Below are 72,089 nucleotides of genomic sequence, written 5' to 3' on the forward strand. Positions count from 1 at the left end.
ACATTAGTTATGGGGGCGCCAAGCTAAATGTAGCATGGGGCGCTAAAAACATACCCGTGGCCTGCTTTTTACCTTCATGGAACTATCATCATCGACTTGTTAACGCTTATGTCAGCGATTTTCCATCGTTTGTCTCTCTATTTGTCTGTTCATGATAAATCCTTGCTCTTTTTCCACCTATCGACTGCGGGTTTTCGCTATATGGTAGGGGCGACTTTTGCCACTTGCATGTCGTTTCGAAAATTCTAAGACAACGAATTTTATTTTTTCGTTTCCGTTTTCCACGTAAAGTGAATAAAGAACTATTTAATTGTAAAATGAAACGTATTCTACATTAATCGAATTATATAGATCCCTTAAGAATAAGGGAAATCGAAATTGTATGGTATTGGATAAGCTCTTTCTCGATATTGCCCTGGAAACGGCCTGCATTTCTGGATTCAGTTTCAGAAATTTCATTCTGGAAAATAGCAATATTAAGTACCTAGTTAATTATTTAATGACTAACATTACGTATAGCGAATACAATAATATCCAATCCCTCATATTTAATTTCCTACTCGTTCTGGTTCTTAGCTCGTGTAATTTTCACTTTTATTGTTTATGGTTTAGTTCCAAATTTCTCATTGAGTGTTACTTTTTGTAATTAATAATAAATTTAATAACTTGCCATTTAATTCGAGAATGTAGGTTGAATAAAAAGTGTTGCCTAAATGGAGGGTTTTACTTGCAGCTATTCCAGTTATTTCAATATTACAGGCCATTTCACATGATAAAATATCTTTGATATTAATTTGACGATCTGTGCAGTGTTAAGTAGAGCGCTTCGTCCGATAAATCGTCGCTACCACAGCTTAGCTTTTGTATAACGTTAATTAAAATCGGCTTTTGTGTGAACTATTTTGTACAAAACATGGTATTTACTCGTTATAAGCCTAAATTGATGATTGCAAGTTGAAATTCTACTCCAAGGCAATTGTTTCCGAGCTTCTAATTTCGAACAAACGCCAGAGAAACATATTCTATCCACGCGAAATGCTTCAGTAGGTATACTATGAATTTCGTGGCCACTGGCTAAACCAATTGAGTGCGCACTTTAGTTACACTAAACTCACATATTTCAAATAACTATGTTTGTTAGTTTTGTTAAGAAGCTCACATTTTGAACCTCAGCATATTTGATTAAAAACGTGTACCTATTCTTTGTTCCTATATCGAATAAAAAATCATGTAAAAATCCAAGATGGTACTCGTGCGACAAAGGAAAGTTGATTGATTGATATGTCACGATCGCATCTTGATTGTTATTTTGACTGGGGAAATATCTAATTTTCTGGATATCGGTGCTTTTCAATTTCTTTATAGGCGGGGTTGATTTCCCAAATTTTCCAGATTGAGTTTTATTCGGGTACACGAAATTGCTACCTTCCCCAACTTTTTCCAACCTTCCCCAACTTTTCCATAAAACCTATACCCATATGACCTAATTTCCATCTGCAATAACAAAGCTCCCCACGCATTTTCACTCCATCTGGGACATCCTGGTAGAATTTTTTTTGCAAAAACGATATCTTATGATTCAATCAATAAACTTGACATGTATCTATAGTCGCAGTGTCAGAGAATTTAAAATGGTGTCCATAGTCACCACAATTCGGCTCTACCCAGAGACACTTCTATACAGCTTGATTAAACCATGTGTTTCCGGATCATACTTCAGTATACGTAACTAAGAAACTAAGGAATTTTCTTAAACAACATAACCTTGTGTTATATAAGTACGAGAGAACCCAAAGTTTTATAATGTGCCTGGCCATTGTATTTGTAGATACCTTGAAGGTTGTATGGGCGTGCGTGAGATATTTTTAATTTTGTTTGTGTTAGTGTTAGTCTGCACAACAATCCTTCAATCGTTAAAATTAAACAGGGCTGGTATTTTATTACAAACCTTTTCGATTATTCTTGAAGGTTTCGTACACGCGTCATGGCGCAATTTAGGGGGTTCAGAAGTCTAATGCATTCGTTTATTACACCACACCATATTAGCAGGGTGTTCACCTGAAGTGTGAATTTTGGGATGGGAAAATTTAGACCATACGCACACAATATATACCCACGTTATAATATTCTTTAATTTTCGAAATGACAGATTCTTAACAAAACCCTATTGTTTCAGTATGCCCAATTTCAATTTGCTTCGACTGCAGAAAAATTACTCGCTTTAACCGTTTTTCATTTTTGATGGGAGTACTGTTGGTAAGATAACTTTTATTTATTTGTTGTTTGTATATTAAGTGTATAAACGTTGAGTGAAGGGTCTTCACTCAACGGTAGATTTAAGTTTTACTCATGTAAATATACCTATATGTAACACTACTAAACAAAATCATTAACCATACGGTGTCATGTTGATAGAGAAAGTAATCTCTTGTCAAAATTGTTTCCGTAATGATTTCCACTTTCTTAGTAGTGGTACAATAACGACAAACCTCACGTAGCTCAGCACAAATCAATGCAGAATTGGTAATTTAAAACTATTGATTAAAGAGATAAAAACCATCAATTTTACCAGACAGGAACTTCAAATATTTTCGCTGAACTCGCTCCAAAGCATGTATATACTTTACTGTGTGTGGTCTCCAAATTAAGGATCCATATTCCACCTTAGATCTGACAACATATAACTTGTAAATGTTAATTTGGAGTCAAGTATAATTCCTAAATCCTTTATAGAGTCACATCGGGCAAGTCGTGTCAAGGCTAGACAATAATCCCAAGTAATATGATCTTTTGCTCGGGTGAACGATAAAACTCGAAATTTTCCCACGTTCATGTGAAGGTTGTTATCATTACACCATTTGTGAATACAATTTAGTTGCGATTGTAATAAATTGCAATCGTTGATCTATTGAGTGGGTGCACATATCTTCAGGTCATCTGCATACATCATTTTTTGACAGTAGGTAATAGTGTCCAGGAGAGATCATGGTCCAAGATTGGAACCTGGAGGAACTTCAGAGGCTGCAGACGATTAGACAAATACGATGTGAATAACTTTAAAAGAGGGTTACTCAGTCCTAACAGTTCAAGTTTCTTGATAAGTAGTTGATAGTCAACGCTATCAAGTGCTTTGGAAAAGTCCGTTAGATTGTGTCAATCTGTCCAGATACAGCTGCTCATATAGTGTCATTTCAAAAACGTTGGCAAAATAGATATGGGGCGGTAATTGTTCACATCATCTGGATAATCTTTTTTAAAAACTGGACAAATCTTGGAAATTTTCCAAATGCCAGGAAAAATGCAAGTTTTTAGAATAAGGTTAAAGATAAACAGTAATGGGGTGGCAAAAATTGATGCATAGTGTCTAATTAAAAAACTAAGGAGACTGTCATTTCCAAGAATTACCACTTTCTGATTGGATATCTTCACTTGTTCAAAAGAATCAGAAAATTGCTCTAGTCTCTCAACGTTTACATCAGGAGGTATACAAATTACCAAAATCGGTGTAGAGGACGAATTAAGGATTAATTTGCATCCATCCAAGTGCCACAAAATTAACATTGTCATTAATTGCTACCAAAACGCCACCATCACGAGATCTATTAATTTCATAACACTATCACTATGTAGATTTTTGAACAAAGGGTAATTTAAATAACACTATTAACTATATAATTAACCAGCTAAATTATTAAATAAATAGAGACAAGTTGATATATTATAGGTATTTAACGATATAGGAAACTAATGAGAGTAATGGGTTATTCAATAAGGCCGTTTCAGCTAATTTTTATTCAGTTTTATACCACTTGTTACAGCGGCAGTTGGCCGCAGATATTTTAAATACGGTGCCCTAACATTTAGAGGAACTTTGGTCTAAATCTATACATCGAAAGGTTTTTGCATTATTTGAATTGCCTCGAAATTTTAGGAAAATGAACTCCGGCATTCAAATTTAATTTCTTGTCCAGTATGATGGAGTCGACACTATTTAATAACTGCCCACCAAGGTAGTAATTGGGCTAAGAAGGTCTGTATTTTTTTGAAAAGCATATAGTGTACCATTTATTCACACTGCATCAATTTTTGCCACCCCATTACTGTTTATCTTTAACCTTATTCTAAAAACTTGCATTTTTCCTGGCATTGGGAGAAATTTCAAGATTTGTCTGTATTTTTTTGAAAAGCAAATAGTTTAACATTTATTCACATTAAGCTGCAAGTCGTTGTTTAATACCCAGGGTTCTAATTGCACCAAGTCTTGTTGTAGCATTACAGTGTCTTTGATACCACCAATAGCCCTGTATATCTGGAGATCGTCGGCAAAAAGTGTATGTTCAGATAGCAGTACTGATGAAATATCGTTAATGAAAGCCAGGAACAGTGGAGGACCAAGGATGTAATTCATATAGGAGAACAGATTTGTTTCAACCGATCTTCCGCTGATGAAACCATATGGGTTGCTTGATAACAATTTACCAAGAGCCTTGGTAACTGAATTCATTTTTGTCTGACCATCTCCTTTGTGACCCAAGGTGAATTAGATTTATGCATATCACTACAAAGATGCAGTGTTGAACGTAACTGCTTTAAACTAGATACCAGTAAACCAGTTTATCTCCCTAAAAGTTTTATGTTTCATGTAGGTATGTGCAAATTATTACTATATTACTGTATTAAATAAAATAATATAAATTTGTGGGTTGTTCATCGCAGTTGTTTAACGTTTCTTCGGCGAAATTGGTAAATAAATACTCAATATGAACATCGTTTGGGAATAGGCGAGTAAGTTTTACGAAATTTGGTATCTGGGTGTAAATTCAGTTCGAAATTAATCTTTGGGATTTCGAAAAAGACAAGGTTTAACTGCATCATCAATTGTAATTCTTGGCCGCATAACAAAAGTGTAGCCTTACGTGCGGTCGCGTTGCCAAAAAGTGAACATGCATCTGAATTTTTCAAAACAATTTTGGGTTCTGATTTAATCTGGTTACATCTCTCTCGTATTTGTCACTTGTGGTATCATGATCATTTAATATCAAATTTTGAATCAGACTCACGATACGCGTCCTGTGACGGATTTACATGTATTATCGTTCTACAGTCGTGATTGTTTTCAATAGTCTTGAGGCGAAAACTTTTTTTTAATACTTATCCATAGCTATAGAATTATTATGACGTGACGTAAATAGAACTAACAACAATATATGAGGCATCCTCACCCCTGCACTAAAGTAAAGAACAAAACTACTTACATACTTATATTGTATGTGCTAATAGAACTACAACAAGGGAACTTTCTTGGAAATTGTGAGGAGCTTTAAAACTCTTTTGGAGGTGGAGGTCAAAATTTACCAGAAAAACTTATTTCTACTTCACATAGACAGCTGAGCGCATTTTCCGTAATTTCCCTCAATGACGCAAATTTTCAAAATTCTCTTTTTTGACTACAGTTAAAATAAAATAGACGCATTAAAGAATATTCTCAGGCTCAGAAAGGATGTTGATACGTGCACATACTAATACGTACAATCCAGTACCAGTGCTCAACAGAATTATGCATTACGCAATATTTTAGTAAGGTATTGATGTTTCACTTATCTAGTAAAGGACACATACATAGGTACTATGCCTAAATTGAAGAAACATTTTAGCACCAGGGGTAAAAAATTAATTTTATCTCTCATTGTATTCTAATTAAACGTCTCAACGAAAGGAACCGTTTTCTACCAACTTCTGCCTTTCTTTCTGTTCTCTTTTCAAAGTACGGGGTGGAGTAGGGGGGGGGGGATGTAACTAGTTTTCTCCTGGTAATGAAAAGTCTCAACGGAAAGAATTAATTTCTAGCAATCATAGCCCTCCTCCTCGACCTCTTATCGTGATCGGGTATATTCCCTTATAGGTGTTTCATACTGTGTAGCTCACAAAAGATACAAGACAATATAATAATTTATTATTAAAACTTTCACAAGGAACATCTTTACGTCAAGGCAGTTAGGACTGAAGTTAGCTTTATACCAAACATCTCCCCTTTTACGCTGCAACAAAGTCTCTAAACTTTGCAGGCTGTTTGACAGCCCTACCACATCTAGTTCTTACTACTGGAAGGCTTTCTTGAAATTGATTGTTATTTGATGCTTTATTTAAATTTTCTGTATCAGTAGCTTTAGTTTCAGAAAAACCTTCTTCGTAAGGTAATCCCGTAAATCTAGGTACATTTAAAGATTTTCTAATATGCATACTATTTCTATTTAATGTACGTTGCGTCTCAGTCAATACTTTATAATTACGTGGTGTTTGACCTACATCAATAATTTTTGCTCTTTCCCACACTTTTCGTAAAGGGTTTTGCACGACCACATCATCCCCTTTTTTAAACGGCTCCCTTTCCCTAGACGTTTTATCATAACAATGCTTAATACTAGCCTGTTTATTAACCAACTTCTCATATGCGCTATTATATACTAATTTCGGTTGTAAATTAGAAAATGTAGCCGGAATCTTAGATCTTAATAATCTACCCATTAAAATTTCCGATGGCGAGTAATCTAAGCCAGCGACAGATGTTACTCTATACTCTAACAATGCTGTATAAATATCTTCAAGACATTTAGCTTTTTTAATGATACCTTTAGCCACTCCTACTCCTTTTTCAGCCAGGCCATTGCTTTGATGGTAATGAGGACTTATATAGGAAATATCAAAATTATAATCTGACGCAAATAGTTTAAACTTATAGCTACAGAAAGGATTATTGTCACAAACTATTATTTTTGGTATACCATGATTTGAGAATATACACTTCAATTTCAATATGATTTCTTCTATACATTTACTTTCTATAGGGATTATATCTAACCACTTAGATAGAAAATCAACTGAGATAAGGTAACATTTACCACCATATTCCCCAATGTGAATTGCGATTTTCAAAAATGGCAATTGAGGAATTTCTTGTGAAATAAGAGGTTCCTTAACATTAGACCTTTGAAATTTTTCACACTCTGTACATTTACTAACAAAATTTTCTATCATGGTACCCATTCTAGGCCAATAAAGCAATGTTCTTGCACGTTTTTTGCATTTAACTATTCCTAAATGTGCATTGCCATGAATTTGTTGTAACATATTTTTATACAATGATTGTGGAACAACAACTTTATCTATAAAAAATATTATACCATCTTTTAGGTATAAATCGTCTTTAATTTTGTAAAAACATTTTACTTTTGGATCTAATTTCTGATACTTAGGCCAACCTTCATTTATGTAATGAATTAGTTGTTGTAACACAGGATCATTACCAGTCTGAAACTTAAATTCTAACAATTTTTCCTTTGAAACTGATGGTAAAAACTGATCTAGTGCAACAGTATGGACTACATCAAGCATATCTGGATCATCTTTAACTGGTACATCAATATAATTCCTTGACAAATAATCAGATATATACATCAACTTGCCTGGAATATACTTAACGTCTAACGTATACTTAATTAATTTTAATAACATTCTTTGAATTCGATTTGAACATTTGTGTATTTCTTTTCTTGTAATATTTACGAGCGGTTTATGATCTGAATGCACAGTTATATTACGACCATATATAAATTGGTGAAATTTATGTACAGCGAAACATATACCTAATAACTCTTTTTCTATCATACTATAACGTTTTTCAGTATCTGTCAAAGATCTAGACACAAATGCTACAGGTTGCCCTGTCTGCAGAAGACAAGCACCTAGCCCATCTTTACTAGCATCTGTTTGTATTGTAATTTCATGAGAAGGATTAAAATATTTAAGCACTGGAGCATTAGACACAAGTAACTTTAACTTATCAAAAGCAGTTTGCTGAACATTAGACCATTGCCAATGAGAATTATTCTTTAGCAATAATCTAAGAGGTGCTGTTAATGATGACATATGTGGAATAAATTTATGCAAATATGTGATCATACCTAAAAATCCCATTAACGATTTTTTGTCTTTTGGCTCTTTAACTTTCAGTATGGCTTCCACTTGTTTTCGATCTGCTTGTAGACCTCTCTCTGAAAAGATAAAACCCAAATATTTAACACTAGGCACTTTATATTGTATTTTAGATGCATTAAACTTTACGTTCGCTTCCACAGCCTTCTTCATCACAACTTTTAAAACTGCATCGTGTTCCTCTTCTGTCATAGTTGCAATTATTAGATCGTCAAAATAAACTTGTACACCAGGAATATCTCCAAATATCTTCATGTTCTCACGTTGAAATACCTCTGGGCTTGACGACAATCCAAACGGTAATCTGTTGAACTTATAACGGCCATATGGTGTGTTGAACGTACACAGTTCTGTTGAAGACGGATCTAATGGAATCTGGTAGAAGCCATCTTTCATATCCATTACAGTAAACCACTTTCTCCCTGCAAAGTTAGCAGTAAGATCCTCTATCGTTGGTATATGCCTATATGGTAATGCTCTCGTTTAATCCACTTGTTAAGTTCTAAGGGACTCAAGCAAATTCGAATTGATCCATCTCGCTTTTCCACTATAACTAAATCATTTACCCAAACGGTAGGGTTGCTTACTTTCGAAATAATTCCACTTCCTTCCATTTTACTTAATGCGATTTTCAACTTCGGTTTAATCACTTCTGGAATTTTTCTAACAGGCTTTACGACTGGTACAGAATCTTCTTTAAGCTGTATCTTGTAGGTAAATGGTAATTTACCTAAACCGGTAAAACACGTACTATTACTCTGGATGAAATTATTTCTTTCGACGACATTATCTTCTAGGATATGTACTATTGCCTCGTTCTCCACAGTATGTATTCTACTGACAAGATTTAACTGGATACATGTATTTAAACTTAATAGTGGACTTGCTTGTGTATTAATAACGACAAATTCTAATTCAACTGGATCTCTTCCTCTTGGTGTGCAATTGGTTTTCATTAACCCTTCAGTTCTGAGATGGAAACCTCCGTATGCAATTATAGGCTTGTTAAATGATTTTAACTTAACATTAGGACATACCTCGTTGTAAATTTTAGTAGGTAAAACGTTGACATCTGCACCTGTGTCAATTTTAAAACTTACAGGAAATCCATTAATGTCTATTTCTTGTAGCCAGCTCTTGTTATTAACACCACTACTGGCAATCTTATTTATAAATAAAAAATCATCTCCTTCGCAATTTTCCTCCCCATCTTCTTGATGCTCTGTAACTACTTCATGTACGGACTTAAAATTGGGTCTTCCAACTGTTCGCCTGTGGTGTGCGGACTTGCATGCAATCGCAAAATGATTCACCCGGTTACAAATGCGACAGCGTTTGCCATAGGCGGGACATTCATTTTTACCATGAGTCGTGTTGCAGTTGACACATTTAAATTTACCTGGTATGAATTGATTTTTGCTCGTATTTGTGTTAACAGATTTTTTCAGTGCTTCAATGGTAATTCCACTGGAGGATGAACTTCCTTGAATTGCCTGTGCCTCCGTCTGACTTGCTTCATATGCTCGACAATGTTCGATAGTCTTTTGTAACGTAAGATCAGTTTCTCTTAGTAGTCGTTCTTGTAACGCTGAACTTTTTAACCCAATAATTATTTTGTCTCTAATTAAGGAGTCCTCTTGATCGCCAAACTCACAATCGCGTGCTAAACTTTTTAACGTTGTCTGAAATTGATCGAACGGTTCGGATTCGTTTTGAGTCCTGTTGAAAAACTTGTATCTGTTGAGAACGATTGACTTCCTGGGAGTACAGTACTTGTCGAATGCCTCAAAAACCTTATCGAATGACTTCTCATCCTCAGCCGACAGTTTAAATGTATTGAATATACGAAGACCTTCGTCACCCACCGAGTTCAACAGCATTGCAATTTTTACAGTATCGGCTTTCTTGGTGTATTCATTGGCACTTAGGAACAGATTGAATTTTTGATTGAAGAACTTCCAGTTCTGGGAGACATCACCACTGAACGACAATCCTTTCGGCGGTTTAAACTCCATTTTGCATTTGTACTTTATCTGTGATCACGTTTTCGTATCTAAAAAATGAACGAAAATCACTATTTACGTATTCCACGTTGAAATTATTTATTGTAATTATGAATAAAATAACCTGACACCATGTTTCATACTGTGTAGCTCACAAAAGTTACAAGACAATATAATAATTTATTATTAAAACTTTCACAAGGAACATCTTTACGTCAAGGCAGTTAGGACTGAAGTTAGCTTTATACCAAACAATAGGTACCTCAAGAACGGATTGTCGAAAAAGGGTCCTCACAACGGGCAATTGAGACGTCTGCAAGAAATATATCCATTGGTGATGTCAAAACAAAAGCTGTTTCGGTTTAAAAAAATGCGCTTTATCTGCACAAGAGTTGTGCACAATTTATACTTGTTTCTGTTTGGTGCGTTGTGTTCCACATAATAGTAGGCTGGAAACGCTTTGTTTTAGACCACATACAATACAAGCAGTCAGCCTCACTTGCTATATTGTACAGCATTGTCACGATCAATTGGAAAATTAACCTCCACGTCCAACTAACTATGCGAAACATGTTTCTGAAATATTCACAACAGACTTGGCAATATTAAGTATTTAACGATCTGTTAAGGCCGCCATTTTTAATCGATTTCTGAACACAGCGATGAAAGTAAAGCTCTTGAATCTAAAAATCTAATTTACATATTTGCCGTTCCAGAATTTTGGATACGTAGGTAACGTGTTTACACTACACATTTTAAAAGAACTAAGAATAATTGTTCAATTGGAACTGACATGTTTATATTGTACAGCAAAGACAAATAGGCGTTGTGATGGGAACTGTTTTCACGCGTTAAATGTTAATATGTCAACAAGAAATGGGAACCTGTAGGGGAGCTATTTAAACCACAATTATGTGCATATAATTGTATATACACTTCCTATCGTTTTACTAAATGTAATAACTCTAATTATAGAACAAAGCGTTTATAAACCTTGATTAGATTTCACTATCATAGGAAACTTTCTATTATAGGAATTTGAATTTGATTAACGGCGTTTTGTACGGACTCATTTTATTTTCGAAATTTCGCCGTACAGATTTTATAATCAGTATACCATTTTTCTTCCGCAAAAATCCGCAGGTCAAATGATGATTTTAGATAGTGCAAAGATCTGCGTCTATCTTTTTAGCGCATTTTAAGGTGCTATTGTTTGCGTTTTGTCCGTCCGTCCGTCCGGACCCACTTCTGCCGTTTTGAACTACTTATAGGGGAATGGTCCTAGAGTCCTGGAATTTTTTGCAGTAGGTAGCTTATACCTTGAAGATGTGCCAGGCGGCCATTAAATTTCGCTGTCTAAAAGGGGGGCTCCCCATAATTATTTCCTGAGATGCTGTTTTTGAAAGTAAAACGTACATAACTTTTACATACGACAACCAATTGGTCTCAGATTTTGCATACGCATGCCTTTAATGGTGCCAAGTTAAACTTTAGAAAATGGGAGGGGGTAGGGGGTAAACAGATGTTCTACCCCTCATGGTATTCTAATGAGGTCTCATCGAAATAAATTGGTTTGTACAAACTATAACTTTCTTGTGCGACTCTTTTTCGAGATCAGTGAGCGACGGGCCTGGGGGGGGGGGGGGGGGAGGGGGGGCTAAAAATTAATTTTATCTCTCATTGTATTCTAATGAAAGGTCTCAACGAAAGGAACCGTTTTCTACCAACTACTGCCCTTCTTTCTGTCCTCTTATCAAAGTACGGGCTAGAGGGGAAGGGGGGGGGGGAACTAGTTTTATCCTTCATGGTACTCTTATGAAAGGTCTCAACGAAAGGAATTAATTTCTACCAACCATAGCCCTCCTCCTTGACCTCTTATCGTGATCGGGTATATTCCCTTATACCTCAAGAACGGATTGTCTGAAAGGGGTACTCAAAGGGCGATTGAAACGTCTGCAAGAAATATATCCATTGGTGATGTCAAAACAAAAGCTATTTCGGTTAAAAAATGCGCTTTATTTGTGCACAATTTATACTTGTTTTTTATTCTTAGTCCATGATAGTCCAGATATCGAAAACTGAGGAATAAATCGAATTTAATTAGACCTAAAAAGGGAAAGTAAGGTAAAGCAGACTTTTGATAAAACGTGGAATATGAAAGTGTGTTTACAACAAAGGAAAGTTAACAATTTAGATCTACCTTTTCAGCAAGAAAATGTACCTGTAGTTGTTTGTTAATCTGATCAATCGGACCAAAAATGTAGAAGAAGATAGGACTGGATAGGACTGACAAATCACCACGTTAGTATAACACGCTCGGGGATGGCGCCCAGATGTCGCCGACCCCACATCCTGTAGCCCCGTCTCTAAAGTCTAAAGTTATTAATTACACGGCCCCAGTAGGTGCATGTACATGTCTTTTTGCAAGCGTTCTTCTGGGCACGCATTTGCCAAAAGCCGGTCAAAGTGAGATTAAAAATGATCAAAGTCCTCGTGTGAGATCGAAGGGACTTCAGCGCATTTTTGTGTGGCAGATCAGTGTTTTATTAGCCAATATTGACTCCACCATCAATAAGATCTTGCGGAAAGCTACCACGTTCACTTTGTCGGTACCATTTTCTCACTTACCGTGCACTCGCAATTCGCGTTTGAAGTTTTGACTCCACCATCAGTAAAATCCTTTGGGGGTTACCATATTCCCTTTGTCGACACCCACTTCTGATCACCCGCAACAATTCTGATTTGAAGTTTCGACTCCACCATCAGTAAGATCTCGTCGGGGGTTACCACATTCCCTTTGTCGATACACAGTTCCGACGTCCCGTTCATTCGTAATTCACATTTTGGTAGATTTCGCTAAAATCCCGGCATAAAATCGTATTCAACTTTTGGGTACTTCACATAGCTCGACCTTCTATTAGTGACACGAGAAAGAGAGACCGCGATTCGCGCTGTAAGAAACTTTTGGGCGCCCAAAGTCGACTACCCCTCGAAGCGCGCCGCGCAAAAGGTGGTTTATTTCGCCCCTAGGAAAAAAAAAACAAAATTCCGTCACGCAGGAGTTGTGCGCGTTGACAAGATCTTCCCGACGACACCAATTTGAAAACAATCGGAGAAAAACTGTAGAAGAAGATAGATAAAAACTGAAAAATCTCCAGGTTAGTATAATACGCTCGGGGATGGCGTCCAGATGTCGTCGACTCCAAATCTTGTAGCCCCATCCCTAACGTTCTTAATTACACGGCCCCGATAGTTACATGTGCACTCCTTGTCTTTTTACAAGCGTTTTTCTACGGGCGCGCATTTACTGCCAGCCAGCCAGCCAGCCAGCCGACCAGCCAGCCAGCCAGCCAGCCAAAGTGAGATTAAAAGCTACTTTTTACAAAAAAAATTTTTGCAAAAATGCGCTAAAAATGAGAATGCCTTAATTTTTGGAACTTCCATTTAGTGTGTATGGATGGCGCCACCGAATTAGGTTAATAGCACACCAGTGGCGTAACAATTATTTTATTGGAGACATGCTTGATGATCTGCACATAATGGTAAATAAAATTGGGCCAGATTGTATGTTATTTTAGTCACACCAAATTTTATTTTTAATAATTTAAGGCAAATTGTTGAGAAAAGACACATTTTTATAAAATAAATAATTAATTTGTAGAGATATCAGAATTGCAATACAAGTGTTCGACGTAAAGTTCTGCCTTCAGCATGTTGTGATCGTTCATTCATTCATTTTTGTCACCTATAATTACAGCCCATTGGAACTTTTCCTGACACAAATAATGAAATAAATTTTACGTAACTGGCGCTAAATCCTCAATGTTGTATCATAATTCAGATACGCATCTATGTAGAGGTTTTTAGGATGGTAGCGCAGATCCTCGAGCACTCAACACTTGCATGACCTTCTTCTCCTCAAAACGTGTAGACCCCTTAACGTTTGTATGATCATTTTCAAGGGAGAGGGGGGTATCCCATACCACCCAGTAATAGGCAGTACACCTAAAACATTTAGAGTCCATAACACTTGTATGATCAGCTTCGAAAGAATGCAATGACAGCTTTTCTCCTTGGGCACGGGTGATATGTAGGTACTTCCTCCAAAACGTTTAAACCTCTAAAAACTCGTATAATCATTTTCGATAGAGAATTATGAGAGCTCTGTCCTAGAAGGTATTCCATATCTCTAAGTGATATACGAACTCTTTCCTCCCAGACCCCCCGGTTATAGGTAGTACACCCAAAACATTTAGAGCCCTTAACACTTGTATGATCAGCTTCGAAAGAGAGCCATAGAAGCTCTTTTCCCTAGGGTGTCTTCCATACCCCCCTAGACCATTGGTGATATATCACCCAAAACGTTTACAGCCCTCCACGTTCTCATGGTAATTCTTGAAGTATTTCTATCGATATTTCTTGTCCTATACGCGCTCGTGCTGCCATCTCCCCTCTCCTCCAAATAAAACTAGAAGAAAAATCCAAGGCATTTTGTGAGCGGGGCGGGATGTAGAAGTTTTAAGAAGAGAACGTACCACCACTGGAATAACCCCCAGATATTATTAAACGGTTTAAAAATAAATTTGCAAAAATGCGCTAAAAAGGCATTAGTTGAACAAAATAGACTGACTTTTACCCTTAACGTCATTTTCCCCAGCTTTGTTGCTATACTACATTGTTTACTAACTTTACCCGTTTGATCGTTATTCTTTCTCTTATTTGAATGTCTTAATTCATCCTTTATTGAACTCACTAGTATGTTATATTATGTCAGATTTTTACATAATTCATGATTCGGAGGATTTCCAGCTTCTGTAGGTATGGTAGTAAAATAAGAATCAGCTTCTATCGAATTATTACTTATTCAGCTGTCCCGAAGGAACAATCCCTACATGAACAAGGTTATATATCCAAAAAGCAACCCGTTTGAACTTTTGGATTACAAACAGACGTTTAACAGAAACCCTTTTAATGCAAGAGGGCGCGCGATGACCAAATTTCAATGAAATTTTCATTTATTGATTTTGTCGAGGAAACGGGAAAGCACATTTCCTAGATGTACAGGAACTGTGCTCCTGAAAAATTTTGTTGAAAACGCAACACTATATTAACAATTAGTTCGTCGTACCAGGAACAAGCGCTCTCTGGCGATAAAACCGATAAATTTGCTGTAAAAAAGCCGGCAATTATTTTTATTTTTCGTAACTTGCGAGGGGTGCGAATTTGAGAGCCATCAGGTGTTAGCAGCGTATGAACAACTTTAATAATATGTATAGGAACAAATGATAGTAATTGCGATGTGATTCACAGTTAGAATCCTCTTCCTGTTTTTTGAACAGACATGGTATGTTCTAATCGGTCTCATATTTTTTTATCTATAATATTCAAAAGCGGCATTTGAGCAAGAGACTGCATTTCCCTGCATTGTTTACCAACCACAATGGAAAACCCTTGCGATATGATTATGGGTGCAAAAGAAACAACTCCCACATTAAGTACTGATCCATGGCAACATAGACTGTTTCTTTTGAAATGAAAAGTGTCGTCGTCTGTGGTTTTGCATTAGGGTACTGATAGATTTCATATCAATAGGGTGATATAAACGAACCATTTCGTTTATTGCTGTAGCTACTGTACATCTTTTCTCTCAACGATTCAATAAATTTGCAAATGTTTATTTCTTCGATCTATACTTGTGTAAAAAATTGCTGGGCGTAAGGGTAGGTTATGGGGTATAAGTATCTTTGTTATTAAAAAGAATAGTATAGTATAGTAGTGTAGGCCCTAATAGCCATATAAAAAATTTTATTGAACAGAACGCAATGCGACTGCGAAATAGTCTCATAAAATCTAAACCATCAAAACTAGAGATCTTTAACTCTTTATTAGCTGTAGTAAGCAGTGTTTTGTATATAGTGCTAATTCTATAGTTTTGACAGGTCTTTTTTAAGTAGTTAAATACTATTTACAATTTAAGTGCGTAAACGATTCGAAAATGATAAAGTGGGGTGATTGATCTGTGATATGCTTTCTACTATTTTACTGCCGCTGAATAAAATCGAATATCATTGAATCTAATATATAGCAAAATATTTGAACTAGAATCTGTATTAACATTTATTGCCTATGGGACATTTTCTTAAAGTTTTAAACAAAAGAAGTAGAAAATCCAATATTTGCGAGAAAATAAACAACTATGGCAAACGAGCTCCTGGGTATGACTATAGCATGTGCCAAACCAAATTTTAAACCTGATGTTAGTTTTGCTTTTATTTAAAGTGTATATGTATGAAATTTCATTTAACTGCACATCCTACACGAAACCAAATTTGAAAAATGGCGCTACATTTGCTTTTATTCCAAGTGGCTATGTATGTATCAAATTTCATTTGAATGCTTCCATAAATAAGTAAGTTGGCACTGTGCATGCGCAAAACCAAATTTTGAAACTGGTGTTAAATTTTCTTTTATTCCAATTGGCTATGTATCAAATTTCATTTAAATCCCTCCATAAATAAGAAAGTTAGCACTGCGCATGCGCAAAACCAAATTTTGAAACTGGTGTTAAATATTCTTTTATTCCAAGTGGCTATGTATCAAATTTCATTTAAATCCCTCCATAAAGAAGAAAGTTGGCACTGCGCTTGCGCAACGCGAAATTTTGAAACTGGCGTTAAATTTGGTTTTATTCCAAGTAGCTATGTATAAAATTTTATTTAAATCCCTCCATAAATAAGAAAGTTGGCACTGCGCATGCGCAAAACGAAATTTTGAAACTGGCGTTAAATTTGGTTTTATTCTAAGTGGCTATGTATCAAATTTCATTTAAATCCCTCCATAAATAAGAAAGTTGGCACTGCGCATGTGCAAAACCAAATTTTGAAACTGGCGTTAAATTTGCTTTTATTCTAAGTGGCTATGTATCAAATTTCATTTAAATACCTTGATAAATAAGAAAGTTTGCAGTTCGGTCTGTAAATGGTCGAGATGCGCAAAGCGCACTGTGAATGCTGATCGATTAGGTTCAACTTTTGGAATTGTGTTTTATATGGCTAAAGCTATGCGCATATTGAATTTCATGCAATTCGGTTCATAACTAACGGAGATGTCAAAAGGGCCTACTTTATTTTTTGGTCTACATTGCCAATTCACGAACTCCGATCTACAAATTTGATAAAGAATCCACCTGCAAAATTTCATCGTAATCGGTCCATTCATTTATGAGTTATCGTGCTAACGGACGGACGGACGGACGGACGGACGGACGGGCGGACGGACAGACACCACAAAATTATAAACTCGCTAGGAGCTCGTTAATAAAGTAATGTTTGTACACACTGCGTTTGTAGTTTCTATAATTTGATTATTTTATTTTCATAGGGGGCGGCTTTGAAATAAAAGCCGGCTGTGAATCATTTAACCTATAAACCCCACATCTAATGGAAAACCAACGTGAAATTATTCTATTGAAAGTCAAAATAATTAGTAAATGAATCGCTGAAATTACCACTTAAAAATTTCAGCATAATATCACGTGTATTTGAATTTGGTAATCATAAAGAAGTAAATGAATGGATGTATGACAGGCACTACCTTTTGTTTTCCAAGGCACTCTCTTCAAAATTCAATAATTATATATTTTTATTAAACGTAACACGAACCCATACTGCGTGAAACTTTATTTTAATCAGTAAACATTTTTTATTGAAAAATGCAAAAAATTTACTGCCATAGGAAAAACTATGTAATATACCACTTTGTTGACACATTGGAAACAACATTATAACATGATTTTTAAGGCAAAAATAAGTTAGTAAATTACAGTTTTAACAAAACGATGTATGTTCAAAAAGGTCAAGAAACTCTTGAGAGGGTGAAACAGTTTTAAGAGGTTACTTAAACTTTCCATAGTGTCTTTGATGTTTCTAGATACCAGGACATTGTCGTTCCAAAACTGTACCCAGAAAGAAAAAAATTCCCAAAAGAGACTTCCCTTCGCCAATCGATTTCTACGAGTTTAAGGATCAGTGCTATGGAATATGAGCCGTATTAAAAGTTTGGTTTCCGAATGCGATCTAAGTGAAAAAAATTCCGAAATCCCAACTTGTTTTCAGCTCCAGTTGATTTAGAAGGCACTAGTTTTATTTACACAATTACGTCTAATTGAGATAATTTTGAATGTAATTTGGATTATGTAGTGGTAATTTAGATATTTAAACAAAATTATGACGATAGCCAATAAGGCCTTACAAGTTTTCTCCTAAAAAGCATAAAGCAAGTGACTACTAGGTACTTACATTTCGAAGGGAAAAATTACACACAAATCAAAATTTAGAAAGAATGAACTTTATTGTAATTAAACTACGCATTTTCCATTGGTAATTTAGGTTTATGAAGATGCTCTTGAGAAAATGACAAGTACCGATGATTGCAATTCAGATTTAGGCGATTGTATTTTAGCCATTGTCAAATTTAATTAAATTTCAGAAACCGCCAAATGCATCACAGATTGATCAATAGGATTTTGAAAACGCCCAATTGTAAATTAAAGAGGTAAATTGAATTTCAGAGGTGTATAGTCCCAAGTAACTTATGATCTGATTTAGACTAAATCACTACCTGAATTACAACTTTTTGCAATTGAAGTTATTGCTAGTACCTAGAGTAGGTAGAACTTATTAATTTAAATTAGAACCGCTACTGGTCGCCGTGTATATACGATGGAAGATAATGAAGAAATCACTAAAAATGTGCCATAATTATACGTATGTAATTGAAAAATTGTGTGCACTCCATTACACTACAATGTTTTCACTCTTTTTTACAATGTGGAATGTCTACAATGCTGAGGATTAGTGCTGTCATTACATGTCCGCAATTCAGGCAAATTATTTAGTAAATTCCTTGTGTTCACTGAAAATGAATGGTTCTTATGAAATATGGATGGATGTAGTGAAAGGAAAACCTAAACTATCGTTGCAGCATTACTAATTTTATAATTAATACTTTCTCAATTATAACTGGAAAAGATGTAGCATAGAGTGATCCAAATTAATTACGCAAAAAATATTTTCTGAATATAAACTCTTGGTATACTTAGCGTAAATACAGACACGCAGACAAGGAGACGGAAATTCGAAAGCACGGCACTGACCATTATAAAGATTATTCTTTTTATATAGATATGGGAGCATAGTCGTCCAGTTCATTTAAAGGTGTAAAATCAGTCCTGGTTCCAAAGAGGAGTTCCATCAATTGCATCATCATAATAATAGAGACCTTGATTTATTGTGTATGTTATTTGCGTATACGGACAATTAATGATATCTGGATTTTTACCTAACACTGTTATTAACATACCTACGTGTAGACTTCAGTACATTTCTATCTTTAAAGGCATAATTTATAATATTTGCAAACGGCGACCACCTGCCATAATTGGCATGTATCATTTTATACCCTTCACGCTAGTTGGACAATAAAACCATTATCATAATACAAAATGGAGAAATTATCTTTAAATTAGCCACATTTTCGATGCGCTATTTTCATGTTGAGGGACCCTCAGGTAGGTACCACTGATTGCGTCGTTCTAACTAAAGCATTTACATTTGTCTATTTTAAGATCAATTGGATGAGCTTATAAAATTTAAGCAACAGGAACATGGAACATCTTTCTATCAATTTTTTTCGAACTTATCACGTCTGCATCACCTTCTTGCTGTCATTTTTTCCCATCTTTTTTTTATTCACAAAATGTCGAATTTGAGTGATGTAAAGGTGGAGGAAAAAATGTGTTGCAAAATAAATTATAGTTTTCCTTTTCATTTTGCTGTGATGATGGTTTGAAGAACCTGAATATTCTAAATGAAAATTGCAGAATAGTTAGGGTAAAGGGTTGAATGACTCTCTGTTATTACTTAAAGTTTACATTTATCACTCCTTGTGTGCTGGTTACGTATCACACTCAACCAGCACCGATTTTCTAAAACCAGTAATGTATTGGTATAATCGGTACAATGTCTGCTGCTGGCTATCTTTAAACCTACTGGTCAGACATTTGTTTTACTAAAGAATGTTTATTCGCCTAATGTAAGAAGTTTTTTCACAAAGTGGTAGGTATTCAGTATTAATTGATCATAATCAACTGTACTCATTCAAATTAACCACTTGTGTGTCTGTGTAGAAAGTTTCAAAATTTTAAATTAAATTTCAGAAAATTAACCTCCCCCCGCTTTTAAGAAATGTTCCTAGGGATTTTACTACCTATACCTGTGTCGGAATAAATCGTGGACCTTGTCGGAAATTATTACCACAAATTAAATCTGGAGTGTTTTTGCTAAAAATTATACCTACCCCCATCCTTGGCAGGACCTACCAGTCATAAAATGTCAGTGGAGTAATAATTTTGTTGGCAGTATGCGCGGTAACTAGTTTATAGGCGCGGTGTAGTGTCAAATAATCTCCTCGGAGACACTTTTCTCTTTCGCCATCCACAATTTGGTAACGATTCATGCTAAATAAAGAAATCAAAACGGACTTCCACTATTGCTCTCACAGATTTGGGAAGGTTCCTTGATAAATCGTAACTTCGCCTCTCCGTAAATTTGGAAGAAACCATCCCTTCCCTAAGACTGTCAATTCCGCTGAGGGCCCAGGTCTTAATGCATCCTGTTTTCTCTTCGTTTCCTTACCTCTTGTGGAGTACGTCTCTTCGACCTGTTGTAACGGTTCACGGAATAGTTTTTGCTCTAATAATCAAAATTATTTGTATTGCTTTAAAAGACCTGCTCAGATGTGAGGATTAGATGTTTGTTTGCCCCCCCCCCCCCCAAGTTAAAAATCTTAAAGCGAGTTCATGATTTCTGCCTGTCCGTGTACGTGGTAACTCGCCAACGGTTTCGAATTTTCCAATTCTGTTTTCAGTATTATGTTTATGATCGCCCAAGGAAGAGCTGATTAAATTTTCGGTGACCCAGGAGCATTTGACAAAACCTACTTAAAATATAGTAAATATTGCTGATCTTCCACTAAAACCCATGTTGTCGTGAATCAATATACAGTGTGACCCAGGTAAAACGCACCATAAGGAAACGGCAATGTATTTTTTCGCGAAGGATCCACGAGGACTTTGAAATTAACGTTCAACGTACTACTCCAATCGTTTTGTAGCATTAGGTAATCGCAATAACGTACGTTGAATACTAACTTCAAATACATATCAAAGGACTCGTGAATCCTTCTCGAAAAAATAGTCATTCTGTTTCCGTATGGACGTTTTCCCTGGGACACAGGGTATGTGAGCGAGTGTGCCACGAAATTTGTTGAGTGTAACTATTTATTATTATTTTGATAACTGTTTCCATGGTAATGGACCAACCTCTGGTCAAACCGGTTGTAAAGAAGTCTTATTAACACCCAATGGTAACAAATACAGTAAAACGTCAAGATTTTTAATTTGCTCATGACATACTGATCGACGCTACTAGAGACCTTCTCTTACTATACAAGTATTTAATGATAGAGTGGCATAAAATCATCTATATGCGATTTTTCTTCTGTTTGAATCGCAGATGTGCATCCAGAGATCAAATGAATTGAATCTAACCTGAGGCGTAATCTCGAGCACAGCAAATGGCTCTTTTACCAGCTCTCGATTATTCAAAAGTAGTCGCGTTTACTGGTAATTTTTAAAACTTGTTCAAAGTCATACACTCTCCCTCAGAGTAATCTCAAGTCTTCGGTAATCGCGAGCTCTTTTTGAAAATCGAGTGATTATAATAATCGTTAGCCCACGTTTGTAGTAGTCGTGAACTATTTTAGTAATCGCGAGCTCTTTCTCTATGATATTGCAAGTAACTTCGTTTATCGTTTACATAAAGAGTAGAAATTATATATTGCTCAAAGAATGCTCGCAACTACTAAAAGAGCTAGGGGATCGAGGTTCCCGTTAATGAAAAAGTAAAAGAGCTCCCGAGACATGAGCTTTTTTTAGAGCTGAAAAATGAACGGCTATCGATTACTTTTTGTAATGGATGTCCTTTACGGTGGATCAAAATTTTAAACATTTTACACATTATCTAGTTTTTGGAAATGTTTGGTTTTACTTAAATTTATTGCCTTTTAATTAGCCACCCACACCTCTTTTATATTTGTTACAATAAAAGTAATCACTTTTAATTGGGCGATAACGAGGAATAATTTACATTTTATTAAGGTCTAAACTACCTGATTATACAAAAAGTACAACAAAAATACCAATAAACCACAAAAATGAATTAAATTTTACTATTTACTTGCGTAACCAGACAAATATTGTCAAATATACGACTATGTGCGGCAACGATTATTTTTGAGATGGGCCAGTGGTCTTTAAAAGTTTTTGTATTCTACCTCGTATACTACCATCTGAAATTGAAAACAATTTGTAAATTTAATTTGAAAAATATAAACCTCTAGTGTATGAAGGATAATTGGGCAATTTAACATGTTTCTTTTATAATTGACTAATAAATACAATTCCCAAACGTTGTTGCATTTTAAATCTATGTTTTCTAATTAAATTCATAATTATAATTAATTCTTCGAAACACGATTGTGATCTTTTGGTGCGCAATTCTTTATTGTAGTTTTCATGTGAACGTGGAAAGTTAATTCCTCAGGTTCAAAGCAAAAAATGCTTTAGAAAATCCTTTAGAGCCACATTTCTAAGATTCCAGTTTCTACTACGCACAGAAGTGAGGAAATTTAGCAGGGTAGCGACTATGTTCTTATACTGTATGGCAAAGAACTGTGTTGGTTTTGATTCTCCCTTTTTTGGTTGAACCTTTTTATTTTGAAGCAGAATTGAATTTCCTTAAGCAACTTATGTAATAATTGCGCGTGATTTCGGATACCTACCACATCTGATATATTTTCACAAGAATCTGCCAACAATTTCGCTAATTCATCAAATCCAAATGCGGAAAGGGTTTCATGAATTCATCCAAGTGAAAAAAAAACTTCCAAAGTCACAGTATGCGCCTCTATGGAGCGGCGTGCCTACTGGTTTTCCCTCCAAAATTTTATTTGCTACTTGTTCACTATATATGCCAGATTCGATCCAAGACTCTGGTATACCAGAGAGTTCAATAAAACAACATATTGCCCTCAACATTGCCATTGTAATGTGAACTACTAATTTCAGCAGCAGCTTATACAGACCTAAGTCACCAGTTACAACTGTTCGTTTGCCTTACTTAACTTTTTCAAAAATATTCAAGAAAAGTTAGCTGGACCGATGTGTCCATAGACTTTATATTATGAATGGTGAAAAAGGCAATTGTTGTTTTTTCTGTGTCTCCCGGACATACGACTGAATTGTAGGCGGGTCACGTTAAACCATGCTACTTTTTATTAGTAGTTCCTTCAGCTATACAATCCTTTGTTGCAAATAGCAGCAGGTTTTTTCGAAAGCATCAGTTAAAGTCTCATAGGCTGTTATACGCAGAACGATATCTCTGGGAATTTCAGGCTTGCCGTTTTTTTTTCTAAATAACATTGGTCCAGTGGAATTTTGATATCTTTCAAGTTATCTTGGTCCAAAATTGCATTGCTTGTGTTACTAGGTTCTTTCTGGTAGCCAACCAGGACTGTGGCATGCAGCGTTGTTTTTCATCAGGAGTGTCTTCATGAAAATCGAAGTTGTCAGCCGCAAAATAAAATAACTGTTTCTTGAAATTCTGGTGGAATATACACCCCATCATTGTAGGTAATTTTTGGAAATGCCTTTTGCGATTGCTGTTTCTATCTACTTTACTGTAATCAATCGATAACCGTAGATTTCACAAAATGTCAACCGCGGCCTTAGTTCGTGGTTTTTTTTATCAATAACGAGTCCTAAACTCGTTTGTAAGAGCAACTCGCGGGTTCTTTGTACTTGAATAGCTGATATGAATTTTGATTGTTTTTTGGTAAGACATTCAAACATTAAAATGTGTGAAAGCTTGGAAGCACGGTTATCTATTTCTGATTGGCTATCAACAACATAAGAAACTTCACCTCTGCCACAAAGCCCTTTTCAAAAACAGCAGAGATTCTTGAGGAAGGTTGAAACCAGTATCATCAAGAGAACCCCGAAAAGTCCATTTTGGTGAACTCAAACACGCTTTCTTCAAAAGGAGGGGTGCCTTCAGTGTTATATCTAAATTAGTCACTTGATTTTCAGTGTCTTCTACACCTACCATACGCTTGAGTGAAACTGTTTCAGATTGGTTTTTAGCGCATTTCCACAAAAATAAAAAAAAAATGTGCTATTGTGGCCACTTTGTCCGTCCGTCCGCTAACTTTGCGACGCTACTAGTTTTTTATCTTAAGAGCTATTGTTCTACTTTTTTCGCTATTTGGTTCGTTATGGTGTCGAGTCTTGTACCAACGAAGGAATTTTTTCTGTACCGCTTACAAAAAAAGTTATTGTAAAAAAAACAAAAAACCGTTTTTTACATGTTCCATAATTTTACACTTTTACCGTTTATTAACGATCCTAGAGATTGTTTATAATTTTGCATTGCTATCTGTCGCCTGCCGGTTGGTCTGTCCGTCTGTTCCTTTGTCTGTCTGTCCATCTATCTGTCCGTGTGAACGATAACTTTGTTTAGAAATGTTCGATCGCGAGTTAGTTATGAACTGAATTGCATGAAATTCAATATGGGCATAGCTTTAACCATATAATACGCAATGCCAAAAGTTGAATCGAATCGATTCAAAATTCACAGCGCCCTTTTCGCATCTCGACCATTTATAAACCGAATTGCAAACTTTTTTACTTATAAAAGTATTTGAATGAAATTTGATACATAGGCACTTTGAATAAAGGAAAATCAAACGCCAATTTCAAAATTTGGTTTTGCGCATGCGCAGTGCCAACTTTTTTATTTATGGAAGAATTTAAACGAAATTTGATACATAGGCGCTTGGAACAAAGGAAAATCTAACATTAGTTTTAAAATTGAGGTTTGCGCATGCGCAGTTCCAACTTTCTTATTTAGAAAAGCATTGAAATGAAATTCTTCTCATAAACTGAAATTGAAGTAGCACGTCAACAATGGATTGCCCATGTGCAATGCTATCTTTCATATTTGTGGCCAGATTTCTACGATTTTAACAGAAGTTGCATCTTACAAATGGGAAATGAATGCAAGTGGAAATGCGCTTTATGTAAATCGTTTACGATTACTTTTTAACTTGTTTCTTTTAGATACAGAGAAAATATCGGGAATGTCTTCCTGTAAAAACAACTTTAAATCTGTGAAAGGCCTAACTTGGGTGGTTTCAACGTCTACGTATTCCGTTAGATTTAGGTAGATATTGTGCAGATTAGCTATAAAACTTGATCCAGTTATTTTCGAGATCCTCCAGTATTATTATACAGGGTGACAATTTGAAAACTTACCACCCCCCATATCTTAGTAAATAAACGAGATATTTAAAAAAATCAAAATCCGTTTTGGTAATTCGGAGGGGGAATCACAATGACATAGTTGGCGACGCACCCCCTCACACCCCCTGCGCCCCAGCCACCCCAATTTTTAAATCTTAAATAGTGACCCCCCATGTGTGATACGTCGTTGGAAAGCTCTGAAAAAATGCTTTCCAACCATACCAATAGCATTACATTTAGGTTAGTAATTATCGTGCAAATCAAAAAATAAACTAATATGATACATTTGAAATCTGTCATTTTTACAACGCAACCGGCGAACATAGACGAACTAAGACAGAGAATAATTCAAGAATGTCGAAATATTGCAAAACCAACATTTGAAAAGGTTCGACAAGAGTTTGAGAATAGATTATAACTGGCGATCAAAAATGAGTTGCTGTCAAGTCGGCTTTGGAAATTCAAGTTAAATACGATTTTCCATGTTTATTTTTTGATTTGCACGATAATTACTAACCTAAATGTAATGCTATTTGGTATGGTTGGAAAGCATTTTTGCAGAGCTTTCCAATGACGTATCACACATGGGGAGTCACTATTTAAGATTTAAAAGTTGGGGTGGCTAGGGCGCAGGGGGTGTGAGGGGGTGCGTCACCAACTATGTCATTGTGATTCCCCCTCCGAATTACCGAAACGGATTTTGATTTTTTTGAATATCTCGTTTATTTACTAAGATATGGGGGGTGGTAAGTTTTCAAATTGTCACCCTGTATATATGACGATAGGTATAATAATAAAATGTGTCATCATATATAGCAAACGAGCTCCTGGGTATGGCTATTAATTTGTGCAATAATGAGTGATCTACGGTATCGAAAGCTCTGCTGAGATCACAAAATATAGCAAGAGTACTTTGGTTTTTTAGCAATATCAGAGGTAGTTAAATTCGTTTAATGAAAATTTGTCGTAGCTTCCAACAGGTGAACTTTTTCCATACGTTCTTTTGTAACACTTAAAAGGTGCCATTTTTAACTCCAAATCTTTTATTCCATTCGATGTGAACTGATCTGCTGTTAGAGTAAGATCAGGACATCTGGCTCTTGTTGTGGATTCCGTACTTTGATTTTCACCAAAATTTCAGCTAGGGTATCGTTTTTTGTGCTGGTATTTTAACCAATCCTAGTCTTTAAAGTACACAAGCAACCCTTATCACCACTTTAAGTTTTTTAACACACGATTTTTTGATAGCCTCCATTCTTAAACAATATCCTAACTGAAAGGAAAATGTTGAATACTGTGTATATGAAATCGTGCCTTGATCGGGGGGGATGATGATTTCATGACACATAGGTTTGTTCAAAACATAGTTTCTGAAAGGTTTTCATTATCTACAGACTGAATCTGAAAAGAAAAAATTATGAATGTTATTGGGTACTGCGGGTTGTGTTATGGAATCATCCCCCAGTAGATAATTTCAAAAAAAAAATATAATCGTAGTAAATAGAATGGATAATGGAAGGTGGGTTTAGGAAACGGGTAAATTTCGTTATTTTTCATTTTATAAGTAGTATAGGGGTTGTTTTCACCATTCCACCACCATTGCGAGATGCATCCCATCGATATTCGTAATTTGGACTGCAGGAAGTAATAATTTTGTGGACAAAAGAAGCATAGTGTAATTTCCTTCTGTTATGCATATTGCGACACCCCAGCTCTTGAATTTTACAAGAGATGTGTTCCCTTTTGCTGATACCGAAGATAAATCTTACACAGGCATTTTGTATACGTTGTATCCTCTTACTGTCAGTGAGATCAATACAGTGACTCTTTGGTTATACTACGATTAGATTAGAGTACAACAGCTTTAATGCCATGAATCCTTTTTGAATTGACATTATTTTTAAATCGGAGTTTTTCGTCTCTTTACTTCATAACTAGATCTCAGCGCATCAATATTCATTTTAACGGACATAATACTTTTCACGAAAGTTCTTTTAAAATCACCACAAACACTATTGCTTCGGACTGATTATGGTTGATATTTAAGCACTGTTTATGAGTTTCGTCAAAGTTCAGAATTTATTTTTCTTTCTGCTTCCGAAATCTATACAAGAGTTGTATGTCATCAACATACAAATGAGGCCAGTGGTTAGACATTTTTTAAATCTGCGGCATAAATTAGGTAGAGTATTGGCCCCAAAATGGAACCCCGCGGAACCCCCCGTTCTAAAACCAAGGAATCAGAGAAATGATCTTGAACGGTTACCAGTTGCTTTCGATAAATCAAATGTTCGTGAAAAAAGTTTACTGCTACTTTATTCAACCCGTAGTAGAACAACTTAGCCAATAGGAGCTCATGGTGAATACTATCGAAAGCCTTAGACAAATCGATCGTCAACGTTTTGCATTGCAGTATGGCATCTAGTGTCTGTACTGTGCCCAGTACGATAACCGGATTGATTGGTGTGGATAATCTGATTCACATTCATGTAGTCGGTGAATTGCGCCTTCACGATTTTCTCGAACACCTTATAGCACAGATGTTTAAATCTGTGCTTATAGCGGGAGGTGTACTTAATCGGTCCACTTTTCAAAGCTCAGGGTAAAGCTCCATAAATGGTGCATCGTGTGTTGCCTAGCCTTATTAAGGGGTAAGCATTCCCATAATTTTGTCTGTGGCATTAATGTTTTTCGAGGGTAATTAGTTAGTACATTATTTTAGGCTTAGGCGCCCCTTGGCGTAGGGGTAGGACTAGGGGGCCGTTGTTTTGTGGTTTTGTCGGTCCCGGTGCTTGTACAGGTTTCGCTTTCGACCGAGCCCCCTTAGTGTTTGTACTGTCTGATCCTCTGATCCATATTAGTCCCTGGGCCATGAGCAGGCGATGAATTAAAAGTTCACTTCCGCATAGTCCCGCATTCGAAGGTTGGGAAGGAGTTCCAGTAACGTTGGCTCTCCAATCAAGTTCATGGGATTACCACGCATCCTTCGGCCTGGATCTATTGGTAAATAGGCATCAAATTGCAACTCCAGATTAAAAAGTTCATATTTCCGTTAATATATCGTGAGACTTGGCGCAAAAAACACGCTTCTTCTATTTGGGATAACTAAACGTGAAATGTGGGTGCATATAGGAATTCCGAGGGATAGATATATGTATTGTGTAGGCCGGGCGGGAATAATCAACTCCAGAAGGAAGTACGCTCGCAAAAGAATATGGGGATGCGCGAATTCTTTTTGTATGCATACGTAAATACAAAGTAGGTCAATTTGAACGGCAGGTTTTTGTGTCTGGAATTTTTAATTAATAACGTTGTCAACATTTTAAAGATTCCGCGCGTCACCAGGACGCGACGAAACCTCTCGACTAAAGGCGTGGCAACACGAGGATGTCTACGAAATGATATTTGGTAATTTCCTGAGCTGAGCCATAGAGAAGATCCCCTCTTTTTCCCAGTTAATATGTCGCTTGCGTATGAATGAGGTAATAAGTTTCTCTGCAATGATTCAGTTTGATTTTCGTCAAGTAAATTGTCTCGGCTAAAGTTACGCGCGCGGTTCGCTATGCATGTGTGCTAATTGTGCCCGCTAGTGCTGTGTGAAGTTTCACTTCCACATGGTTCTTGTAAAATAAGCAACGTGTTTCAAGAAACTGTTTAATGCAATCAATTTTCCACAGTGCAAAGTTATTCGATTGGTCAGGTATGAACAAATAAAAATACATCCCGCTTTCTAAAATTAAATACGCCGGCTTAACAATTAACCGGTTTAGTTTACGTAGTTTGTATATCAAAAAGGAAGTTTCGGTTTTTGTCTAATTTTAGTTGACGCAAAAAGCTCCCGTTAGCCGGTCTAAAAATTACATTTTCCCTCCCTCTTTTCTTGATTTTCTTTCTCCAATCGCTGCCGTTTTTGCAACGTTTAATTTTACTCAATTATAAAAAATTAATTTGGTGCGTGTGAAGATTCCCTTGGAATGGCATGTAAAAATAACAGTGTCTAGCGAGTAGCGAGCACCAGGAAACGAAAATCGTTATCCAAAGAAATTTGTACTAAAATTAGTCAGCCACTGGTGCAGTATCCCACTAAAATTTGTACCAACAACAATTAAAGTTAATTGATTCTTAATTACACCCATGCTAAACAATCTGGTGGTGATAGGATGACCTTTTGTTATTACAAAAAATGGGAAAGAATTGATAACTTTATTTAAATGTCCAATTGTGTAACTAAACTAATCTTTATTTATTTATGTAATGATGATAGGGATGACTAAAGGCCGCCACAGACGCGCCGGTTCACTTCAGTCTTACTTTCGCAAATACAAGGCCGGTGGGTGACTAATAGACTTAATGAGCAATGTGATCCCGATAAAGTTTATCACGTCATAACACATTTTGGCTTTGGAATTGTGCCGGTAATCAGCGATTATGTCAACTTGACTGATATGTCTGACGTCATAGGTCACATATTCGACGAACCGGTTGGGACGCCAATTTTGGACGCCTTTTCACAGACGATGCACGTGTTTTACGGAATTTCGTGTAAATTTGGCAAGGGGGAGGCGAATTTTACACCAGTCGGAAGCACAGTTTATTTTTGACTTCACTGCCTACTTGACATGAAAAGACTTATTTGCTGAAAAATAATGCATTAATTAATAAGCCGTTAGGTCCAGGCCTTGTTTGATTTTGTTTACAGGATCCACAAGCCATTCTTCCAATGCACATAAAAGGACCCCCCCCCCTCTCCCGTTTTCAAAATTACATGTTTTGTACTTATCTGACGATTGGTATATTGTGAGGGCTGTAATTTGTGTGGTACTTGATTTCTTGTTTCTAAGCTCAACAAGCCACTCTTTGAATGCACATGAAAGTATAGCTCTTTTTTTTAAAAAAATACATTTTTTTTTAGAAAACTGACTATGTAATTGTAATTTTTGTGGTGGTACATCTAAAATTTTTTGCGAGATTTTTTGTTTCTTTGTTTGATTTTGTTTACAGGGTCCTTAAGCCACCTCTTAAATGTAATAATAGTTAATAGTTTCATTGTAATTGGTTTGGTACTTTTAACATTTTTGTTTCCTTGTTTGATTTTGTTTCCAGGATCCACAAACCACCCTCTCAGTGCACATAAAAGGATAACCTGCCCTCATGTTTTAAAAATTACAAGTTTTTTAAAATAAAAACTCGCTTTTTTATTTTACGATTTGTGGTACTTCAAAAATGTTTGTTTCCTTGTTTGATTTTGTTTACACGGTCTACAAGCCGCCACCCTCTAAATGCACATAAAGTAGGTACCTATAGCTAAGTATTTCATATTTTCAAAAATCCTTTTTTGTAACATTTCGATTATTGCCATTATTTTTTTGGTACTTAAACATTTTTATTTTATTGTTTCATTTTGTGTGCTGGATCAACAAGCCCCCTTTTCAGTGCACATTAAAGTATAGTCCCTCCCCGTTTTAAAACTAAAGTTAAGGTTTTTAAGATCTACGCGGTGGAAATTCTCGAGTGCTAAACCACTCAGCGATTTTAGTTTACAAGTGCGAGCAATTGTGGCGATTTTTGTAATTCTCCAGCAATTGTAGTGATTGCTCAGCAGGTGCAGCGATTGTCCAGCAATTGTGGAGATTTTTAAGCGATTTTAGCAATTGTCATTTTTTAAATTTCCAAGCGATTGCAGCAATTGTTCCTGCGATTGTAGAGTAATTGTTGATCGACCTCACGTCGAATTATAGGTTAATTCGAGGGTTACTTGCTCCCCCCCCCTACAAATCTGTCATCCATCCAGATTATTTTTTATCGTTTTAAGCAAGCGAAATATACTTAATTGCTACTATAAAATAAATGAATGAAGTTTGCATAAATTTTGGGTTCAGTTTTGAGTTTTTCGTGCGTAACTCGAGGCGCAACCTACCACGTGCCCAGCCATATTAGGGAGAAAGAGGTGCGTTCATTATAAATAAAATTATTTCATCAGTTCAAAAATAAGGAGTGCTGAGGGGAAAGGAAATCTTCGCTTGACTAGAATATAATCGATCTGGTACATTTGGCTATGACTTTGAGCTTTCTAGGTGTACCGCCTCCGTTGCTGATGATTAAACCATGTGTTGCATACCTACCACTAATTGGTGCTGCGTACAAAATTTCCTTCTTCCGAGCCTCCTTCATTCCTTTTGCCAAGCCCAAAAGGTCCCACTACAATGTCATGGTTCCCTTCTCCCACTACTCATGGTTCCCTTCTCCCACTACCGCATTCCAATCTCCCATTATACATAATGAAATTGTCTTCTCTCTTAACATCACGAATAACCTCATTATCGCAATCTCCCCTGGATATTCGATTTTGGGGGGCATTGTACAAAATCGCGCTTCATAATAGACCTCGTAATAGACATTTTGAAAAACTGTTTATTCTTGGAAAATCCCAGGATCTATATTCCGATACTTCCCGTTGCTTTCCACGTCCTATGCCGATGGTCTCTGAGGACTCGATCGACTTTAGGTTTTTTTTTCTAACCCCAAGATAGAGTGCCCTACCCACCATCCGCTCATTGGGGTTGGCACTTGATGGAGGGGTAACTTTTTATACCGAAAGTCCCTTGGTCGCCCGCCAATTCCTTGTTAATTAAAACACTTATAACTAACGTGTGTAAATTGACCTTGACACTTATATTACACAGGGTGTCCCAAATTGAGTAGGATAACATGGCTATCTTTGTTATTATTATACTTAGAGATTCGGTTAAATTAACAAAGTTGTGTAGTTCCTGATGCTGATGGATATTCCGATGCGATATTTAAAGAATTACTCGTTTCGTAGATAATTGGAAAAAAGTGAAAATCGACATTTTTAAAAAGTGCAAATATTTTAATAACCAAGAGAGCTATCGAAAAAAGTTTCAAATAAAAGTTGCTAGATTAGATGAGATAAATTCAATGGACGTAGACATTTTTTTTTAAACTGCGGTTCTCGATACTTCCTTATTTTGAATGGATGCCATATTGGATTTTTACGTTTCTCGATAGACAAAAAAATTACAAAACCACTGATACTAAAGACTTAGTATTTCATTTAGGAATCAACCTTGCATTTTTGCCTCGAAGTTTACAATGTATTTCTTATGGCAATAATTCCATGGCCGTGTCGATGTTGACTATGCGAGACAATAAAATCGATTTTTATGAAATTTTTTTGTATATTTGGTAGGTATAAGACGAGGTATAAGACAAGGTATAAGCTTATAGATCGTAGAGTATATTTCATACGGCTAGGTAATAATGTAGTTTGCCGGGTGTGCGAGGTAAGGCGGCGCAGCCGTCGGAAGCCAGCGTATGTCTCGTCCAAGAAAACGATATCCCAAGGGCGATAGGAAATCCGCGGGGTTTACTAGTATTTCATAAAAACGTCCAAGTTAGAAGAAAGTGGATCTATTGATGTTCTGAAGGTTAGTTAGGTCTACAGGGGAAAAAGACGTCCCATTCAAAATTGACACCCTAAAAACAATGTGATATGTTACATACTGAAAGTGGGTGGGGGACATGGTAGAGCTTATAATAGTTAGTAATAATAAAGTTTATTGTGCGTAAGTAATCAGCAAGAATTGCATATACTCGTCATAAACATTTCGAATTCTAGTCGTATTATCAAATTAAAATCGAAATTTTCATTCGAAAAGTAAAAGGCGTACGTGTTAAAAAGAATATTTTTAATCCAGCGATTAAATTGTTTAATCTTATTAAAGGGAGACGAACCTGCCTTTTTATTATTGCGGATGTTTTAATCATAATAAAAAGATTGTTAATTTGAAAATGTTCTTTTTTGCAAACCTCTAACATAATTGAGTAAATAAACATGGTAACGCCGGGCTTAACGAACGCAAAAAAATAATCTAATTATGTATCAATAAACTTTGGCAATTATTAGTTAAAATGTGAGTAATGTCAAAGTTCAAATTGCAATAAATGAACTGGGAATCTGTGGTTTAAATGATGATATCGCTTTATTAGTACAAATATCAAATTGGTAAACACTTTCTAATTTACCTATTAGCTCGCCTATTAGCATGCGAGTGAGTGTCAAATACATAAATCACTATACCTACATGTACAGGATGAGTCACGGTTAGGATACTTATCGAGTATAATAGAATTGCATTATGCGCTAAATAAAGCTGCAAAATAATGTTGAAAATGCAATGACTGCTTGTTTCCGTTCGTCCATTTGAGTTGTTATCGCATTTTGCACATGCGCAGGTTTCGAATTTAAATTTATCCGTGTTGAACGTTAGGCGCTTTAGCCAATCGCTTGAGTGCGACGCCTTTATCATTTCATGTAGCGACCACCCATGAAATGTCTTTTATTATCTAGTGAGAGCATTTTTCATTTATAAACATTTCTTATTGTAGTTTTGCTATTGGGTATCATCAATCAATAATTTTTTATACAGAGTTTGTAATGAAGGAGAATTTAATTAAGTTTAGCCACACTGAAAAGATTTGTAGTGTTGTTTGTGGGAAGAAAGAGAGGGGCGTTTGTTTTTGTTTGTATGTCGTTAACGGTAATTAAAGGCTTGGGTAATCTAAAACTACGACAGCGTACAACGCGTGTAGTAGTAAAATTGTTTTATACTTTGCTGGTAATTAGAGCTCTTACTTGGAAGCATTCTGGTGGAAATCTGAGGGAAATATTTATTTTTGTCATTCGAGAGTATAAACGTAACCTGATACCTTTTATAAGATGAAGTAAATACGGAAACTAGACAGAGAGTTTTGAGTTGTTTTCTTATTTTTGTTCCTAAAGTAGTTTATTAGGTAATAAGTTCAGGAAATTTCAGAATTTTATTTAATAAAACGCACTTCTAGCGTAACAAAACGCTACCGGCTGCATATGATGTCAAAAGTTTTCACAAAGTTTTTGTTAGCACTAACTGAAGGGTGCCTTAATAAATCGCCAGAGATATCAGCATCGGAATATCGTAGAACCGTCTACTGCCGTCATTAAATTCTATTATTGAGTTATTCCTGCATCGCTTAGTCCAAAAGGTGACATCATTATGCATCAATTTCGTTGCCAAAACGGACAAACGTATTGTCTCAACTTACGTGTACCTGTATTTAGAGCAAATCATGCATTCCTTAGTTCGAAAACACATCTGCTACATCAAAAATGCGTTTTAAGTTTAGCGATGGCACACACGACACTTTGAAAAATGTTTATATAAACTTGGACAGTATACATTTGAGTCACTTATTCATTTGTGCCATTAGAATGATTTGTTACTTGAAATACTTTCACCGAGGAGTAAAAGTCTATCTAAAGATGTAACTATTAAGGAAACGCTGGAAAATAGACATTAATTGTTATTACAAGGAAATGGAAGAAATATATGGATGTATATGAATTTGTAATGTAATTCTCCATTATTTTTGGGGTTCGTTGAGATTTGCTTTAATATATAATAAAGGACAATAAACAATTGTGGTTCCTTTTTTATATATTAAAGCGGATGTATATGAAGTTGAAATAAGCGAGGACGATTGAGGGACTACCAAGGAAGTAGAAGACAAGGGAGAGCGGGTGGTACACAATATTTCAGTTAGTGGTTTACCTTCGTCATGATCTTTAATCAAAATCGAAGTTGGTGTTAAGGATTGGAGATCTCAGCACAGCTGAAGTTTGGCTGAACACAAAGAGTCAAATTTGTGGAAGTCGAAGCACCCTGGAACTCACAGCAATACTCAACAGCATGGAGACTGGCAACTATCGTAGCAATACCAATAAGCGAAGGAGAACTTTTGACTCATTACCATACTGGAACAAAGGGCGAAACTCACTATATATCAAGCAGGATTTAGAAAAGGTTACAGCACAAGAGATCCTAAGCATCGACCAACTAATTAAAGAGGCATTCAAATACTCTACATGCTGTACTGTATGGAAGTATCATCATCATTTCAAAGGTAATCTCCCCACATTTATTAAAAACTTCCTGCGTAATCGAGACATTTAAGTAAAGATCAAATATAAAACGCCAGCAGAATGGAATCTCTCACGGATCCGTACTAAATGGCACCTTATTTGCCATAAGTAGCAATAAATAACATAACGGATGGGATCCTTCGATCCTTGCCAAACCATTGTTGTACGTAGATGCATTATTCCTGTTGGTAGAATCGTAAAACAGGTATCACAAAGCATTCAAAAAGATATTGAAGTACCAACTGAAGAAGCTATCAAAGCCGCGGATTCCACTTCTCGTCCAAGAAGACAAAATGCAGGCATTCGATCTAAAGAACGAAACTATACCATATGTCTCAGAATTCAAAATCTTGGCTAGACTGGAAACTCACTTGGCTAAAACATACAAAACGTAGTCACTAAATGTAGTTGAACCCGTGTTAAAATACTGTGCGGGTATACATGTGGAGCCCATAAGGACACATGGACAAAAGTAGTAAATGCCTTTATAGGAAGTCAACAAATCCTGTGCAAAAAATTGCACAGTCCAAAGAGCAGGTCCACAAATAAAAATTATTGTCATTGCGAAAGAAGTGTGTGTACAGAACCTGGGAAACGCTAAAAAAGCAATGAAGCAGAGTTGGACTGGGTCAAGCATAGAGTGACCCGGTGACCCAGTTCGTTTACTGACCCGGTGACCCAGTTGACCCGGTGACCCAGCTTGACCCGGTGACCCAGCTTGACCCAGTGATCCAGTTTGACCCAGTGACCCAGCTTGACCCGGTGACCCAGCTTGACCCAGTGACCCATCTTGACCCAGCTTTACTCAGTGACCCGTCTTGACCCGGTGGCTCAGTAATTAAATTATTGTTAGGTATCATCCAAAACAATTTCAAGTAACTTTTAATTTTAAAAAAAACTTTCTCAATAATATTCGGCAACAAGCACTTAGCCCAATTTCATTCAAGAGAACTAATACCTACAAAAATCAAATGCATTTGTTTATAGTTTGTAGTCAATGAAAGTATTTAGAGAAAAGATTTATTTGGATTAAGCTAACTAGTAGAAAAAAATTAAATGTGAATGAACACCTGTAAGCAAACTGGTAAGCCCTGAAGCAAAGAAATAACATTATTCTAATACAATTCGGGACATGGAAAGTTTTTTACGGCAGTATTAAAGCAAACATCACAGAAATGACAGTTGTCAAGCAATCGAGTATTATTTTCAACAAACCAGCACTTCATTTATTTCATAATCTGTACACTTGAACCGAGGGCACTGACTTAACTGCGTTATTCGATCAAACTAGGTGACTGGGTCGAATTGGCTCCCCGGGTGAAATTGGGTCGCTGGGTCAAGTTGGGTCACTGGGTCAAACTGGGTCACTGGGTCTAACTGAAAAGAGTATGACGTGACCCAGTGACCCAGTTTAATTTAGTGACCCAGTTGACCCAGTAACCCAGTCCAACTCTGCAATGAAGAAAGCTGCACTATCAGAAACATCTGAGGAAATCGAGGGTATGACATTACAAGATGTATTAACGCAAATCAAGGAAGAGTGGAAAACTAAATGGCTAACGAATCAATCGCACTTGCGACAAATCTTGGTCGACGAAGCTTATGACATTATAGTGAAAATTGAGAAAAAGATGGCATAACATACATCAGTGCATTATCCGAGGCATTATCAGACAAGAAGAATGCTAAAAACGTCATAAATTGTACTTAGGAAGGTTACCTATCTTCCGAAATATAGAAATAAACGCGCTAATGACCTAAGCAGTTGGCACGCATTACTTAATTAAAAAAAATAATAAATTGTCTTTTATTGCATAAAATATACAGGGTGTAGCACCTAAGATCCCTCGGAGCATAACTCCTTTATTTTGTACACAATTACCGTCGCCATATTTCTAAAATAATTTTGATCGCCAGGGGCTTGCTGTATTCCAGTGGCGTATCAAACTTGCATTTTTTTTAATGGAACGCTCCATATTTCATTACTGATTTGGAATGTACTTGAAAAATACTTATTTTTTTTATATACTTATACCCCTAGCTTTAACGATTTCGCTGTTATAACTTTTTCTCGTCAAAATTTGACAGTTCTTCGAATTTTGTTTAGAGAAACTAAATCGCGCAGGCGGCTAATTTTTGAATTGAGGCACAGGCAAGACCTCTTTCATAGTCACATAATTTTTTTAGGTACTTTACAAGAAAAATTTAATTTTTGATTCACCTTCGCCAAAAGTCATATTTTTCAAAAATTTCAAATGGCACCCCCCTAAACAAATTATACCTCTGGGTAGCCAAAACTACAAATTTTCTACTGATGCAAAGAAAACCACACATTCCATAAGAAAATTTCAGAGAAAAACCAGTCGCCAATTTGTAAAAAAAACCTTATTTTCCAAATCTAAATGTGCCATGATGAAACAAAAGAGGTTCAATTCTCATAATTAACAGTCGGCAGTGTATGATTGTTTTTAATCAACGTTGCAAAAATGTCTCCAACTCAAGCAGAAAAGGTTAATATCTCGGTTAATATAGTATTTATTCTTAGAGACTGTTACCGGCATTCCATTAAAAAAAAGTTTGATACGCCACTGGAATACAGCACGCCCCTGGTGATCAAAAATATTTTAGAAATATAGCAACGGTAATTGTGTACAATTTTGCTGTAAGACTTTTTTCGGTATCTTTTATGTTAAACGAATTATGATCCGAGGAAACTTAGGTGCTACACCCTGTATACAAAAAAAAAATAGAGAAAAAAATAATGTTGTTACATTCAAAGGGACACATTCAGATGGGGTACATGGTACATTCTTCCTAAATTTCAATTAACTAACAACAAGGTGGAATGAAACTAACTACACAATGATGTGAAACGTATGAGAATGACAATTGATAAAAAACGAAGGAAATATAGCAAATATTTTACAACTTTGATTGTATAAAAATATATTAGAATCAAGTCAGCGCAATTTATCTCAATTAAGTTGAAGAATAGTAGAGAACTTTTATGGTATCGTGTGGCACACTTACGTTTTATCCTAATGCATGTTTGGAAATAGTGTCTTATACGATGCCGATTGACATATGTTTTATATTGTACGAAGTTGACAATAAATGCTCATGACTCTATTTTTTTCCAGATCTAGCTACGAGAGATGGCTACGATAGACGGCCGGCCCGCGCAATATGGAATTACCTTAAAACAGTTACGTGACCTTATGGAACATCGAGGTCGCGAAGGTGTAAATAGAATAAATGAATTAGGAGGAGTACAAGAAATATGTAAGAAATTGTATACATCACCTAGTGAAGGTAAATAGTTCTATATTGTTTGCATGTGCCTGGTCTAGTTTAAAAGTAGAGTACCTAGATAGCTGCTCTTTAAGCACAGAAGAAAGAAAGTGTATTAGGGAGCTTATTGGTTGTGGTGATTTTTGATGATTTTTTTGAGTGCGCTAAGGTCACATGGCTGAAGCACTAACAAAAATATACGCGTCTACTCCTTATACCATGCGAGTTGCTGTAGGTGTAACTCAAATTATAATGTCATCCACATTTAGAAATATCTATTGAGCAGATACCCTGATCTTCCATAAATGACCTCTAATCGGCTTGTATAGACGAACCATACACAGTGTGTATGAATTCGGTGTGCAAAAAGAATCACTTTGTGCAGGGTATTTGGTACAAAATTGCTACCCAAACCAAGTAAACCAAAAATGTTGATTTTTTTATATCTGGTGATTTTCAACAGGAAAATAACGAATCTAGTTTCGTCTCACGTACAACTTGAAATACCTAGGTGATAAACTCATAACCCTTGGATGCAAATAGAACTGACATGCCTATAATATAAGAGGTTTTAGTCAAAAGACAATCAAAAAGATTTTCGTGTTAAACGTTGGCATCTGTGGTATAACTCCAAACCGAGTTATTTTGACGCTGACTTTTTTATTTTGTGAATTAGCTACAAATTTTGAATTATTTCACTCGAAATTAAATCATTAGCACCCTATGGAAAAACTGATTAAAGTGGAGCTTATAGCGTTGAGTCACTCAGCACTTAACAGCCATCCGACTTGTGATCCCCTAGTAGATGAAAGGTACGCCTAACTAGATGGAATTGCGCTTTCGTTTTCTGGTACCTATCTCGTTTTTTGTGGACGGTTTATTTGTCTGCTAATTAATTTTTTTTTAAATTTTATGCAGAGGACACGATTTCAAGGTCAAACATAAGATAAACTCAGTGGTTTTTTTTGGGTATTTTTAAATGTTAAATACCTTCGAGTTTCAAAAAATATCTGTGAAGTAACTTACCCAACCTCATATAGACTTAGAAAAAAATCCTGTGTGTCCAAAACTGGATTTGAACTTTGGTTATAGCTGATTACAGCAAGGAAACCAGCATTACAAGAACAATTACAATGGATTTCTTTAAATACACCTCTCCCTCCCCATTTTTTGCACTTGAGCGTATTTAGTTTATGTATTCAGCTTTTCACTGTCAGTATATACACTTTCTTTATTCTGGAGAGAAAATCATCTTTGAAGAATATGGGTCATATTTTTAGATCTTTATGAAAGATGCGTTTTCTTTCGGAGTAGTCATGGTAGTGGAGTATGTGACTTACGCGCGATGATCACGACTTTGATACATATATGTCTTTTGCCGTTTAGGACTTAGTGGTTCTCAAGTAGATTTAGAACACAGAAGAGAAACGTTTGGTTCTAATTCAATTCCTCCGAAACCACCGAAAACCTTTCTACAATTAGTATGGGAAGCATTACAGGATATAACACTTATTATATTACAAATAGCTGCCGCAGTGTCACTTGGTCTTTCATTCTATCAACCGCCACCCGCAGAAGATGTTCGTGAGTATTATTAAACCTTAAATATAAATATATAAGCAAAAATTTGTATCGTGGAGAACTTTACAGATTTCGATGACGATGAAACAAGTCACGGTTGGATTGAGGGTCTTGCCATTTTAATATCAGTTGTTGTAGTAGTCTTAGTAACGGGTTTCAATGACTACACGAAAGAGAGACAATTTAGAGGTCTTCAGGGCCGTATTGAAGGAGAACACAAATTTTCTGTGATCCGACAGGGCGAAGTCAAACAAATTGCAGTTAACGATATTGTTGTAGGTGACATATGTCAAATTAAATATGGCGATCTTCTTCCTGCTGACGGTATCCTGATTCAGTCGAATGACTTGAAGGTAGTAACAGGTAAGTTGCGGCGTTTTCTCGAGAAATACGAAGAGGTTTTCAGGTGGACGAATCGTCGCTTACCGGCGAGTCCGATCACGTCAAGAAAGGTGAATCTTACGATCCGATGGTCCTGTCAGGGACTCACGTAATGGAGGGTTCCGGGAAGATGTTGGTCGCCGCCGTAGGAGTCAATTCGCAAGCAGGTATCATCTTCACGTTACTAGGCGCCGCCGTTGATCAACAGGAAGCCGAATTGAAAAAAATGAAGAAAGGTATGTTCATGTAGCTATGTGGTGCATGGTTTGCCCATGTGTTTTGATCTTTGTACCTATTCTGAATTTAGGACCGCTCTTTTAAAACTCACTATTATAGATTGTAGCGGTCTTTTAGATGCCTTGTACTTTATGTCATTTTTAATGTTAGTGCACATTATTTGTGTCATAATTAATACCCCAGACCCATACTTAAATATGATTGCTGACAACACATACCATGTTACTATAATTCTGTACATTTAGTTTGCAGCCAGGCTGCTCTAGTGATGCTCGATGCAGTTTTTATTATGTCAATCCTGTGATTTCATTACAAACTGACTTTGATTCCAAAATTGCATCGTGAATTTCTGGTTTTATTTATATTTTACCCATGCCAGGACTTGGGAGTGTTTTGAGATTGCTAATGTTCTCCTTTTGCATGTGTTTTTGTACAGAAGCTAAAAAGCAGCGGAAGAAGAAAAGTCTTACAGGTAAATCTTTTTATATTATACATTCCTTACTTTCTGTTTAACCAATTACATTTTATTTACTTTTGACATATCACCGAGTTACTAACACTTTGTTAGAAACATTTTATTAAAAAAAATATTAAAAAACGAAACGCATGTCTTTGTACTGAACTGAAAATTATTGTTTCACATAAAATTGTGTGTCTGTAGGGGACGAAGAAGCTGCAGTAACCGGCAATAGTCATATGAATTCGCCAGCACCTGTTTCTAATAAGCATGAACCATTGCCAGAAGCTGGAGAAAATCATGTAACTTCTACATCGACAGCTTCCGAGGGTCACAAGAAAGAAAAATCTGTTTTACAAGCTAAACTTACAAAATTAGCTATACAAATTGGTTATGCAGGTTCTACTATAGCAGTTCTAACCGTTGTTATACTCATTATTAATTTCTGTATCAAAACATTTGTTGCCCATAATAATCCATGGAAAAGCTCATATATTAACAACATGGTTCGTTATTTGATCATTGGTGTTACTGTACTGGTTGTTGCTGTTCCAGAAGGTTTGCCGCTGGCAGTCACTTTATCTTTGGCTTATAGTGTCAAGGTAAGGTATAGCAAATTTGCACGATTTTTAACGTTATTAAAACATGGGCGTTACTTTTTTTTTAAATAAGCCAACCTAAACAAATTTAACTAACTAAACAATCATATGCCTTATTTGTGAACTCAAAAATCAATAAGTTATAATAATTACTCTTTGGTCAATGTTCCCGTAACACTAGAATTTATGGAAGTAATCCACTATAAAATAATCTCCTTTTTCGAGATTCTCAAAAACACCGTTAATCACAATTAGACTTCGAAGGAACACGCCAAACGTCCCCACTTACGCAGAAATAACGCGCACATCATAAAACGCCTGCATCTTCTAACAGCGATAAAAACTCCTGCGTTAATTAAATTTGGTCCGATAAAAACTACTTACCGCAAACGACCAGATGTGCCTAAAAGTTCACGTTTTACAATTTACAAAAGCGATCAGATTTAAACAAAAATTGCAATTACAAACAATTCCATAAGGAAAAACAACACTGAGACACAAATTCAAATCATGTGCTTGTTTTGTAAATAAACCACCAAATTCACACTTAATAAATTGAAAAATTTTCATATACAGGGTGTCCTGTCATTACTTTTGGTGTTTAGATCAAAATAGTGTGTAATTTCTGCTTAACTACGTCGCCGTGGACGAAAAGCTCATCTGATCTTATACAAGAAGTTTTGGCTCTCATTTTTCAATATTAATATACATTAAAGCTAAGGCCGTTCTTAGGCAGATGTGCGATCTGCAACACTAGCATCCCACACTAGGTTGCAACCGTTCCAGACAGGAAAATCGTTTATTGACTTTTGAGATTCAGTAATAAAAAATGCGAGTTATGGTCTGAACTAACCGCCATTAACGCGCTACCGCTTATTATTGAAAACACATTTCAACATTCCATCTTTCTCTTTTAGAAAATGATGAAAGACAACAATTTAGTAAGGCATTTGGACGCCTGCGAAACCATGGGCAACGCAACTGCTATTTGTTCCGACAAAACGGGTACATTAACAACTAATCGAATGACTGTTGTGCAGTCTTATATATGTGAACAATTGTGTAAAACAATGCCCAAGTTTTCGGATATACCCGCTCACGTTGGGAATTTAATAGTACAGGGAATATCAATCAACTCCGCGTATACATCGCGAATAATGGCAAGTCCTTTTCTTTGCTTGGAAATGTTTTCTAAGGATTTAAAATTATAGCCTGGGGAGGACCCTTCGCAATTGCCAAAACAAGTTGGCAACAAGACTGAATGTGCTTTGTTAGGTTTTGTGCTAGGCTTACAAAAAAGTTATCAAACAGTTCGCGATGACCAACCAGAGGAAACCTTCACTCGCGTTTATACGTTTAATTCCGTAAGGAAATCTATGAGCACTGTGATTCCTCGACAAGGAGGCGGGTTTCGATTATTTACAAAGGGTGCTTCTGAAATGATTTTAAACAAGTAAGTATTCATTTCTTAACCTACACATTTTACTTGAACGGTTATAGGTGTGCCTTTATTTATGGTCACGATGGCCGGTTGGAAAAGTTTACTAGGGATATGCAAGAGCGGTTGCTACGGCAAGTCATTGAACCAATGGCTTGTGACGGTTTACGTACCATTTCTATCGCTTTCCGTGATTTTGTGCCTGGCAAAGCTGAAATTAATCAAGTACACATAGATAACGAACCAAATTGGGACGACGAAGCTAATATGGTATCAAATTTAACCTGCTTGTGTGTTGTTGGAATTGAAGATCCCGTTCGCCCTGAAGTACCAGATGCAATAAGAAAGTGTCAAAAGGCCGGTATTACTGTCAGAATGGTTACGGGTGATAATATTAACACTGCACGATCCATCGCTACCAAATGTGGTATCATAAAACCTAATGAAGATTTTCTGATTCTCGAAGGTAAAGAGTTTAACCGAAGAATCCGTGATAGTACTGGAGAGGTATGAGGTTGTCATGGTAGCACATTGCTTGATTGTGCCGTAGGTACAACAACACCTTCTCGATAAAGTCTGGCCTAAACTACGTGTACTGGCACGATCCTCACCTACTGATAAATACACTTTAGTCAAAGGAATTATTGATAGCAAGCTAAGTGAACAAAGAGAAGTTGTTGCGGTAACAGGTGATGGCACTAATGATGGTCCCGCTTTGAAGAAAGCCGACGTTGGATTTGCTATGGTGATGATAACTTTGAAAACTTTTGAGAATAATATTTTTGTTTTTTAGGGAATTGCTGGCACTGATGTTGCAAAGGAGGCATCTGATATTATTTTAACGGACGATAATTTTAGTAGTATTGTTAAAGCGGTTATGTGGGGAAGAAATGTTTATGACAGTATAGCGAAATTTTTACAGTTTCAACTTACTGTAAATGTTGTAGCTGTTGTTGTAGCTTTTATTGGTGCCTGTACTGTTCAAGACAGTCCCTTGAAGGTAAAATTTGGTACAGCTTTGCAGTCTGTTAAAACATTGTTTTCCTAGGCTGTGCAAATGTTGTGGGTAAATTTAATTATGGACACTTTAGCATCTTTGGCTTTAGCTACCGAATTTCCGACGTCGGATTTATTACTTAGAAAGCCCTATGGGAGAACCAAACCCCTTATATCGAGGACCATGATGAAAAATATCCTTGGTCAGGCTATATATCAATTAACTGTAATATTTGCTTTGTTATTTGTAGGTCAGTATATCAATATTCCTACTAATACTGTCGTTATTTGAATATTTTTAATCCGTAGGAGATAAATTATTAAACATTGAACCCGGTAGAGACGCCGAAATTGGATCTGGACCTACGCAACATTTTACTGTTATATTTAACTCGTTTGTATTAATGACATTATTTAACGAATTTAACGCCAGGAAGATTCATGGTCAACGGAATATCTTTGAAGGGGTATTTACGAACCCCATCTTTTATTCAATATGGATCGGCACATGTGCATCGCAGGTAAGCACGAACTTTTAGGATAACATTCGGCATTTGCTTGTGTAATGGTATTTCTTCCTTTGTAATTTTGAACAGGTTTAATTATCCATTAGTTGCACTCCATAAAATGTACTCAATTTGCCCTGATTAATTTCCCATTGTTCAAAGTACTTTTTTCAAGTCTGGAATTCGAACCTAATATAGAAGTAGCGTAGGTACTTTGTTTTCTCTAAGTCAGCGCTAAGAATCCTTTTGCTGTGTGTTAGCAATGAGAAGAGTGATGTGCATGAGCTTATGTGAAGGTATTGCAAGGTAAGACAAAATACGAAACAAATGTACAAGGTGCAATAAATTTTGTAAAGTAGCACCTTTTTGCATTTTTAGCACTTGCATCGCCATATTAAGGTTTCATCTAGCCCTGTGTTGGGTTTGAGTGTTTTGAGTTAAAGTTGTTGTAAGTGCAAGAGCCAACTCTGATTCCTATACATTTCACTGACTTTGAAAATTGGAGGTGTTCTTGGAATAGCAGGGGAGTTCGAAGACTCTCTACCTTTCTTCTTCGTGTGAAGAGAACTAACTCTGTTTTTGTCTGGTTGATGGACAAGGAGTGTTTCCTACACCAATCTTCCATTACTCTAAGAGCTGATCAGCAGCCTCAAATTGTCCGGTTATATGGATATGTCATCTGCATACCCCTAGCCACTGTCATTGAGGCGACAGAGGAGTTTGGTTACAGTTACGTTCCACAGAAATGATGATAGCACTCCACCCCACTGCTCTGAGATAAGTCCATCCAGCCTCGTATGACTTTCGTTACGGGGTATAGTACTGTGGTGGCTCCGGGAAAGCGGGCATCTCTCAGTACTTCGGCTGCCTCTAAGAGGTTGTCCATGTAGGAATCATTCTCTCATCTGAGGCTAGCTGGGATTATAATATGAATCTTTTGTTAGAATTTTATTTAGGCGAGATGCAGAGGAGGTAGATCCTATGGAGCTGCAAAAACTCTTCCATGCCTTCCTTCTAATATCCTTATATAGCCTTAGGTTTCTCTTATAGGTCTCCCAAACGGCTATGGCTTTGTTCTTCTTTACCTTATTGAACAGTTTGCCCGATTCGTGATATCGTTACAAATTTAAGAAAATATTCCAAATTCATAAACGAGGAGCAATAAGGTTATTAGATTTGTTAATTATTGTGGGCACCTGTATAGTTGGGTGTATTTTATCACAATCGGAATGCGGGATGGTCATTACGATTTTGCGCATTTGTAGGTTTAATTTAACTTCGACTCCTCATGCACCGCACATACCAAGTGAGAATATATACATGTACAGAGCATGCTAAGGATAATTTCTTTGAAGGAATTTCAAAGGAATAACTAAAGGAACAAATTATAGATTGTGGAATTGTTATATTAATACATTTTAATAATTTCTGTATTGCATTAATTTTGTAGCTTGTAGGAAAATATAGTTATTATTTTCCCGTCGTAGTCCTGTGCATATAAACTCATTCAAAATTATTTGTTTCCAACTAATTGTAAGTTGTGTACTATTTTCAATTGCTCACACTTCGGTACGAAATACCATTACACATGTAAGCGAGTCTTTACTTCTATTCATTACTTTTTTTTCAAGATTCTAATTATACAATATGGAAAAATGGCGTTTGCAACGAAAAGCTTGACCCTGGACCAGTGGCTTTGGTGCCTATTTTTTGGAGTGGGTACTTTGCTTTGGGGTCAGCTCGTCACGACAGTGCCCACTAGAAAAATACCGAAAATATTATCGTACGTTTTCAAAACTAATTCTTGCGGCTTGCTTTAACGCGGCGCGTTTTTTTTTCTAGATGGGGCCGAGGGCATCCCGAAGAGTATACAGAGGCGATCGCGATAGGCGAGGAGAAGTTCGATGTGGACTCCGACAAGAAACCTAGGGCGGGACAAATTCTTTGGATCCGAGGTTTAACTAGATTGCAAACACAGGTAAGTGTGTGCATTGTGTACATATAAATGTGAACCACGCGACTGTACCAATAACCGCGTTGGGCATGTGCCATGGAACCCATAGCGGTCGGTGCATTATCAAACCGTATGTTTAGGAGTGATTGATGAACAGAGCTCAGTTAAATAGGAGTTATTAGGTAGTTAGAGATCGTCAGTTGAGGCTTCCTGCCATCCTTTTCCTCTTACCCGATCAGAATTGTGGTAGTTTGTTTGAAAGCATGATATAAATTGATGCTTGGTTGTATAATTGATTTAATGAAATTAATTAAACGCTCCGATCCCGCTTTAACTGTTTGTCTTTTTTGTAGCTTAGATTCTGTTTTGTTTTTATTTGAAGTATATTTTCGTTAACAATCCGTGTGGTACCTTTAACTACACATAATACATACTACTTTGAGAAGTTAGTTATTTCTAGTAAGTGTACCTACCACAGAAATTTGTTTAAACAATTATTACATGACCATTAACCTTTTGGTCCGCAGTGGATATACACCTGTTCTTGTCAAATGTGTCAATCCTTTGTTTTTCATATATACACAAGTTGGTGATATTTTAAATTGTACTAGCATTTGCTTGCCTAAAAACTAACATCCTGGTGTGGTTTGTAGCAATTTCGTAAGATATGTTTAATTTTGACGTACTCCACTGTACCTATAGTTAACACCTTGTATAACATGGCATGCTTTCTAATTATTTCACCACTAAACACTGCGGTGCATTACGTAGTTTGATAGCATTTATCCAACGGTTCACGTAGTTAACGCCACTAGCCGATAGTTGCTGCATGTACGTACATCGTTCGATCCATTGAGCCCCGAGTTGGCTGTGTTGTCTCAGGTTGCACTATACACCCACGCCCACAGATTTCTCACTTTTATTCCAGGTTCTGCCTCTTGTTTGCTCCTTTTAATGTTTGTCAGTGTTGCAAGACAATCTTCTCTCTATTAGTTTATCAAAATTTTCCAAGTAACGATCAATACGGAATCCAAAATGTGCTAATAATTGCAATAACAATTTTATCCACCTAATTTTTAATTAATTTAATTCGCCTGTATGGGCCCAATCCTGTTCAATAAATTTGGTATACTTTTATCTTTAGGACTACCTAGTAAATATTGTATTATTTTGCCGTCTTAAGAACAGAGCTGTATCAATGCGGCCGAAGCTGAGATTAAAGTATCATTTTATTTTTTCTACAAAAGAGCAAAGAAATCTAGATACAAAACCATTAGAACAAAATACACAGTTTTACAGTAATATTTTATTGACAAAATTAAATGTTACTGTTTTACTTAACGAAATTGCGGTCCAAACAGAAAATCATATACTCTACTGCAGATACAAGTATTCTCAGGGGCCGATTTTGTTAGAAAATGTGTTTTTTGTGGATACAGCATTTGTTCTTAGCACAGCAGCAGTGGAAAATAAACATTTCTAGTCTCTTCTGCTTTGGTGACTGAAATACCTATATCAATAATTAAATGAGACTATTTTACAGGGAATATTGGTGGGCATGGTTGTGTATTAACAAAAGATCTTTCACAAATATAAATGTGATATTTACTAGTTAATCGTAAAGATAGAATAAGTTGAGCTTAAAACGTATTAGTTGGAGGTTAATTGTATAAACTTGGGATTGCAGTTAGTAGCATATCACTACCATTCCCTTTAGCACAAACCAACAGCCAAAATTGGGATTATTGCAATCTATGCTGTTCCGATGTTGGTTATTTAATTGTGATTTATTTGGTAGCCGGCCGAACCGATGAAAGAAACTGAGGTATAGGAACGCTGTGGGTGTCTCAAGCAACCCCTGTTGCAGTATAAACAAGTACGTAGCTTGTAGTAGGGCTTTGGCTAATGCAATTATTGGGATGCGTTAATGCTACTCGTATATTGCACTTTGATATTAGCTGTGTAGAGTCACCCTCCATCCCCTTCGACCATGTTGCTGCTAGTTCTTCGTAGCAGTAGTACATTTGAGTGCCTCGTTGCGACAACACAGCCAAGTGGATTTCGAAACGGAAACTCTTACCGTGTTGAGAATTTTCTGATCTGGTCGTATTATGGTAATAACTTCATATGGTGTGTTGGGCGCTTACATCAAGTTCGCTTGCTCTATTATTACCCTCAGCTTTTCGAAGTGACTGCGTGCGGTGCGCTTGCCACACTGGCTACTAACTTATATTTACTAACATTAATGTAGTTTGAATAATTCGAATTTGTTTTAAATTATCACCACACTATAATAAATAGGACGTGAATGTCCGCTGCCATTTGCTGCAGGTACACCGCAAGTAAGCGGATGTGCACGTAGCACGCATGGTGAGCAAGGCGTGTGCATGGTGTGTATATGCATGCTGATCCCGGCCTCATAAGTACCCTGCTTCCCTGTGTTTGCAGCTGCGAGTAATCAGGGCTTTCAAGTCTACCTTGGAGGATCTGGAGGAGCGTCGCTCGGTACATAGTTTACACAGTTTGCGCAGCTCGCGAAGTCACACTGGCCCCTGGCCTTCGCGTCCTCTATCAGACATCACTTATATCGATGAGGATCCCACTGCCAACAAATTGTCGCCGCAACAACTGAAGACAGATCGCGCCGACTACACCGGAGCAGGAAACCGGCTGCTATCTCCTCACAATCTGAGGCCCCCACCTTTTAATCCGCAGTTAGCACCTTCCGCACCTGCCAACTCTGAGCTGCTCAAGTCCGTGCATGAGACTCGCATATAGTGCCAGTCATGCCCGGTATTATTACACCGTGGCGAGCAGTGCATGTCGCTCGTTATTAGTGCCACTAGTGCCACCCTGCCGTAGTAACCCTGACCTTTCGATAAGCCTCTTCCTCTACCAAAAGCTTAGAGCACTTAGTAGAAGACTTTCACTTGACCAAATCTGACTATTTTGTATTACTTTTGTACATAATATCTCGTCATACACTTGTAGAATAGTTGTATGTATAGCATTTTAGATAGCCTTAGAACCTCTCAGGTTAGTGGTGATGGAGACATTTTTTTTTGTTCAAATTTCCGACGCATGCACACAAATTGAGACAATGTATTGTGTGAAATGCCAATGTTATAGTTTTGTTCGTATTCTCTACAAGTGAAACAAAAACCACGTAGGCATTAGATTAGGTACGAATATGACCACAACTTAGTTTAAATGGGAAATCGAATTTAATCGTAAAACAGGGACGCGTCAATTTATTAGGCCGACATATTTTTCGAACAAATTTGACCGATCTTATAGAAATTTAACCATTTTTTAGATTCTAGGTGTAGCAAATACGAACAATTCTACTAGGTACAAAGCTACAACAGCCAACATATACTCGTTTAGCCCAGGAATAATAGCCTCAGACCCGGACATTGGAGGGGATAAGCTGAAAATTAAAATTCAATGGTACAGAATATGGGACAAAAATCCTCACAAATTTAGATGATGCACGCTCTATTATCAAAATATATGTAAAATGGACATTTTAATAGTTTTTCTTTTTTGCCTAAAGCCAAACCCAGTTAAAATGTTCTGACTCAGATATTTTTTGTAGTACACAGAATTCTGGGCGAAAAAGTTTGGAACTCCCGGAGAAGCTTTGTGATAAGCACGGCTATGCACATGGCTCAAACTGTTGGTTGTGGAGAGTTAAATTTTCTATTTCCTGTTTTTGGATTAATTTCCAAGAACGCAAAAGATTAAACAAAATCCCTGTAGTGACACATGAAAAATGGGAAAAATGGGGTTTTCAAATACTTCTTCTCCCATATTATGTACCGCATTGGGAGCTTATATCCGATTTTCAGCTGATCCTCTTTCATAGTCGGCGCACTAAAATCAGTTTTTAATGTACATGAGCCAGAACTTTTAACGAGATCTGCTTAATTCAAAATGAATAAATGAAGCAAAATTACTAAAATGCATACCTATTTTCAATGTGGATTTTTTCCCATACTCTACTGCATCCGATTTTTACCCTATCCGCTCTTATGTTTGTGTGTAAAAATATGTATTCCAATATTCCTGGGTTAGTTGTGCTACCAAACAAAATTGAGTGATTTTGCAAGCCAATCAATCAAACCAAGCCACTTTCCCGCATTTAACAGAATACTTCGTGTTTATATAATTCATTTTCGTTCTTAATTTATTTTTGGTTTCAGCGTTACCTATCGTTACTATGTTATTATTATTTTTTTTTAATTATATCTAATGGCAAATAGCGGTGTAAAAGTATTTAACGCTCTGTTCTTGATACTCGGCACTGAGCCATGCGTGGATACACGTTTCGAGCAATCGTGTGTCTGTTGATTGTAACACTTAAGACTCTTATTTACAGCACTGATGGATAAATGCGTGTGTACGTGTTCATATTCTCGTTGCAATTAATTTTTATTACGTACACGTGCAAGTGTTTCATCTTTGAGGTGCAATGGTAAGAAAATTTATTGTTACCATTGGCCGAGCTCTTCTTAATTTTTACTTAGTAGTTATCTAATCTGTCTCATTCTGTGCACTATCTATTGTATGTGTCTTTCACTGTCTATCAAACCACTCTTAACGTTACCCTTTACTCTTGAAGGTGATAGGTGGTGAATTGCAAGAGCGTTTGATTCCAGTTCCGTACAGCAAGAGCTCCACTGACCAAGCTGTAAGCCGCTTTCCTACTTCTTTTCTGTCCGCTACGTGTTCGTGTGCTCGCTCGTTCGCTCTTGTTGGTGTGTGTTGATCACTGCTTCCACATTGTGTAGAGGCACCGGCTTACTTTTTTTCTTTGATTATTTACCGCCTTCTCAATATTGAAGCAGTGCGATAATAACGTTTTTTATTGTTTTGTGGATTAGTTTTTTTCGTGTTCCTTCGTCTGATGCCCGATTAGGCTCTGACTTACGTTTTGCATGCGCATGATTCTTATTCTTAGCTCACAGATGCATATGATCGCTCAAAACGACTGCTCGGCCGATTACTAGATGTCGATTCATTTTTCGAGAAAGAATTTATTTTTTTATTTTGTTTTTTATTTTGTTTTAAGTAATTAAATTTCTAACTAACAATTATTAAAGAAAAAGATTCGTGAAAACAATTGCAAAAAAAAAACGTTTAGCTTTGGTTGTGAATTTGAAACTCTTTTGTAGCCGAATGCCCGGGTGCTCTATCATGACTGTTGCGCTTACGAGTAAAAACGGCCTCGTTGCATAGTTAGTTTGTTTGTTAAATTATTGTAGAGGCTTCCATTTATTTACATAAATTTAAAATTTTACTCAAAATATATGATTGTTACTTGTATATCTTGACGAAGTGTACTTAGATATGTTTTTATTTTAATATACTAACAGATTGCTGTTTTAAATGAAACTTTTCAATAAAATCATTAAAAGAATGAATTTTTATTTTAAATATATACTGCAAGGTTGTGTTATTACGTTTAACCTTTTTATGTGTTAAGTAATATTTTTATATTGTTTTGTGTGTTTACTAATACCCACATATACATACATACAGGTGGGGCAAAATCACGTAAGCAAAGTAACCAATGTCTCTGGTAAAGACTGTATGTATTTGAACATTGTTATTCATGTGTGTTAAGTGGTGCTCAGACAGTTCTAAAACTGTATTGTTTTGGTTTGTGAAACTTTGCAAGTTCAATGTTTTAATTCCATAACACTCGGTATTGTATTGTAATATCTGACTGCTTGCTACCAGTGTCAAATGATTATTATCCAGTCAAGTGGCAGTGCGGCCGCTTGTAGATAATAAACTTTTCAATATTTGTGTTGGTGGAGATTCATTTGTAGCTTCTGCGATGATAACCAGTGAATGTAAAGCTTAAGCCTGACTTGGAATTTCCAATACACGGCATGTACAATGGCTCAACACAAATACATTTTGCTCTGGCAGTACTGCAAGTCAATTTGAACTGCCTCCGTATCACGTGTATGTATGATTGTATGCCGCCACAAGCTATCCGTGGCATGTATGTACATAAATATAAATATTGATTGCATGTTTGTTAAATGTTGAAACTTGGGCCCTCACATTTCTGTTTCGGAAATTGTAATAAGTTACAACACTGTTACAGAACACTCTCATTCTCTACCGCTATTGCCACGCTACATGTAACACCGACAAGTAATGCACGTATTGGAACGCAATGTCTGGGCCCAAGTATGGCTCTGTACTGATCTTTGGGCTGTGCTAACTGCTCGCCATCTTCCCGGGAATGTTCTTATTTTAATTCTCCCTGTTTTGTTGTTTCTTGTTTATTTCAGATCCGAGTAGTTAATGCTTTCCGTCAGGGCCTTGATGCTCGGTATGGCGAACACAGCAATACTTCCCTAGCCGAAGTACTCCGAAAACAGACATCACTCTCTAAGAGGTTGTCTCAAGCTTCTTCCATTGAGTACGCCGATAACATCCCAGATGAGTTGACGATTCCCGAAATAGATGTGGAGCGGTTATCCTCGCACAGCCACACAGAGACGGCTGTGTAGCTCCTTATTCTAATTCCTATCTTACCCATTTTGACCAACCTATTTCCTAACCGGAGCAGCAGCACCCGCAAACCGACCGGCCTGGTGGCCCATTAGCTGCCGATACCACGCGCATTGATTGTTCGTTGATTGTTGTTATTCTAGTGGATTATGTGTCTTATGCTATCCAAGCGTAGGAACCATATTGGAGTCATGAACTCAACATGATTAGCAATAATGGGACGAGTCAGAGTTCGTCCATAGCATGTAATTAGGTGCCTAGGTGAGCGACGCACAAGTAGCGTCCTCACAGCTTCGAGGGCGCCCCGGCACGCAGTGCACTCTGACGCGACTCAACCACGTCGACCGGAAATTCCCGTGCACTGTCGTCGTGGCCATGTCTGCGCCAGTCCGCGGCCGTCGGCGTCCTCGTTAGCAATCCATCGCTTTTGGCCTGAGGCCACCAGCCTTGGCTTGCTTCTGTTTATTATTCTATAAGAATAGTAGAGATCAGATGTTGTCTGCCAAATGTTGTTGGGGAGAGGCAATAAATACACACTGTCATTCTAGAATAGTATTTATATAATTAGTTGTAAACTAATTCAGTTATTGCTTCTCCTCGCCCTCATTCTGTTGTATTTTAGGTCTGATTTAGTTATAAGTAGATTTTAATCCATATACCGTTACTATAGAGGTTTAAAACTAGAGCTGCGAAACACGGCATCGTTTTGCCTCCGAGATTTATTTGTTTTATACTTTCCCTGTGTGTTTTCTGAAATTGAAACAAACAATACTGTCTTATCTAATTACGTACTTAGGAACTAAAATTGTGTATAATGACTTACTGGACTAACAAATGGTGCTCGAGTGAATACTTTTTGCGGTGATGGTACTTAGATATCTGCTTTAGTGACTTACGAAGTTAGTCCGTTCCTTCAGTATTTGTTAGTATTTATTTTATTCGAGCGCAATTTGCATTTTCAGTAAGTTTGCGCACACCTATATACACTGTCCTGTATCGAAATTCTTCAACAGCACGAAGCAGGTGGGTCGGGAGAATTGACAACGATAAATGTCATCGGTAATATCGAACCGCACACACTCGATATCGCCCAAAACAATCCCAACCCATCGTTGTTATTCCCTTACCAATAAATCCTAGGTGGGTCATTCTAGTCTGAACTATCGACCCATGACCACATCTTGCTGGCGATTGCATATTTTCATGCCGATTACCGTGGAAATGTGTACTCTCATTACAACGTAAAAATACATATATTTTAACTAGATATGTTATTGATCTGTGGTAAGTCACGCCTTTTTGTCGATCGGAGACTCCCATACACTTCTAGTTAATCAATGTGTACAGTATATTATATATATTAAAAATCTTACAGATTTTCAGTTATTCCAATTACAATCAATGATTACCAAATTTTGAATGGGGTGTTTGTTATTGACATTACTCTAGTGGCAAAATGGCAACTTGTTCGGTACTATTTACTAGTCTGGGATCAAAACATTACGAGAACGTGTATTTTATGCCAAACCTGTTTAAGATTATAAACTTTTTAATTTGATGTTGTTATTGTAATTTTTAATGGAACAATTAAAACGTTATCATGTTAAGCTTGTTATTTTATACGATCGATGGGCGCCCCCTTTCGAAGATGTTATCTCTGACAGGTCCAGTTAATGATCAAGATCAAACTGCAGGTGGATCAGAGTAATGTCGTGACCTCATGTATTTAATTAAGTTTTGCTGTCAGTATGTTTTTAGTTACAAAATAAAGATAATTTGAGCCTTACTCGAACAGTCTGCTGTTTGAAGCTTAACAGTTCCGCATGTGGAACTTTCTTTTTACACGACCTTTACTTTGTCATGTCTCAAATTATGAATAGTTTTGTTCGAAACGTTGTATCTAATTTTATTTCAAGAATTACCAAATGCTATGAATATTTTCATATTAAACGTAAATTTAAAATATAATCACGCAATTATAAATATTTTCATTTACTAAATAACCTGACATAACCCATTATGCGATCATTGCTATTGCAGGTCATTTTAGATTTTCTCATCCACAAACTATCCTAAAGGGTCGAGTACAGAATTTATTAAATAAAAAAAAATTTTGCATATCTATTTTATTATTTAAAAGGCTACTAACTACGTACCCATTACAATTGAGAGTATTACAACCTGGCTCGCCGTCACCACTCCCAATATTCCTAGTAATTACTCTACTTGTGTCCATGTCAGCTGGGCAGTATTCAATTTTGTAAATACTTTTTAGTATTCAAATAACTTTTATGGAAGCAGTATTTGTACCTCGAATACTTTCGCAAATATTTAGTATTTGAATACTTACCATGGTGAAGTATTCAAATACCTTTAAGTTATTCAAATATTTGGGAACTATTTAAAAATGTTTTGGGGAAATTTCATCACAAATTCAAATATAAAAATCCGATACAATAACTGAATACCGAACTTTTTGACCCGATAGTCTACGTAACGTAAAACCAATAGGGACCTTTTTTTATATCCTTAACACCATGTGTACCAATTTTCAAACCGATCGAACGTTTCTAAACAAGTTATCGGACAGATGGGCGAACAGAAAAGGATCTGTTTCAAAATCGCTAGGATTAATTTCAGAAAGATGTACGCGGCGTACGATCGCTTTGAAAACTGGTACACGTGTTCTTAAGGATATAACTGATATAAGGAAGGTCCGGAGGGGGTACTATGCGATCAAAAATGAGTCACCTTTGGAATTTTTCTTTACATGGGAAATCGTACTTAACTTGGAACTTCCAAGGCGACTCGACAGCCACTCATTTTTGATCGCCCGTTATCTATGCAGTAATAATTTAAATTTTTAAAGTATTTGAATATTTTTGACTGTATTTGAATAGTTTTCAAAGTAATCTAACGAAATACTTTTCAAAGTATTCGAATACTTTTGAAAGTACTCGAATAAGTACCTTTGAAAGTATTTGAATACTTTTCAAAGTATCTGTGTTTAGTATTTGCTTGTGCGTAAAAGTATTTAGTATTCAAATACTTTTGATTTGTCTAAAGTAGGTATTTAGTATTCAAATACTTTTCTGCCCAACTCTGGTCCATGTATGGTGAAAAAACCATCTTGAGTATGAAAAAAAACTAACTGCCCACTAAAGCACATTTTCCTAAACCAGGCGACAAAATAGACCCAAGAAGTGTTCCTGAAATGAGTGCTAAATAACAATTTGAATATTTCTTTATTAAGACATTAGAATACCTACCAATTTTTTAGCAAAGGTTATTGGTGATTATTATATCTAGCTATGCCTACGCTACGTTTGTAATAGGTACCTATGTCATGATTTCCTTGGAAAAGTCAAGTCCCCCCAATGAAGTGACCATAGTCAGAATCCATCTGAACTACCTAGCCATTACAATCAAAGGATTGATAAACTAACCCGCCAACACCACTATATTCCTAAATACTCCGTCAGTTACCAATGTATGGTGAAAAAACCATCTAGTCTGTTAAAAAAAAAAACTGTTCACCAAGACATTACATAAATAAATAGATCAAAGTAGTGTTCCTGAAATTAGTGCTAAAATAGTATATTGAAAGACAAGTGTTACAATGCGACCTATTGTAATACGACTATCTTGTGGCACGAGTGGCGACGCGAAGCGTAGCCACGAGTGTCCGCAAGATAGAAGTATTACAATAAAGCATTGCATTGTAACACGCGTTTTTCATACTATTTTTTCTATTTCGGTGCTTTAATTTAATTTAAAAAATCATTATCAGAAACTATAGAGAACATTAGAACTAACATGTTTTATGTTGGGAATACTTTTTATGCCGTTAAGTTTTAGGTTGGCAGCGTAGTAAGACCATATATATAAGAGAAGAGTAAGACTGACATTTTGAAGTTCAAACATGGAAGTACCCAACGAAGTACTTACTTGTACTAACTAGTAACTGCCAACTTAAGAAATGAGTTACCAAAATAAACGACTATAATCACTGTCTTTGTACAACTGTTTTCGGGAAAACAGTTGTACAAAATCATCATTGTGACACCGAAATAGAAAAATATCATTTTGAACGTTTTGTTATTCTGCAGTTTAAGAGCTACATGGTCATCGAAAGCCATGTCAAAAAGTATGACCTATGAACACCATTTATTTTTTCAATGACTTGGTGTTTATTATCTAGCTATGCCCAAGTTTGTCATATATCATGATTTTCTTGACTAAGTCAAGTCTTCCAACATACAATATGGTAGAATATCGGTTGATTCTTTATTGTGAAACTGGGGTGATGAAGAGGAATTAAATTTTACTGCCAAGTGTTGGCAATATATTTAAAGAGAACGGAGTATGATCAGCTATGCACAAAGAGTAGTTGTTATTGGGAGATTGCATTCTTTACCCCTTAAAGCAAAGGGCAAGCACTAATCATAAACGACAGTTTAGTTGGGTTTGACACTAATAAAAATAAGTTCATACACGACAGTTAAATTGTGAAAAAGAACAACTCCGCCCGCTCACACTTTACAGACGTAAGGCTCCCCCCCCCCCCACTAGTGTGACCACAGGCGAGGGAACCCACATTCTACCTACCGCACCCCTAAAAATTAACAGGGAAACCCTCTTTTGTATGGCTGTTATTTTATGCAAGTAATTGTTAATATTTATTTACCTATTGTATTTTAATATTTGTTTTGACCAAAATTTCCAGTTGGAGTGGTGTTGTAGACTTGGAGCATATGTAAAAGAAATGGCCACTGGATAAAATCCCGAATATCCGCCTTGCACGAAAGTCGCCACTTCTGTGGCCCCATACCTCAACACCATACAACATAGCTAGCAGTAATGCTTGTCAGTATATATTCCTATAATGACTATCTACTGGGTCTCCCCTCCCGGCAATACAAAATAATTAAACGGTTAGCCCATTTGTCTCTAATATATTTGGTATGATCAATAAAAGAACAATAGGGTCGAGGAGTACAATATTTGATATATGATGAAAATCTCTTACTTAAAATAGCGCATGATATGGATGGGTTCCTCCACCCTTTATCAAATGTAAAAATAACCCGTGTCTGCACCCGTTAATATTACGCTTGAGTTACTTCAGTTCCCTAAAAGTCTAAGTATAGGCGTACGGCAGTCACCTGATGCGGCGTTGGGCTATGGGAGTAGATGAGTTTTTTCACACAACATCCGGTGGACGCCGCGCGGCTCGCAAATTCCCGCCGGACATGCGGCGTCCAGCCGAACTACTCTGCGAAGGGCAACGGGTGACTCCAAAACCGTCTATTTCTTCTTCTTCGCCGTCTCCATAGCAAGTACATGGCTAGCACTTGCTTCTTCCGCGATGTTAACATTTCAATAGCTGAGCCTCAAGTGAGTCTAAATACGGAAGCGGCGCGCTCCGGACGAAACCGACATCATGTGAAAACATCATGCTTATCAGACGTGTGCCGCACGGCGCGGGCCGGATCGTATGAAAGAGCACTAAACGACACTGTCTGGGACAAATATGGTAGTCAGATGTCCGGTTTTCTTTATGGTTCTCCGGTCAAAAAATCGCTTATCAAACCGGGTAAAGGATTGTTGTTCTAAACACGTGTAAAAAATGAATTGTGCATTATCCTCAATATAGGTGCTAGTGGCTGCTTTGTTAAGCAGTGTTATCCACTGTAAATAAACAGGGTGTCACTATTCCTAATTTTCAGAAATGATGGAGGGCACTTCAATAAACATTTTTTTATTAATACACTAGAAATTAAGAAATTTCTTGGTGTCAAACAGCCTTTTTTGTTCTTTTTCAGGTATATCTATTGGCAAATTAAACAATGCTATTGGCTAATCCGGTTTTTTCTCAAACACTTCTGGCAACCCTGGATGCGAACATGTCCCACTTGGTACACTCACTGACCTCTTGATCAGTGGGTGCCATTGAACTATGGTTATAGTTCAATGGTGGGTGCACTACTTTGATGCACTACACATATATAGGCAACACACTTTTCAAACGAGTAATCCCATTGCTAAATATTTTTGGTTTCTGTTAACGCAATTAAACAATGGCATAGGTAATATTGCAGCTGGAGTATACTATCGCGACTAACAAACAAATAATTGTAGATAGCTCGAACTTGTTCACCATGCATTGATTCATTATTGTTTATACGTAATAGTTTGATATTCTCCACCTGACACCTGATTGTTTCATGGGGCAATGAATTTATAAGCAGAATAATTTTTTTATAATGAAAGATTGTCCAGTTTCAGATAGAATTTTAGAAACGTCTAGCCCATTCATTATAACAATCAACTCAAAAATAAAATTCTATTGATCTGGCTAAGTGTAGAACAATGGGCCGTGTTTTTTATACAAAACATACTAAATTCGAGAATTTATAAGAGAGCGCGAAATTGGCGCTTCGCTGATGCATTTAAATTACACGATCGAGGTAAAAAATCTCTTCACCGATTAACGTTGATGTATCATTTACTCTCCTATTGTACGTACTACAAATTTGCTCAAATTTGAAATTCGCAAATTCAAAAATGTTCCAGCAAAGACAATTTGGACGTCTTTCCTTCAATAGCCTAAAGGAAGGACATTTCTCATAAGGGTTGTTAAATCCTGTTTAAAATTTCCACAAAATTTCATTTATACCTATCCTACTTCATAGAAATCCAATCAACTCAAATTGATCAAATAAGACAAAGTAATTGCACATTTCACCAACAATTGTCTAAAAATGGTATTTGTTTATATCACTCTGTCTACGTAGGTACGCTATCGCAAGAAATTCTTATAAATAAACAGCAATTGAAATTGCAACCTCATTGCGCATCGATTTGGTTGATATTGAACTGAAGGACTCGTATATTCCGGGAAAGCGATATGAAATCAAAAGTTGGCATTGGCTGGAAGTCAACAGGAATTCAATATGGCCAACTGAACCAATCAGACTGTTAAGAGTTAATTTCACCCGCGATCTTATAAATTCAATTTTTCCCCCCGCAAACTTTGCAATTTCAAAATAAACCAACAACATTTTTATTTCTCCATTAAAAATAAACTTAAATACATTTTTTATATGGATAACATATACTCATACATTAAGAATATTATAATTTCAAACTCTGATATATGTGATTATCTATTTCTTTTTGCAGATTAATCTGTAGGGGGTGCGGTAAAAGTAATGTACTCGTCGTTGTCGAAATCAGCATAAACATCAGCTTCGATAGTCACGTCAGACTTGAATCTGGAAACATACCACAGATTTAAATTATTTGTTCCCGCAAAGGTGTAGAACTACCTGTTCCGTGATGAGCCATATGAGACTGCATTCCCATTAATTTTGGAAGTTTCTTTCTTCTTCTCCCCTTTACTGACCAATGACTGTAAATCGGTGGACCGGCTAACTCTAAGAAAAATGATTAAATATAGGCACACTTTAAATTGTTTAATACCTATGCAGTTGCGGTTTTGGTAGATTAGGTATTGCTTGATCGTAAATTGTAGCACAGATGAAGAAGACAAGTAGGGCGGCAAAGAGTATGAAACCCGCCATAAAAATCCATAACGAATGCGAAATTGGCCAACGGACTCCTTCTTCGAATATCCGTTTTGCAACTTCTAGAAAACAGTTTGATAATATAAAGCAAAAGCTATATATGATTCTCACCGTTAGGCGCAAACACTTCCACCGCCAGAAGACTTCTTGCAGCAAACATTTTCGCCAAGTGTGTACTGTAAGTTAGCTCTTCAGAATGATTTTAAGCCGGCAAATACGTTAGTAAATTGTGCGGGTTGGACGCTTCTGCTCTTTCAAAAGTAGTGGGGGAGTCCCCAGTATAGGTATAACCATTTCTTCTTCTGGTTCACTTTGTATTCATATATGATAAGGACAGAAAGCAGAATTTGTATAACAAAGCAGAAAGAAAATAATAGTGGTGGATAAACGTTCGAAGCGCTCTTCTTTATATAAATAAACAACGCACTCTAAGATAAGTTAATTAATGAATGCTTACTAATATTTATAATATAAATTGTGTAAATTGCGAACAGCTAATGTCATTACTAGATTTGTTTAAATCTGCCTTTTTTGTGTGAAGTAGTACATCTACTTATACACAATATTATTTTTTGTTTACCCCACATCTAAGGACTGGTTTTTCATTGTACTGCTAAATTTATGTGATTATTTATCGGATATGTTTAATTGAAACACAAAAGACACACACATTTTGGTGTACGTAAATACACCTATGTTGATGTTGAATTTAACTCTGATGACAAGGCAGAATAGACACACTCCCGTCCTGGAGGTCATAGAAGGCGACCAATGGTCAGAGTTAGTCCAACCTCATCATATATAACTCCTTCAAATCTTCAAATTGTTGATTGGAATCCATATGAAATGTAGGTTCAGGTTACACACTACTTAGGGGGAATTATTTTTTAGGGGTTTCGGTTCTGTGGCTTCAATAATTTTCGGTTCCGGTTTCAGTTTTTTCTAGTGTTTTCCTCACACAATCTTCAAACCCCTACTGTTTTTGATTCATTTTCGATATCAGTCACTCGAAAATATTTTATGTTTGTTTAGTATTAAAGTTAACTTGGGAGAAATTAGTCGCGAGAATTTTGATTTTTGACCTTCCAAATTTAATGCAAATTTTACAACTTTGAACCCTTGTCCCTATATAATATCATCCTCATGTTACGTCCATAACGAATTATTATTAATTTTTGTACCACACCGGTCGACAATAATTCTCATTTTATTATTTACAATTAGAAGCCATCACCATCACTTTTATGACGTAAATAAATATACTGGTTTAAGTGGAAGAGCAGAGGCAGTGGCGCTACTGTCATCTGAACTTCGCCCAATTAGTTACACAACAAATTTTATTCTGTTATAAATTTTCTTGTAAGATGTGTAACTAATAAAAGACATTACTATTATTATTAGTAACATACTTCAGAAGGCAAGATTTCATTTTTGCCCAATAAAATAAACATGTTTCTCCTTTTATTTTTATGTAGTTAATTTTTTAGAGTGATATCAAGGTGCCATCGAGGATTAGTCACCGCCCACCAGCAATAAGGCATGAAAGCGAATGTGGCGTGTTCTTTTCAGGAAGTATATGCTAGAATTCTCTAGAAGCTTTTCGTTTGCTATGTAAGCAAATTGAATTGTATTTAATATCCAATATCGACGCCGAAGTGATAAATAATAATTAATATTATAAATCAATCTATTTTAAGGACCGTTATAAAAAATAATTTAATTGTACATAAACCAATTACGTAATTAAATTTACATTATTTTATTTACCCCGAGTGAGTTAACACTAAAATACTCTTACTGAATGTTCTAGAAACTACAATCGGCTATTTAAAAAATTGTCGCTAACTATTACTTCATTTCTGATATTATAAAAATGTACTCCTCAATCCCGCTTACGAGATCAACTCTCATGCCAACATTTTAAAGTGACACTCCGACTAAAAGGGAGACTTTTGATTGATGCAAGGTTGCCACACTAATTTCTATCAACTTAACATAATCTACTAAACAATCCTGAATCTCAGCATGGCAAAGTTTGACTTTTTTTGTCATTCGCAAAATGGTCATGAGTAGCGTTACGTTTAACCCCATCTTAGTATTTTATCTTTATAATTATAATAACACGTAACCACCATAGACATCATATGTCTATTGTAATCTCATATGTTGGTATACGCAAATATAACAATGTTGATCGTGTTGACCCTAAAAGAATTTACGTGCTCTTCCCCGCAAGCTACACAGCACAACAGTTTCAATGCTCTTGAAGGACATATGTGTGCATGTGTGTGGTAAAAGTGAAATGAGGGTAACATTTTCTAATTTTTATTTAAAATTTTTTAGATGCTTAACAATAAAACATAATTGTGATACATAATTAAATAACAATTGTAAACACTATGTCTCTTAGTATTTAAAAACAAATTAAGAAACCTATCTTCAAATAAAGAAACTTAAAATATAAGCTATTGCAGCAGCACTTATATATACACATATATAAACAAACGGTAAATTTGTTAAAAAATCTACATTGCAAAACACATTGCCCTTTACATTAACTAACAATTATGTACAATTCAATAATTGGACAAATATTATTCAAGAACACTTCGCTTTATGTTCAAAGCGCCACTGAATAATATTCTGTTTGCAGTTATGTTTATGGAATAATTTACATTGTACAACTATGATCCTTCTTTTCCTCAATCCAACAAATATTAACAGATTTTTTTTATATACAAGCTATAACGGAATGTTAATCAAAACTCGTGCACATTTCATTGAGGATATTTTTAACACAAACTTCAAAAATGGCAGTTAGTATACCGAAGCTCCTTTTTCCTGCGCAAAAAAAAAGATTACAATTGCACAGTTAAAGCTTGTGATATATTCAGAGGCGGCCATGCTGGTCTTGGCCAGAATCCCTGTGGCGCCCTGGAGGGAGCAACTCAAACTGTAAGCCATAAATTAGAAAAACGGAATGAAACCTACACTACCTCAATTTTTGGAAGCCCCTACCTACACTATTTATTTAACTGTGAATTGCACAAATACCAACTGCCATCCGATACATCTAGTTGCTACCTCCAACAAATTAACCTCTAATAAATCTTCTGTATGACATCACAGCGAATAAGAAGGTTTAGTATTGCTTAAAATGCATAACATGCCGAAATCATGACGAGGATAACGAAAATACTCGCAAATGAGGTGCTTCCTACGTAAGCGACTACAGTTTATATTAAGAAAACAGGCAATATTTAATATGAGCAGGACACAAGAGTGTATTTTAAAATAAGTACGGTATAAAGGCTAAGCCAATTTAGCTCAAAATGGTATTCTATTGCTATGAGAACTTGCAGATGGACGGGAAATGTATCTACCTAATTTAAAGACACGTTTAATGCTTGCACAAATGGCCCAAGATCATTAACACACAGTCAGTGATGACTGGGTACAGGAGGCGCTTAATAGTCCGGCATAATAATAATAATAAGCGTTGAGCTTATTTCAAAATCCTTGACAGCGTAACCACGCGTCTTTTTCTGCTTTCGTTGGCGCCTGTCTACGTAGAGTGCCTAGTAGTTGTCCGTGGGCGTCGGTCACTTAGATAAATGGCGGACTTTTTCTACCTACTTTAGTACTCTGTTACTGTATGTAAGATGTAAAGAATACGTCATATCCCATACAAATCCGGCATAGGCGAAACAATTTGGGTGCCGGATTACCGAACGCTTACTGTACTTTAAAAATGCCTCCTGAAGTAGGTTTTGAGAAATGACATTTTCCTGGGCATATTCGAAAGTGGAAAATTTTCCCCATTGCATTTTGCTGACAATTTTCGCATAGAACAGTCAAGGTACACTGCAATGGTGCATTTGGTAGAAACAAACGCTTGCAAAAAGTTTGCATCAGTAAGGATAATGAAAGACACATACCTTCTGCAAAGGTTTCCCATTACCATAAATACACATAATGTAAACGGCGCCTTCCGCAAGATACTTTACCAAACGTCAAAATTAGGAAAAACAGTATTATGTTGGTAATAATACTAAAAGATTGTAGGGTACAATAATGAAGAAGCAGCAGGTGATCGAATCTATCTAGTAGTGTCACAGTCTAAATACAAAGCAGTTGTTCCACTCCTACCACTCTCTCAAAAGTTAAGTTAATTTTTTGCTTATGATTAGACAGCTTTATACCTAGGCAGTGATTGGTATTAGATGCTTGGATTACCTTGTGTGGCCAGCACAAAACTGGGTTTTTGTTAAAAAAAATTGATGAATTCCTACAACATACCATCAGAACACATAAACGAACGGCGTTCTAATCACTCTTTTTGCTTTAAACCGTTCGTTTATTGGCACACCAGACAAAGTGATGACACCGTATCGTTTTTTATTACAAAAGAGAGTAAAAGGAGTTAACTCCAAACACTCCATCTCATGAAAGAATGTAGACGGAGCGCAATGACGAAAAATAACAAATTTGCACCCTCATGCAGGATTACAGCCAAAAATATTTTGGTGATGTTATCCATTAGTGCTGCACCCGTTTGAAGTTAAGCTATACAAAATTTGGAGGTTATGTTCCGCTTCATGTCGTTCGTTTACTGTACAGTTATTAATTGGCTCCAGTGATCAAGTGACCGTTTCCACCGTATAGTCTCTACACTCCTGAAATGAAAAATGGAACGCACCTCATGTACCTATACCTAATGATGGCTGACTGAAGAATTTCTAACATAAAAATTTAGATAAATTTGACTGTTATGTCCTGAACATATTAGATTGATGTTGTGACCTTGACTGATTGTATCTTTGCGAGCATTTTATAGAGAGTTATCGAAATCCCGAACGCGGCCTGTCCTAAAATCTATTTGCAGAAACCCGGTTGCTTAATATATTGCATACACAAATAGTGAATCTTTCACAGCATTTTTAGTTTTGACTGAATGTTAGAAGCAAATCACAGTATTGATCGTTATTTATGCTGTTAACTATAAGACACGTATTACGCTACCGCTTAAGAAGTTTGGTATTTGGTGACGAGAAGATAACGAACTTATATAATTTAAAAGCAACACACAGTAGCTTTTTTTAGCATTGCGTGAACAGTAAACGCAACTGATAACTGCTACATTTTTTTAAATGCTTTTTACAATATACAGTATATTATATTGAATACATAATAACAGATATGATAGTATAGTTACATATCACATGTTGTGAGTGAACTAAAATTTTTGTATATCATGTTCAAGGCCAATAACGAAAGCATAAAGCAACTCTTCAAGGACGGATAAACAATCATTCTTCTTTCTTCGTGTGGCCATTAGCGTCATAGGCTTTTCAGTGTAGGCCTATTAAGAAATACAAAGACTGCGCCAAAAGTAATTATAAAATAATTAGATTTGACACATTCACCTTGTTCGTGAAAAATAAAGTGGGTGCACGAAACAGCTAAAGCATTCACATTTAGACGCACATTTGCAAGTGTAAGGAGTAATTTCCGTGCAAAAATAATTCTGAACATGATATACTTAGTAATATCAGAATAAGGTACAAAATGGAATTAAAATGTTTACGCTACATACACTACAATGTCTAAAACCATAGAAGCAACTTTTTTAGTGTATATTAATAATGTAACTGTTGTTGTTATTCATATTTCTAACATTTAATATTGCTTTAAAGTAAGATTTTTTGGCTTTTTTATGTTTAGAAGTACTACTTGGATGAACATAACGGTAAAATTTCAGCTCCTGCTCTTAACACTATATTTATATTGGATTTGACTATAATAAAACTTAAACGCTACTTACAAATATATGCTTCTATGATAAAATTTGTGCATATCGCAACAATTTACAAAATTATAAAAAAATATATATTGATTTATCGATAAATAAATAAGTAAAACAATATAAGAGAGCATCGTAAGAGATAACATTGTTAAAAGGTTAAGTAATGGAAAGTAAGTGGAACATAGGCCGCCTATAAAAAAAATTAAATATTCTCTAAGGGATATGGCTCAAATCCTGTGTAAAACTATAAGTCTGTTACGTTTAGTATGATATATAAATCACATGTTTTCAGTATGGAAGTCTTTTTACGTGAGCGATGGTCCAAACAGACCAAATCTTTAAAAGAAAATGCGTTTTTAGAATGAGTCAAATGATACAATCATCGTAGCAACGTTTTGGTCACAAAATTTTCAAATTATTAAGCAAATAAAAGCTAACGTAACTCATTCTAAAAAAATAACAATTTGTTCTTAAATGGTTGCTAAATGGAGATATTCAAAATTAAATTACTTATCTTGGGATCCATTTACACTACCGCAGGCCTCACCGCCGGACATACTTGACATGCTACGTTGAGATATGGGACTACGGCACCCACTACCACCGCTATTGAGAGCCATTCGTTGCATTTGACGGATAACCGTTGTTGCATGATATGCTTGCTGAAATCAACGATTAATTACAAAACCATTTCAAAATAAACATTTTTAAAAAATTGAAAATTGTGTTTGCCACTGATAAGTACAAAAAATAATTTAAAAAAACTCTGACTCGTACCAATAAACTCTATGCATGCATTGAAAACGGTTAGTAAATTCTTTTCCTATTTAATCGCCTCTCTATCCTACCTAGTTTCCAAGAAGACCGCCATATTTAACAAAAAAAAAACAAAAAATTCACCCTGTATATAAGAGCTGATTGCTAAATTCATTCTGTTATGTTTAGTACACATTACACATTAGAAGTTCCGGAGAGAAATGGAACGTCATTTTTATAATGGAGACTGTCCGTCAATTATAGTATTATTATTATTGTTAAAGCATAAAATTTCCAGAAAAAAAAAATTCGAACAACCAAATATGGCGCTGTTTGCACCATTGCCAAATGTCGCGACCAGCAATGTACAGGCCGCGCGCTATAGCATGGCGAATAACGGCGCAGACCGAATAAGACATTACTAACTTCCGTGAAAACTTGTCCATTGAGTTTCCTACTTCAGTGGCATTCAGTTGAGCATATCTTACTATATTATAGTGCTTTATCATGACAACGGCACTGGAAACGTTCAAGTAAAGCGCGCATCTAAATCTCTCGCCATGCTGTAGCACGCAGCCTGTACTTACATCTACTATTGACGTTTGTAATGGTAACTGGTTTTCAAGGGCTGGCCCTTCTGTGGCTGAGCTCCACCCGTTGAGCGAGCCAGGCGATTGCGGTTTAACGCTCCAATAATATAGGGCAGACTAAGCTGAGGGCTCTTTCCCCCCTGGCAGGCGGGAAATTAAAATCTTATTCTTTAAACGCTTACCATGTTGTCCTGATACTTTCTTCTTTTTTTTTTAAAACAGTATCTTATGAATAGAAAAATGTTTGACGATTATTAAGAGAAAAAAAAACGTTTTTTCGCATAAATGATTATTGTACCAGGGCCACAGACATACCACAACATTTAACTACCACAATGATTACTTCAGGATCATAGAAACGCAAAGGTATTTAAAAATATTTACGTTGCATTATGTTCTCTTGATATAAATATCTTTGTTCCAATTGTTGCAAAAGGATCATAGAAACGTTTACAAAAAAGGTTAAAAGGTATTGACGGTCAAATGTTTGCTTATGCTGCAGGGTTTACCTATTCCATGATCATTACTTCTATCAATGACTGCACCTTTCACCTATAAAGTACTGCCAGTTTCCTTTTACAATGATATCATTATCGCATCGAATGCTTCCTTTAAATATCACTGTAGGTATAAAGATCACAGAAATGCAGAACAGTGAACAATTCCACTCATTATGATCCCTTGATACAAGCATTTCTTCTCAAAGTTACAGTCGCTTAAATACATTTAAATACAATTAATATTGTTATGTTTGCGGATGACACTAGTTATCTTTTTTCTGGGGAGTGAGGTAGTCGAGAACGCACAGTCTTCAGTAAATAGTGTCGTTCAATGGATCAATAGTAATAAGTTAGTTCTCAATGCTAGTAAATCATTAATTATAAATTTCAATCTGCGTGAGATCATAAGGAAGGAATCTCTGTTAGTTAAAACAAGCACGAAATCAATTCCTCAGGAGAAATGTACCAAATTCTTAGGCATCTATCTTGATAGTAATTTGAAATGGAATACCCATATAGACAGTTTATCCAAAAGTTTAGCATCAAGTGCCTATGCAATATTAAATTAAAATCTTTTAGTAGTGAAAAAGTGCTGTTAAGTTTCTACTATGCGCATTTCTACAGCAAAGTTAAATATGGTATTCTATTTTGGGGTAGATCTAACTTATAGGATTTTCCTAATTCAAAAGCAAGTAGTGAGATCTATAGTGGGTGTAAAGAAGAGAACATCATGCAGAAATATATTTAGACAACTTGGACTATTAACTGTTCCTGCTATATATATTCTAGAAATTCTGATGTTTGTGAAAGAAAATCCAAAGGAGTTTTCTGTTAATAACTATAATCACAGTTACAATACAAGGCGTGGTAAGGATTTCTGCATTCCTGCGCATAGACTAAGTATGTCAGAAAATAATCCGAGATATATGGGCTCATTACTTTTTAACAAACTCCCAGAGTGTTTCAAGTCTGAAACCCGACATAAACAATTTAAGTTTCAGGTAATGCATTTTTTATTGTCCCAGTGTTACTATTCAGTGGAAGAGTATTTGTCAGATTCGCGTAGGTACTTAATTACATTTGGTATTGTTAGTAATACAATTATGTACTTATGTTATATTTTATTCAAATTATTTAGTTATGTGATATTTTACACAACCTCTGTCATTGACTTGATCAATATCATGTTACATGGTCTAATGGTCTAATAAATATTATTATTATTATTACAAAATTGAAGAAGAAGATATGAATATATACAAAAAAAAGAATAAAATCATACTTTCACGCATTGCCTTTATATTCATTTAACGAGTTCTTCAACCTTAAGCTTTCCGTTTAAGCTATCTAATTAAACATTTAAAAAAAAAAGTATACTTAGTTAAGTTAGAATGTAGATCAAACATTGACATGTTCTATAATGGGAAACCATTCAAAAGAATAAAAAAAAACAAAAAAAAAATGGGTTCAGATTTATTGACAAACTAGTTTTTTCGTATTTATGGTCTCCTGGTATAAAATATTCTTTAGAAACTGCTAATCTTCATTATAGAAATGCGAGAAGGTTTAAATTGATAAACACGTGTGAGGTTCACATGCCCTCTTTCGGAAATCAGGATCTCAGAAATGCAATAATTTAAATTCGTTCTTCCGTATTATGATCTCCCAATACAAATTTCTCTTCAAAAATAGGTCTTGAATTAAACTGGCAAGTTAAAAATAAGTCGGCTTTATGCTTGACCATCTCATTGACTGAACTAAATCTATGAGAATCCATCCTGATATTGTTAAAACTAGTTAATGGATCAGTCATAGAGGGACGATGACAAAATCACTTAATAGTTAGAACTTGACCGACGCAAGAATGGATACAGGTATAACACAAACACTTTTGGGCCTCAATGGCTTTGGGGTTAACACAAAGTGCCTTGGTTTTAATCTGGTTAAATGCATATTCAAAACGTACATCTCTCTTTCCAAAAATACTTACTTTCCAACGTGATTTAGCAAAGTTCTTTTTCAACTGTTCGGCAACAGTACCATGAATATTTTTATTACTAGCTGCATTTCCTGATATCCTAAAATTGAACATATTAGAAGAGTCCATAGTACAAAATGACTTACCATGGATGACCTAAAGCTTGTCGGCAAGTATAGCGCTTTTCCACATTAACACACATCAAATGTCTTATAAAATCCTTTGCTGAATCACTAATTTCGTCCCAGTATGGCGAATCGAATTCGAATTCCCCCTTAAGTATTTGCGCAAAAAGGTTCGCGTCATTTTCATCATAAAATGGAGGGTAACCACAAAGTAATATATACGATATCACACCTATACTCCAAACATCGACCGCTTTACCGTAAGGCTTCTGCGCGAGTACTTCGGGAGCTAAACCACAACACTTAAAATCGAACATCCGAAACAACCTCTAACGTACCAACATAACCTGGAGTACCGCACGCCGTCGCCATCACACCCGAGTCTTCCATTTTGGACAATCCAAAATCGCTAATCATAATTTTACTGTTCTCATCCGGACTGTAGTATAGTAAATTTTCGGGTTTCAAGTCGCGATGTACAACACCTTGCTCGTGCATATAGTCGACGGCTTCCAAAACTTGACGAATCAGACCGGACGCGTCCTTCTCGGTATACGACCCTTTTTCGACGATACGATCGAAAAGCTCACCTCCGGTAACCCTAAGCAAATAAATAATGAGCGAGAGTACAAAAGCGGGAAGCTGAGGGGCGATCCACAAGCTGAACTTGTACACTGTGCTAAAACTGGTTAAAAAAGTTGAATGTGAATGTAACAATCTTTGAAGTGCGCATGGTAAAAAATATTTGTATAAACACAAAGAAGTAGTGCGAAACAGCTTTTTGCAAATTTGGTAACGTTTTCCTTGCGTTTAATCAGCCTATGCACCCTCAATATTGTGGTGTCATTACATTTTTGCTTGTTTCATATGCAGGACTGTGTAATTTTAATACATTTGGAATCTAAAGCTGCCTCAGAATATTTGACAATATAATAAAAAAGTAGAATTTAAATATTAACATCTCTACTAAATTTCAATTTAAAAACTTTTGTCCATTTCTTGAGATAACCACCCAAAATTATAACTACAAATCCGAGAGGTAAACCACTCGGTAGACATATGGTGTACACTTTCCCTATAGTGTTTAAAAATATGTAAATACCTATTATGAATATTTGTAATATTACAAACCCCTCACAATACCAAAAATTTCTCTATAAGCCTCAGTAACCTCGTGGTTTTTTGGAGATGGCAATAAAACTGTCGTCTACTGGGGGGTACCTCAGTAACCATTCCTTACACAATACAGTTTCACCTTCAGCAATCTCATGATAATTTTTGGGAAGGAATCAGGTTCTCTTCTCCTAAAAAGAGTTGCAAAGATCGTAGCACTGGGGGGTCTGGAATAACCGCTCAACCAAAGGAAGACTTAACGC

The 72,089-nt window shown here is 36.1% G+C and overlaps 3 protein-coding genes across 5 annotated transcripts in view; 1 reads left to right on the forward strand and 2 right to left on the reverse strand.

Annotated features, from left to right (window-relative positions):
- Window positions 1-8,438: 8,438 nt before the first annotated feature.
- On the reverse strand, window positions 8,439-10,114 carry LOC116165761 (uncharacterized protein K02A2.6-like). Its single transcript, XM_031480429.1, has one exon. The coding sequence runs from the start codon at window positions 10,005-10,007 to the stop codon at window positions 8,439-8,441; it is 1,569 nt and encodes a 522-aa protein (XP_031336289.1). The 5' UTR covers window positions 10,008-10,114.
- An 18,750-nt stretch (window positions 10,115-28,864) lies between these two features.
- LOC116165478 (plasma membrane calcium-transporting ATPase 2) lies at window positions 28,865-52,257 on the forward strand. 3 transcript variants are annotated; one of them, XM_031479945.1, is made up of 17 exons: window positions 28,865-29,113; window positions 38,536-38,707; window positions 40,073-40,270; window positions 40,337-40,620; window positions 40,674-40,884; window positions 41,322-41,357; window positions 41,547-41,944; window positions 42,859-43,101; window positions 43,153-43,394; window positions 43,442-43,886; window positions 43,930-44,124; window positions 44,173-44,379; window positions 44,428-44,626; window positions 44,685-44,896; window positions 46,513-46,664; window positions 46,724-46,859; window positions 49,284-52,257. In XM_031479945.1, the coding sequence occupies exons 2-17, from the start codon at window positions 38,551-38,553 to the stop codon at window positions 49,611-49,613; spliced, it is 3,645 nt and encodes a 1,214-aa protein (XP_031335805.1). In that variant the 5' UTR covers window positions 28,865-29,113; window positions 38,536-38,550; the 3' UTR covers window positions 49,614-52,257. The 3 variants fall into 3 exon arrangements, with proteins under 3 accessions (XP_031335805.1, XP_031335806.1, XP_031335807.1); XM_031479946.1 differs by lacking the exons at window positions 28,865-29,113; window positions 38,536-38,707 and having other exon boundaries at window positions 40,137-40,270; window positions 40,327-40,620; XM_031479947.1 differs by lacking the exons at window positions 28,865-29,113; window positions 38,536-38,707; window positions 40,073-40,270 and having other exon boundaries at window positions 40,489-40,630.
- Window positions 52,258-66,920: 14,663 nt separating this feature from the next.
- The window catches only part of LOC116165479 (calcium/calmodulin-dependent protein kinase type 1), a 9,342-nt gene continuing 4,173 nt past the window's right edge, over window positions 66,921-72,089 (reverse strand). Inside the window, exons 4-7 of the mRNA XM_031479948.1 lie at window positions 71,052-71,314; window positions 70,735-71,002; window positions 70,601-70,688; window positions 66,921-67,426 (exon numbers count right to left, since the gene is read on the reverse strand). Coding sequence (XP_031335808.1) covers window positions 67,271-67,426; window positions 70,601-70,688; window positions 70,735-71,002; window positions 71,052-71,314 — 775 coding nt within the window. The 3' untranslated portion in view covers window positions 66,921-67,270. The remainder of the gene's footprint in view (window positions 67,427-70,600; window positions 70,689-70,734; window positions 71,003-71,051; window positions 71,315-72,089) is intronic.

The sequence above is a fragment of the Photinus pyralis genome, unplaced genomic scaffold (genome assembly GCF_008802855.1).
Source record: "Photinus pyralis isolate 1611_PpyrPB1 unplaced genomic scaffold, Ppyr1.3 Ppyr1.4_LG3a, whole genome shotgun sequence".
NCBI lineage: Eukaryota > Metazoa > Arthropoda > Insecta > Coleoptera > Lampyridae > Photinus > Photinus pyralis.

Excerpts from the sequence above, each read along its gene's own strand:
- LOC116165761 (XM_031480429.1), bottom strand. The coding sequence starts at position 10,007 with ATGGAGTTTAAACCGCCGAAAGGATTGTCGTTCAGTGGTGATGTCTCC.
- LOC116165478 (XM_031479945.1), top strand. The coding sequence starts at position 38,551 with ATGGCTACGATAGACGGCCGGCCCGCGCAATATGGAATTACCTTAAAA. Across the intron at positions 41,945-42,858 it reads CTTTGGCTTATAGTGTCAAG|AAAATGATGAAAGACAACAA; the intron begins GTAAGGTATAGC and ends TTTCTCTTTTAG. Across the intron at positions 44,380-44,427 it reads TTCAAGACAGTCCCTTGAAG|GCTGTGCAAATGTTGTGGGT; the intron begins GTAAAATTTGGT and ends TTGTTTTCCTAG.